At 43.0% G+C, this 70,496-nt stretch overlaps 2 protein-coding genes across 2 annotated transcripts; both read right to left on the reverse strand.

Annotated features, from left to right (window-relative positions):
- Nucleotides 1–5,956: 5,956 nt before the first annotated feature.
- Nucleotides 5,957–31,456, reverse strand: LOC140581442 (uncharacterized). Its single transcript, XM_072704012.1, has 7 exons — nt 31,290–31,456; nt 27,308–27,362; nt 27,129–27,217; nt 19,775–19,968; nt 19,102–19,369; nt 8,621–11,727; nt 5,957–8,083 (listed from the first exon to the last, which is right to left on the reverse strand). Exons 1-6 carry the CDS (start codon nt 31,454–31,456, stop codon nt 8,802–8,804), a joined length of 3,699 nt encoding a protein of 1,232 aa, XP_072560113.1. The 3' UTR covers nt 5,957–8,083; nt 8,621–8,801.
- Nucleotides 31,457–35,828: 4,372 nt separating this feature from the next.
- On the reverse strand, nt 35,829–38,005 carry LOC111854664 (uncharacterized). Its single transcript, XM_023832884.2, has 2 exons — nt 36,997–38,005; nt 35,829–36,464 (listed from the first exon to the last, which is right to left on the reverse strand). Exons 1-2 carry the CDS (start codon nt 37,912–37,914, stop codon nt 36,300–36,302), a joined length of 1,083 nt encoding a protein of 360 aa, XP_023688652.2. The 5' UTR covers nt 37,915–38,005; the 3' UTR covers nt 35,829–36,299.
- Nucleotides 38,006–70,496: the final 32,491 nt, after the last annotated feature.

Consider the following 70,496-nt stretch of genomic DNA (forward strand, 5'->3'; position numbering starts at 1 on the left):
GAAGAGAAAAAACTTGGAACAATCTACCTAAGAGTGGTTGGTCTAGAAGAATTACACAAATAGTACATGGAAAACTCATCAGATAAGTCACAGCAGATTCCTGCAGATTCTAAGGTTAGGCTGGCCTCTCTCAGGTCAGTTAATGTATGTGTTTCATGATTAGAAAGACACTGGACAAAAATGGCAAAGCAAAAACCACTGCTAAATAAAAGGATCACAAAGGCTCATCTGATACCTTGATTGCCACCAACACTTTTGGGAAAATGTTTTACAGTTAATTTATAGTGGAAAACTGACTTAAAACAATTCTATAGAAAAGAGTCGGCCAAATCTTTTTTCCACAGCTCTTCCTACTACTTCTCTCTCACAGTCTAATTGCTTTTGCAGTTTCTGCTTCTAAATCCATCCAACGATTGCCAGCCACATCTCCAGCTCTGTCAGGATTGGGCCCTGGCCTGCCCCCTTTGTTATGTCAGTTCCTCTAGGGGTCACCAGGTGTTGCTGGTCATCCCAGTGTCTTTGGCTTCTAGTGTGTTCTCTTGTTCCCCTGGCCACGACATGGCTTAATGAGCTGAGTGGTCCCCAGTGACCAGGGCAACACTTACAAAACCGAGACACAAGACAGACCAGAGCAGGGTATCAAACCAAAGGGGAACTAGGACGGACAGGTGGAACGTGAGGATTTAGGACAGGGCAACAAGACATGAACTTAGGTGCTTGGGGCACACAATAGGAGGAACAATGGGAACCAGGAAGTAAGGAAGCAAACAGAGGGCCACAAATTTGGAAAGGTGCAAGACCAGACTGGATAATAAATAATTCCACCAATGAAAACTACAACCAGCATCGTTTTAACCATGAGAGTGAAAATGCTTAGATATATTGTCTAAATGTCAGTGTAAGTATGCTGTTGAGCTCCAACTTTCTCATTGTCAATGACTGATCATTTTTCATTAGCAAACCGATACTTATTCATGTCAAAAACACCAGTTTCAACATTGCAAGGCTCTACATCATAGTATGTAAAGTTCACTGGCAAGAGAAAGCATGTATATGTAACTTCTTCGAATCTCAAAACACAGTATGATAGCAAACATCACACAAAAAGTCACACAGCAATGTATAACTTAAAAACACCAAAATCACAATACAAAACAACAAAATGATGACAAAGTCATGTACTGTGGGCAGGGGCACTGCTAGAGATTTTGGATCCCATGAAAGTCTATCACACTGCCCCTTCATGAAATTGGCTTCCATAACCAAGCAGCTACACGCAAGACTCACATCACCAAGCGCAATAGCAAACATCAAATGGAGAGATGTAAAGCATGTCAGCATTGGGCTCTGGAGCAGTGGAAACATGTTCGGTGGAGTGAGGAATCACTCTTCTGTCTAGTAGTCTGATGGATGAGTCTGGGTTTGGCAGATAATAGTATGGGGTTGTTTTTCAGGGGTTGGGCTGGGCCCCTTAGTTCCAGTGAAGGGAACTCTTAATGCTTTAGCATACAAAGACATTTTGGACAATTCTATGCTTCCAACTTTGTGGGAACAGTTTTAGGAAGACCCTCTTCTGTTCCAGCATGACTGTGCCCCAGTGCATAAAGCAAGGTACTTTAAAATATGACTGGGTGAGTTTGGTGTGGAAGAACTTGACTGGCCCACACAGAGTTCTGATCTCAACCCCATCAAACACCTTTGGGAGGAACTTGAACAGAGATGATTTTGACAGCCTTTTGTGCCTTTGTGCTCAGACCTAAAATGTTCATGAAATCTTCCAGTGAGAAATTTTAATTTTCTTATCTTACACACTAACCTTTTTAAGCTACGAACAGTCATCATGAAACTTAATTTCAGTCTCTAAAAGGCCATGACTTCTTTTATTTACTCCCTCTTGTGAGATGCATTTTTTTCTAGCAAAGAATTGTTTCCTCATGACTTTGTCACTATCACAACAAATGTTTTCCTGAGATATTGACGTTTCAGGAAAACTCTTTTATGTCTATCCTCGATAATGTGCACATATTGTGATTATATTGCGATGTGATATTGTGCAGCCCTCTCTCACTACATCTTAAAAGGCAATAATCCCAAAGGCACACCACTTAGGAGGGAACCTACATGATTTTAACATTGCCACAAATTGATTAGATATTGATGTAGATAATATGTTTTGTAATATTTCGAGACATAGGGCCAAGATCAAGACAAAATGGGCTCAAGACCGAGATGGTGCTGAAATCAGGCCAAGTAGTTTCAAGAACAAGACCAGATCTCAAGAACTATAACTCTGATTAACACTATTGCACATAAAAGCAGCAATAGCACTGCTGTTGTCCCTAATGTACATTCGAGAGAGTAGATGATGGTGTATGCACTGCAGTAAACTTAGCTTCATGATCGGTATACAGTTTTCCGGCTTTAAAATATTTGAACCAAAGCAAACTAGGCAGTTTCATTATGCAGTGTTTTGTTTTGCCCCGAATCCTGTTCCTGTGTCCTTAGTCGCACATACCTGTATCGCAACAGAATGTCAGAACTCTGCAAGCCACTGATTCATCTCTCAAGAGATCCTCCGACTCTCTACGTCATGGCATGCTCCCTCTCCCTAGTCACCAATCTCAGACCTCTGTCCCATCATCCGGTCCACATGCCAGCAAACCTTTTTGGATGGGGTTGTTGTCATTGTGAATGTCATTGATGCTGTCATTGACATTGTCCATGTTGAGGCCATTGTGGATGTGGTTCTCGTTATTGTGGGTATCGTTGATGCTGTTGTTGATATTGTCATTGGTGCAGCAGTTGTTGGTTCGACAGTGGTGGTTATTGATGTTGTTACTGCCTGGATGCAGGTGTCAATGTTGACGCTGTTGTGGATGGGGCCATTGTGGATGATGTGGCTGTTGTCATTGTGCATGTCTTTGATGCTGTCATTGACGTTGTCGATGTTGGGGGAATTGTGGATGTCCTTCTTGTTGTGGGTGTGGGCTTATTGATGTCATTGAAATTGTTGTGCTTTGTGCCCGGTGGTCCCTGGTCTTGCCTGTGTCTGCTTCATGTCCTAGGTAGCATTCTGTCTTGTCCCGTCTTGTTCCCTGCATGTCTTGTCATCCCGTCTGTTGTCTGCCCAGTTTTTCTGCCCCTGCGGTCCCCTTCTCTACCAATCCTTCATGCCTCGATGGCATCCTTGAGGGGTACTGTCACGCCCCACCCAACCAATCCTTCCGTTTCCTTCCCCAGTGTGGCCCTAATGAGCCACGCCTGTTTACTATTAGATTTACCTCTCATTCTTGCCCTTCTGTGATTCACTCCAGCTGCATCTCATTGTTCTTCCTTGTCCTTGTTATGTGTACTTTGTACTCCTGTGCTTTCTCGGGACCCAAGCTTTTTTATGATGGACTGAGCCAAAGTGGAAAACTGTCCAGTGGTCTGATAAATTAAATTTATTATTTTTTTTTGTAAATCATGGACGCTGCATCATCTGGGCTGAAAAGGAGACAGACCATCCCAGCTCGTTATCAGCACACAGTTTAAAAGCCAGCATTCATGATAGTATAGGGGTGGATTAATGTAAATGGAATGAGTGGCTTGCACATCAGGAATGATACCATTAGTGCTGAACAATAAATACAGGTTTTGGAGCAACGTATGCTGCCATGCGGATGATGTTCTTCAGAGAAGGCCTTCAGCAAGACAAAGCCAAACTGCATTTTGCACATATTACAACAGCGTGTTTCTATAGTAAAAGAGACTGGGCGATAAACTGGTTTCCCAGCATTCTAGACCTGTCACCCACTGAAAATATTTAGAGCATTAAAAAATGGAAAACCTCAAGAAAGGACACCCCAAATTGTTGAGAAGCTGGAATCCTACATCAAGCAAGAATGGGGTAACTTTTCAGTCTCAAAACTACAGAAATTGGTCTCCTCAGTTTCCAAACACTTATGGAGTGTTGTTAAAATAAGTGGTTCACACAACACAGTGGTAATCATGCCCCTATCTCACTTTTTAAACATGTGTTGCAGACATCAAATTCAAAATGAGCATATTTTTTTCAAAAATCAATAACATTTTTCAGTTTCAACATTTTCTGTTGTCTTTGAACTTTTGTCAATTAAATATAGATTATAAATAATTTGCGTTCTCTTTTCATTTATATTTTACACAGCATGTCAGGGTCGGAGCCCATTCGACCCTGCCTTTCATGTCTCCACCCTGTTTGGCCAGCAGGTGGTGCTGGCCATCCTGTCGTCCTCCATGTCATTTGCTTTGCAGCTCCCCAGACCGCCACATAGCTGAGTGGGCTGCGTGTGCGGTTCAGATTGAGGAGTTGTGGGTTCAAAGCTGGCTAATAACAAGCCTCATTGGTTTTGTTTGGGGTTTTTTTTTTGGTTTTTGGTCTTCCCTAGTATTACTGGTTATCAGTGCTTTCCTGGTTTCGGTGGTTTTGTATTTCAATTGGTTCTTTTTCTTTTGCTTCTTGTTTTAGTTAAAACTTAGTGTTTGTTATTTTTTCTTAGTCTCCAGTTTTGTTTGACTGTAATATGCCACACCGATTACTTGTTTGCCTTGAGTCCTTGTGATTGGTTAATTGATTATGTTTCTCACCTGTCCTGAATTGTGTTTTGTTAGCTGTGTATTTAAGTGCTTGTTTTTGTTCTGTTCTTTGATGATTAATTGTAGTTGTATGTCTGCTCAGAGTGGTTGTTATGCTATGCTGCCTACTCCTGCTCCCTGTGTTCTTTCAATGTTCAAGTAGTGGCATCTTATTCACTGTCCTGTTGAAGTCCCTCAGCTACTGGAGATCGATGTCTTGCTTTTCCAAGGATTCCTCCTTGGTCTTCTTGGCAGACTGAATCTCAGCTGGAAAACTTTGAACTGAATTTAAAAGATAACCTCATATAATGGACAAAAAACACCCTTTCAAAAGCCATTCTGTCGTTTGGGTCCCGGAAACACTGTGCACCGTGTCCTATCCACAGGAAAGTGTATAAATATTTACTAAAGACATCTAAGGACACAGACACTGTATGAACTGAGCAAATGGGAAGATTAAATCTTAGTGCTTGTTGTGGAATGTGGATCACTATTCTGTAACTGTAACCGGAAGGTTGTTGGTTCAAATCCATTGGCTGACAGAGGATTGTATCACTGCAAGACCCTTGCAATTGCTCCCAGCAGATAAATAGCTAACCCTGAGGTCTGAACCCAATCTTCGCTCTCACCAGTGTCTGTGTGTCTCAGATGGGATTTACGGAAAAAATGTTCAGTGTACCAGTAAATATCTCCATTTGAGGTTACCAAAGATATTACATGTTTGCTGTGCTCTACACCTGTGGTGTTGTTCTTTTGTGTCAGTACACTGTGAAGTAGTCTTTCCTCATTTTTTATAGGATCAAATTATAATTTGAATTCACATATTGGCCAAGATGCAAAAGATTATTGTTGACAGAGGTGAGGCAGGGCGTAACCTTTTTATTGCTGAATGACTTATTTGAGGGAGACTCTAACCAAAGATTTTGTCATTAGTTACATAATATTATCACGGCAGTGTCGAATTGTTGAACCTGAATTTCAACTAATAATTTTAAATTTAGTAAAGATTAAAAACAGAAACTACACAGAAAGGTTTAATCATTGGTGGAAGAAAGTAGTTTTACTAATACATGGCTTTGCTATGACGAAGTTTTAGGGCCACTATTAATAAAAATATAAAACCTCGAGAATAACGTTGGAACTTTCAAGATTAAAGTTGTAACTTGTCAGAATAAAGTCATAGTAATTCGAGAATGAAGTCAAAATAAAGTCAAAGTTACGAGAAAAGTCATACTTTTCAAGAATAAAGTCGTAATTTGCTAAAATAAAGTCACAGTAATTTGAGAATAAAGTGATAAAATTACGAGAAAAAAGCCTGCAATGTTTCAAGAATAAAGTCATTCAAAACTATGCGAAAAGGTTCAGAATTGTTCAGGACTTTATGTGGTAAAACGAGGGACATTGAGGATATAGTAAAACTTTACATTAGAATACGGTTCAAAAACAAAGAGATCTTACTCTTCTGGCACATCAGCATCAAATCATTATTAGTATTTGGACATTGAAATGATTGTGTCACAAATTGCATCTGTTAAGAAGAATGAAAAATACGGACTTGAATGAACTTGCCGCTTTTGTTGAACGTGAGATAACTAGCAGCGGGAGTCTACAAGGCTATCGATGGCTACATCTGCCTGCTGTTCAAAGAGGGTATGTTGTGTCACAGCAGACAATGCATATGATCATCAAAATGATTGATGTTGGTGTTTTTTTTCACCAGCACTCCTTCACACCTCTATTTTTAAATACCTCTGCTTTGCTGTAAGCCTTTTTGGGTGGAAGTGTCCCCTCCATACCTTTATATGCACCACAGGTGTCAGACTCCAGTCCTGGAAGGTCAGAGCCCTGCACATTTTTGGGTTTCCCCTCATTTAACACACCTGATTCAACTCCTTGTGCTAATTATCACACAGCTCTTGAGCTGGATCATTTGCGGTGGAACAGGGAACGAACTAAGCTACACAGGGCTCCGACCCCCCAGGACTGCAGTTTGACACCCCTGCCTTAGCTGATTTGTGACAAAAGGCCTGTTGAACAGCATTGTTTGTAGTACAGACTTCTTTGTAGATTCACCCCCCTTGAGGCCAGTGGTAGTAATGGGAAGAATATCCCAGTTTGGCCACTATTATGTTTCCTGTAAATATGTTGTGTTGACACATTATCACTATATATGTAATTATATTTACTGTTAAACAATGTGTATATACTGAAATCTATATGAATCTTTTCATTTCAGAAAAAGACAATAATAATAAGGCAGGCAGCACTAAGTGCTTCACATAACAAATTTAACAATAAGCAGAACCAACAGAAAAATACAATAAATAAAACATTCAAATAAAAGGACAAATTGGGAAGTATAAGGAAAATAAAATGAATGAAATCAATCTATAAACAAATTAAGAAAGAAATAATGAATCAAATACATTTGCAAAGGCTGATCAATGAAAGTATGTTTCTAAATGAGACAAAAATGGCTACTGAGTCAGTTGATCTAATGCTTGGAGGTAAAGCTGTTTCAACGTCTTGAAGCCATCAAAGAAAATGCTTTATGGGTAATAGCAATTCAGATACACAGTCCAGAGCTAAACCATGCAAAGTCTTAAAAGTGATCAACAAACCTTTTAATAAGGCCTCAGTTGACCTGGAAGCTAGTGAATGATGACAAAATTGGAGTAATATGCTCACAGACCTTTGATCTTGTCTGAAGTCTGGCTTCAGCATTCCATACCAACTGGAGACAAGCAATGGAAGAGTCGTTCATGTAGCAAATGAGGTATTACAATGGTCCAGGTCAGATACAGTATAACAAAAGCATGTATGACCTGTTCAGTACCTTCAAAAGATGCTCTAACGTTTGCAATATCTCTCAGTTTATAAAAGTCAAATTGTACCAATTTATTTACATGAGTTTGAACATTTAAACTGGAATCAGAGCACCCCTAAGTTCATAGACACTGGACTACACATGTAGTCACACATAGAGGGCCATATTAAGCCCATGTGGCAACTCTAGACGGAGGGGTTGTCACCTTAAGATGGCACCTTAAGTGGCTGCTTATGTCACTTATTGCACACAGCTGTATAACAGAAGCTGATGAGAGTCATCTCACCACAGATGCCTGAGATCCAGTTGATAGATACTTAACAGGCCTAGTGAGATGAATAATTACACCTGTCCCTCATTTTATATGAACCTGTTGGTTTTGGTTTCATTTCATGCTAAAAATTTCCTTTTGCATTTCCATAATGTGTATAGTCAGTCCAGTTCCTACAGCACAGTTTCCTTCAATTAAGATTCTATTCTTAGCCTCACCCCAGTTTACGTCGTCCTGTATGACAACCCAACCAGAGATGGTTTCACAGGGTACATGGTATTTTGGTAAATAATATTATTGCAGGAGGGTTGTTGGGCAAAAACTGGTTGTATGTCTTTCAAAGTAAATCTGGCAGAACCACCAAAACTTCGTTGAAGACTCAACTGTACCTGTAATGAACATAAAGAATTTTCAGAATATTAAAGTCATTGTTTACAACAATACGATGAAACATCCATAAATCCATTTTCATTAACTGCCTACTGGAGTCACTGAGTATGGAAACTATCCAAGGAAACAGAGGGTATATAGGGTAGGGGATGCCAGTGCATAAATGGGCACAGACTCATACACAGGCGCTATGGGGAGAACATGCAAACTCCAGAGGGTGGGTCCAGAGGGGAAAGTGAAGCTACATCCCTGGATGTGTGAGACTAAATTACTACTCACTTTCTCAACCACAACTAACATTTAACAGTATGATTATTTACAAAATAATGTCCATGCTATTGGTATCTTCCTAAAATTAAGAAGATTAAGAAACAATTAAACTATGCAACAATGTTATAAAATTATTGTAAGTATATAGGCGTATTATTCAAAAGAGTGAAGTGTAAGAGTTAATGAAATTAAGACAAAAAACTTAACAGTATAATGAAAAGTTCCTATCCCAAACCCACTTATGAATTACAGAAAAATCAGTGTACCTGCTGTAAGAAGTCTTGAACTGCATTTTTATTAAGAAACACTGCAGATCGAAAGATAGCTTGGAGTTTTGCAGAGGTGGAGCTATATTTTGTGGGCTTTGAGGACATAATTGAGGGTGTTGTTGAGTTTGGTCCTGTGCTTGGGTTTAAGCTGGTGGTTGTTAGTGCAGGCGTTGTCATTTTAGTTGGTACTGTGGTTGAAGGTAAAGGGCTTGTTGGTTGTGGCACAGATGTTGGACTCGTTGAAGGTAAAGTAGAAGTTGTTAAAGTTGTTGCTGTAATGGGGACTGTGGTTGGAGTTGATGTGGTTGTTGTTTGCACCAGACTTGATGTTGTGATTCGTACCATGGTTGGAGGTAAAGTGGTTGTTCTTTGAATGGGAGTTGGTGTGGTGAGAGGTACGGTGGTTGGAGGTACAGTGGAAGGGGACTGGACTGGAGTTGTTGATTTCATTGCCTCTGTGGATGGAGGTACAGTGGGAGGTGTCTCGCCTGGAGTTGTGACCGGCACTGTGGATGAAGGTGAAATGACAGGTGTCTGACCTGCAGTTATTGATGTGATTCCTTCTGTGGATGTAGGTGCAGTGGCAGATGTCTCGCCTGGAATTGTAACTGGCTCTGAGAATGAAGGTGAAGTGGCAGGTGACTGGCCTGGAGTTGTTGATGTGATTGCCTCTGTGGATGGAGGTACAGTGGCAGGTGTCTGGCCTGGAGTTGTTGGGATTGGCATTGTGGTTGGATTTGAACTGGTTGTGGTTTGTACTGGAGTTGGTGTTGTAATTGGTACAGTGGTTGAAGGTAAATTGGTTGTTTGTACTGGAGTTGTGATTGGCATCGTGGTTGGAGTTGAACTGGTTGTGGTTTGTACTGCAGTTGTGATTGGCATCGTGGTTGTAGTTGAAGTGGTTGTGGTTTGTACTGCAGTTGTGATTGGCATCGTGGTTGGAGTTGAACTGGTTGTGGTTTGTACTGCAGTTGTGATTGGCATCGTGGTTGTAGTTGAAGTGGTTGTTGTTTGTACTGCAGTTGTGATTGGTACTGTGGTTGAAGGCAAAGTGGTGGTTTGTACTGGAGTTGTGATTGGCGTCGTGGTCGAAGTGGTTGTGGTTTGTGCTGGAGTTGGTGTCGTTATTGGCACTGTGATTGAAGGTGAAGTGGTTGTTTGTACTGGAGTTGTGATTGGCGTCGTGGTCGAAGTGGTTGTGGTTTGTGCTGGAGTTGGTGTCGTTATTGGCACTGTGGTTGAAGGTGAAGTGGTTGTTTGTACTGGAGTTGTGATTGGCGTCGTGGTCGAAGTGGTTGTGGTTTGTGCTGGAGTTGGTGTCGTTATTGGCACTGTGGTTGAAGGTGAAGTGGTTGTTTGTACTGGAGTTGTGATTGGCGTCGTGGTCGAAGTGGTTGTGGTTTGTGCTGGAGTTGGTGTCGTTGTTGGCACTGTGGTTGAAGGTGAAGTGGTTGTTTGTACTGGAGTTGTGATTGGCGTCGTGGTCGAAGTGGTTGTGGTTTGTGCTGGAGTTGGTGTCGTTGTTGGCACTGTGGTTGAAGGTGAAGTGGTTGTTTGTACTGGGGTTGTGATTGGCGTCGTGGTCGAAGTGGTTGTGGTTTGTGCTGGAGTTGGTGTCGTTATTGGCACTGTGGTTGAAGGTGAAGTGGTTGTTTGTTCTGTAGTTGTGATTGGCGTCGTGGTCGAAGTGGTTGTGGTTAGTGCTGGAGTTGGTGTCGTTATTGGCACTGTGGTTGAAGGTGAAGTTGTTGTTTGTACTGGAGTTGTGATTGGCGTCGTGGTCGAAGTGGTTGTGGTTTGTGCTGGAGTTGGTGTCGTTATTGGCACTGTGGTTGAAGGTGAAGTGGTTGTTTGTACTGGAGTTGTGATTGACGTCGTGATCGAAGTGGTTGTGGTTTGTGCTGGAGTTGGTGTCGTTATTGGCACTGTGGTTGAAGGTGAAGTGGTTGTTTGTACTGGAGTTGTGATTGGCGTCGTGGTCGAAGTGGTTGTGGTTTGTGCTGGAGTTGGTGTCGTTATTGGCTCTGTGGTTGAAGGTGAAGTGGTTGTTTGTACTGGAGTTGTGATTGGCGTTGTGGTCGAAGTGGTTGTGGTTTGTGCTGGAGTTGTGATTGGCGTCGTGGTCGAAGTGGTTGTGGTTTGTGCTGGAGTTGGTGTCGTTATTGGCACTGTGGTTGAAGGTGAAGTGGTTGTTTGTACTGGAGTTGTGATTGGCGTCGTGGTCGAAGTGGTTGTGGTTTGTGCTGGAGTTGGTGTCGTTATTGGCACTGTGGTTGAAGGTGAAGTGGTTGTTTGTTCTGTAGTTGTGATTGACGTCGTGGTCGAAGTGGTTGTGGTTAGTGCTGGAGTTGGTGTCGTTATTGGCACTGTGGTTGAAGGTGAAGTTGTTGTTTGTACTGGAGTTGTGATTGGCGTCGTGGTCGAAGTGGTTGTGGTTTGTGCTGGAGTTGGTGTCGTTATTGGCACTGTGGTTGAAGGTGAAGTGGTTGTTTGTACTGGAGTTGTGATTGGCGTCGTGGTCGAAGTGGTTGTGGTTTGTGCTGGAGTTGGTGTCGTTATTGGCACTGTGGTTGAAGGTGAAGTGGTTGTTTGTACTGGAGTTGTGATTGGCGTCGTGGTCGAAGTGGTTGTGGTTTGTGCTGGAGTTGGTGTCGTTATTGGCACTGTGGTTGAAGGTGAAGTGATTGTTTGTACTGAAGTTGTGATTGGCGTCGTGGTCGAAGTGGTTGTGGTTTGTGCTGGAGTTGGTGTCGTTATTGGCACTGTGGTTGAAGGTGAAGTGGTTGTTTGTACTGGAGTTGTGATTGGCGTCGTGGTCGAAGTGGTTGTGGTTTGTGCTGGAGTTGGTGTCGTTATTGGCTCTGTGGTTGAAGGTGAAGTGGTTGTTTGTACTGGAGTTGTGATTGGCGTCGTGGTCGAAGTGGTTGTGGTTTGTGCTGGAGTTGTGATTGGCGTCGTGGTCGAAGTGGTTGTGGTTTGTGCTGGAGTTGGTGTCGTTATTGGCACTGTGGTTGAAGGTGAAGTGGTTGTTTGTACTGGAGTTGTGATTGGCGTCGTGGTCGAAGTGGTTGTGGTTTGTGCTGGAGTTGGTGTCGTTATTGGCACTGTGGTTGAAGGTGAAGTGGTTGTTTGTACTGGAGTTGTGATTGGCGTCGTGGTCGAAGTGGTTGTGGTTTGTGCTGGAGTTGGTGTCGTTATTGGCACTGTGGTTGAAGGTGAAGTGGTTGTTTGTACTGGAGTTGTGATTGGCGTCGTGGTCGAAGTGGTTGTGGTTTGTGCTGGAGTTGGTGTCGTTATTGGCACTGTGGTTGAAGGTGAAGTGGTTGTTTGTACTGGAGTTGTGATTGGCGTCGTGGTCGAAGTGGTTGTGGTTTGTGCTGGAGTTGGTGTCGTTATTGGCACTGTGGTTGAAGGTGAAGTGGTTGTTTGTACTGGAGTTGTGATTGGCGTCGTGGTCGAAGTGGTTGTGGTTTGTGCTGGAGTTGGTGTCGTTATTGGCACTGTGGTTGAAGGTGAAGTGGTTGTTTGTTCTGTAGTTGTGATTGACGTCGTGGTCGAAGTGGTTGTGGTTAGTGCTGGAGTTGGTGTCGTTATTGGCACTGTGGTTGAAGGTGAAGTGGTTGTTTGTACTGGAGTTGTGATTGGCGTCGTGGTCGAAGTGGTTGTGGTTTGTGCTGGAGTTGGTGTCGTTATTGGCACTGTGGTTGAAGGTGAAGTGGTTGTTTGTACTGGAGTTGTGATTGACGTCGTGGTCGAAGTGGTTGTGGTTTGTGCTGGAGTTGGTGTCGTTATTGGCACTGTGGTTGAAGGTGAAGTGGTTGTTTGTACTGGAGTTGTGATTGGCGTCGTGGTCGAAGTGGTTGTGGTTTGTGCTGGAGTTGGTGTCGTTATTGGCTCTGTGGCTGAAGGTGAAGTGGTTGTTTGTACTGGAGTTGTGATTGGCGTCGTGGTCGAAGTGGTTGTGGTTTGTGCTGGAGTTGGTGTCGTTATTGGCACTGTGGTTGAAGGTGAAGTGGTTGTTTGTACTAGAGTTGTGATTGGCGTCGTGGTCGAAGTGGTTGTGGTTTGTGCTGGAGTTGGTGTCGTTATTGGCACTGTGGTTGAAGGTGAAGTGGTTGTTTGTACTGGAGTTGTGATTGGCGTCGTGGTCGAAGTGGTTGTGGTTTGTGCTGGAGTTGGTGTCGTTATTGGCACTGTGGTTGAAGGTGAAGTGGTTGTTTGTACTGGAGTTGTGATTGGCGTCGTGGTCGAAGTGGTTGTGGTTTGTGCTGGAGTTGGTGTCGTTATTGGCACTGTGGTTGAAGGTGAAGTGGTTGTTTGTACTGGAGTTGTGATTGGCGTCGTGGTCGAAGTGGTTGTGGTTTGTGCTGGAGTTGGTGTCGTTATTGGCACTGTGGTTGAAGGTGAAGTGGTTGTTTGTACTGGAGTTGTGATTGGCGTCGTGGTCGAAGTGGTTGTGGTTTGTGCTGGAGTTGGTGTCGTTATTGGCACTGTGGTTGAAGGTGAAGTGGTTGTTTGTACTGGAGTTGTGATTGGCGTCGTGGTCGAAGTGGTTGTGGTTTGTGCTGGAGTTGGTGTCGTTATTGGCACTGTGGTTGAAGGTGAAGTGGTTGTTTGTACTGGAGTTGTGATTGGCGTCGTGGTCGAAGTGGTTGTGGTTTGTGCTGGAGTTGGTGTCGTTATTGGCACTGTGGTTGAAGGTGAAGTGGTTGTTTGTACTGGAGTTGTGATTGGCGTCGTGGTCGAAGTGGTTGTGGTTTGTGCTGGAGTTGGTGTCGTTATTGGCACTGTGGTTGAAGGTGAAGTGGTTGTTTGTACTGGAGTTGTGATTGGCGTCGTGGTCGAAGTGGTTGTGGTTTGTGCTGGAGTTGGTGTCGTTATTGGCACTGTGGTTGAAGGTGAAGTGGTTGTTTGTTCTGTAGTTGTGATTGACGTCGTGGTCGAAGTGGTTGTGGTTAGTGCTGGAGTTGGTGTCGTTATTGGCACTGTGGTTGAAGGTGAAGTGGTTGTTTGTACTGGAGTTGTGATTGGCGTCGTGGTCGAAGTGGTTGTGGTTTGTGCTGGAGTTGGTGTCGTTATTGGCACTGTGGTTGAAGGTGAAGTGGTTGTTTGTACTGGAGTTGTGATTGACGTCGTGGTCGAAGTGGTTGTGGTTTGTGCTGGAGTTGGTGTCGTTATTGGCACTGTGGTTGAAGGTGAAGTGGTTGTTTGTACTGGAGTTGTGATTGGCGTCGTGGTCGAAGTGGTTGTGGTTTGTGCTGGAGTTGGTGTCGTTATTGGCTCTGTGGCTGAAGGTGAAGTGGTTGTTTGTACTGGAGTTGTGATTGGCGTCGTGGTCGAAGTGGTTGTGGTTTGTGCTGGAGTTGGTGTCGTTATTGGCACTGTGGTTGAAGGTGAAGTGGTTGTTTGTACTGGAGTTGTGATTGGCGTCGTGGTCGAAGTGGTTGTGGTTTGTGCTGGAGTTGGTGTCGTTATTGGCACTGTGGTTGAAGGTGAAGTGGTTGTTTGTACTGGAGTTGTGATTGGCGTCGTGGTCGAAGTGGTTGTGGTTTGTGCTGGAGTTGGTGTCGTTATTGGCACTGTGGTTGAAGGTGAAGTGGTTGTTTGTACTGGAGTTGTGATTGGCGTCGTGGTCGAAGTGGTTGTGGTTTGTGCTGGAGTTGGTGTCGTTATTGGCACTGTGGTTGAAGGTGAAGTGGTTGTTTGTACTGGAGTTGTGATTGGCGTCGTGGTCGAAGTGGTTGTGGTTTGTGCTGGAGTTGGTGTCGTTATTGGCACTGTGGTTGAAGGTGAAGTGGTTGTTTGTACTGGAGTTGTGATTGGCGTCGTGGTCGAAGTGGTTGTGGTTTGTGCTGGAGTTGGTGTCGTTATTGGCACTGTGGTTGAAGGTGAAGTGGTTGTTTGTACTGGAGTTGTGATTGGCGTCGTGGTCGAAGTGGTTGTGGTTTGTGCTGGAGTTGGTGTCGTTATTGGCTCTGTGGTTGAAGGTGAAGTGGTTGTTTGTACTGGAGTTGTGATTGGCGTCGTGGTCGAAGTGGTTGTGGTTTGTGCTGGAGTTGTGATTGGCGTCGTGGTCGAAGTGGTTGTGGTTTGTGCTGGAGTTGGTGTCGTTATTGGCACTGTGGTTGAAGGTGAAGTGGTTGTTTGTACTGGAGTTGTGATTGGCGTCGTGGTCGAAGTGGTTGTGGTTTGTGCTGGAGTTGGTGTCGTTATTGGCACTGTGGTTGAAGGTGAAGTGGTTGCTTGTACTGGAGTTGTGATTGGCGTCGTGGTCGAAGTGGTTGTGGTTTGTGCTGGAGTTGGTGTCGTTATTGGCACTGTGGTTGAAGGTGAAGTGGTTGCTTGTACTGGAGTTGTGATTGGCGTCGTGGTCGAAGTGGTTGTGGTTTGTGCTGGAGTTGGTGTCGTTATTGGCACTGTGGTTGAAGGTGAAGTGGTTGCTTGTACTGGAGTTGTGATTGGCGTCGTGGTCGAAGTGGTTGTGGTTTGTGCTGGAGTTGGTGTCGTTATTGGCACTGTGGTTGAAGGTGAAGTGGTTGCTTGTACTGGAGTTGTGATTGGCGTCGTGGTCGAAGTGGTTGTGGTTTGTGCTGGAGTTGGTGTCGTTATTGGCACTGTGGTTGAAGGTGAAGTGGTTGTTTGTACTGGAGTTGTGATTGGCGTCGTGGTCGAAGTGGTTGTGGTTTGTGCTGGAGTTGGTGTCGTTATTGGCACTGTGGTTGAAGGTGAAGTGGTTGTTTGTTCTGTAGTTGTGATTGACGTCGTGGTCGAAGTGGTTGTGGTTAGTGCTGGAGTTGGTGTCGTTATTGGCACTGTGGTTGAAGGTGAAGTTGTTGTTTGTACTGGAGTTGTGATTGGCGTCGTGGTCGAAGTGGTTGTGGTTTGTGCTGGAGTTGGTGTCGTTATTGGCACTGTGGTTGAAGGTGAAGTGGTTGTTTGTACTGGAGTTGTGATTGGCGTCGTGGTCGAAGTGGTTGTGGTTTGTGCTGGAGTTGGTGTCGTTATTGGCATTGTGGTTGAAGGTGAAGGGGTTGTTTGTTCTGTAGTTGTGACTGACGTCGTGGTCGAAGTGGTTGTGGTTAGTGCTGGAGTTGGTGTCGTTATTGGCACTGTGGTTGAAGGTGAAGTTGTTGTTTGTACTGGAGTTGTGATTGGCGTCGTGGTCGAAGTGGTTGTGGTTTGTGCTGGAGTTGGTGTCGTTATTGGCACTGTGGTTGAAGGTGAAGTGGTTGTTTGTACTGGAGTTGTGATTGACGTCGTGGTCGAAGTGGTTGTGGTTTGTGCTGGAGTTGGTGTCGTTATTGGCACTGTGGTTGAAGGTGAAGTGGTTGTTTGTACTGGAGTTGTGATTGGCGTCGTGGTCGAAGTGGTTGTGGTTTGTGCTGGAGTTGGTGTCGTTATTGGCATTGTGGTTGAAGGTGAAGGGGTTGTTTGTTCTGTAGTTGTGACTGACGTCGTGGTCGAAGTGGTTGTGGTTAGTGCTGGAGTTGGTGTCGTTATTGGCACTGTGGTTGAAGGTGAAGTTGTTGTTTGTACTGGAGTTGTGATTGGCGTCGTGGTCGAAGTGGTTGTGGTTTGTGCTGGAGTTGGTGTCGTTATTGGCACTGTGGTTGAAGGTGAAGTGGTTGTTTGTACTGGAGTTGTGATTGACGTCGTGGTCGAAGTGGTTGTGGTTTGTGCTGGAGTTGGTGTCGTTATTGGCACTGTGGTTGAAGGTGAAGTGGTTGTTTGTACTGGAGTTGTGATTGGCGTCGTGGTCGAAGTGGTTGTGGTTTGTGCTGGAGTTGGTGTCGTTATTGGCACTGTGGTTGAAGGTGAAGTGGTTGTTTGTACTGGAGTTGTGATTGGCGTCGTGGTCGAAGTGGTTGTGGTTTGTGCTGGAGTTGGTGTCGTTGTTGGCACTGTGGTTGAAGGTGAAGTGGTTGTTTGTACTGGAGTTGTGATTGGCGTCGTGGTCGAAGTGGTTGTGGTTTGTGCTGGAGTTGGTGTCGTTGTTGGCACTGTGGTTGAAGGTGAAGTGGTTGTTTGTACTGGAGTTGTGATTGGCGTCGTGGTCGAAGTGGTTGTGGTTTGTGCTGGAGTTGGTGTCGTTATTGGCACTGTGGTTGAAGGTGAAGTGGTTGTTTGTACTGGAGTTGTGATTGGCGTCGTGGTCGAAGTGGTTGTGGTTTGTGCTGGAGTTGGTGTCGTTATTGGCTCTGTGGTTGAAGGTGAAGTGGTTGTTTGTACTGGAGTTGTGATTGGCGTCGTGGTCGAAGTGGTTGTGGTTTGTGCTGGAGTTGTGATTGGCGTCGTGGTCGAAGTGGTTGTGGTTTGTGCTGGAGTTGGTGTCGTTATTGGCACTGTGGTTGAAGGTGAAGTGGTTGTTTGTTCTGTAGTTGTGATTGACGTCGTGGTCGAAGTGGTTGTGGTTAGTGCTGGAGTTGGTGTCGTTATTGGCACTGTGGTTGAAGGTGAAGTTGTTGTTTGTACTGGAGTTGTGATTGGCGTCGTGGTCGAAGTGGTTGTGGTTAGTGCTGGAGTTGGTGTCGTTATTGGCACTGTGGTTGAAGGTGAAGTGGTTGTTTGTACTGGAGTTGTGATTGGCGTCGTGGTCGAAGTGGTTGTGGTTTGTGCTGGAGTTGGTGTCGTTGTTGGCACTGTGGTTGAAGGTGAAGTGGTTGTTTGTACTGGAGTTGTGATTGGCGTCGTGGTCGAAGTGGTTGTGGTTTGTGCTGGAGTTGGTGTCGTTGTTGGCACTGTGGTTGAAGGTGAAGTGGTTGTTTGTACTGGAGTTGTGATTGGCGTCGTGGTCGAAGTGGTTGTGGTTTGTGCTGGAGTTGGTGTCGTTATTGGCACTGTGGTTGAAGGTGAAGTGGTTGTTTGTTCTGTAGTTGTGATTGACGTCGTGGTCGAAGTGGTTGTGGTTAGTGCTGGAGTTGGTGTCGTTATTGGCACTGTGGTTGAAGGTGAAGTTGTTGTTTGTACTGGAGTTGTGATTGGCGTCGTGGTCGAAGTGGTTGTGGTTTGTGCTGGAGTTGGTGTCGTCATTGGCACTGTGGTTGAAGGTGAAGTGCTTGTTTGTACTGGACTTGTGATTGGCGTCGTGGTTGAAGTGGTTGTGGTTTGTCCTGGAGTTGGTGTCGTTATTGGCACTGTGGTTGAAGGTGAAGTGGTTGTTTGTACTGGAGTTGTGATTGCCGTCGTGGTTGCAGTTGAACTGGTTGTTGTTTGCACTGGAGTTGTGATTGGCATCGTGGTTGCAGTTGAAGTCATTGTTTGTACTGGTGTTGTTATTGGCATCGTGGTTGCAGTTGAAGTGGTTGTTTGTACCGGAGTTGTGATTGGCATCGTGGTTGCAGTTGAACTGGTTGTTGTTTGTAGTGTAGTTGTGATTGGCATCGTGGTTGCAGTTGAAGTTGTTGTTTGTACTGGTGTTGTGATTGGCACTGTGGTTGAAGGTAAAGTGGTTGTTTGTACCGGAGTTGTGATTGGCATCGTGGTTGCAGTTGAAGTGATTGTTTGTACTGGTGTTGTTATTGGCACTGTGGTTGAAGGTAAAGTGGTTGTTTGTACCGGAGTTGTGATTGGCGTCGTGGTCGAAGTGGTTGTGGTTTGTGCTGGAGTTGGTGTTGTTATTGCTACTGTGGTTGAAGGTAAAGTGGTTGTTTGTACCGGAGTTGTGATTGGCATCGTGGTTGCAGTTGAACTGGTTGTTGTTTGTAGTGTAGTTGTGATTGGCATCGTGGTTGCAGTTGAAGTTGTTGTTTGTACTGGTGGTGTGATTGGCACTGTGGTTGAAGGTAAAGTGGTTGTTTGTACCGGAGTTGTGATTGGCATCGTGGTTGCAGTTGAACTGGTTGTTGTTTGTACTGTAGTTGTGATTGGCATTGTGGTTGCAGTTGAAGTGGTTGTTTGTACCGGAGTTGTGATTGGCATCGTGGTTGCAGTTGAACTGGTTGTTGTTTGTACTGAAGTTGTGATTGGCATCGTGGTTGCAATTGAAGTGGTTGTTTGTACTGGTGTTGTTATTGGTACTGTGGTTGAAGGTAAAGTGGTTGTTTGTACCGGAGTTGTGATTGGCATCGTGGTTGCAGTTGAACTGGTTGTTTGTACTGGTGTTGTTATTGGCACTGTGGTTGAAGGTAAAGTGGTTGTTTGTACCGCAGTTGTGATTGGCATCGTGGTTGCTGTTGAACTGGTTGTTGTTTGTAGTGTAGTTGTGATTGGCATCGTGGTTGCAGTTGAAGTGGTTGTTTGTACTGTTGTTGTTATTGGCACTGTGGTTGAAGGTAAAGTGGTTGTTTGTACCGGAGTTGTGATTGGCATCGTGGTTGCAGTTGAACTGGTTGTTTGTACTGTAGTTGTGATTGGTACTGTGGTTGAAGGTAAAGTGGTTGTTGTTTGAACAGGAGTTGATGTTGTGATTGGTACTGTGGTTGAAGGCAAAGTGGTGGTTTGTACTGTAGTTGTGATTGGTGTCGTGGTTGTAGTTGAACTGGTTGTTGTTTGTACTGTAGTTGTGATTGGCATCGTTGTTGGAGTTGAACTGGATGTTTGTACTGTAGTTGGGATTGGTACTGTGGTTGAAGGTAAAGTGGTTGTTTGTACTGGAGTTGTGATTGGGATTGTGGTTGAAGTGGTTGTGGTTTGTACTGTAGTTGATGTTGTTATTGGTACTGTGGTCGTAGGTAAAATTGTTGTTAGTACTGCAGTTGTGATTGGCATTGTGGTTGAAGTGGTTGTGGGTGTCATTATTGATGCTGTCTTTGATGTTGTTGTTGGGACCGCTGTGGATGTGGTAGTCATCGTTGTGGGTGTCGTTGTTGCTGTCGTTGAAGATGTTGATGTTGGGGCAGCTGTGGATGTGGTTGTCGTCGTTGTGGGTGTCGTTGAAGATGTTGATGTTGGGGCAGCTGTGGATGTGGTTGTCGTCGTTGTGGGTGTCGTTGTCGATGCTGTCGTTGAAGATGTTGATGTTGGGGCCGTTGTGGATGTGGTAGTCGTCGTTGTGGGTGTCGCTGTTGATGCTGTCGTTGATGCTGTAGTTGTTGGGGCCGCTGTGGATGTGGTTCTCGTCGTTGTGGGTGTCGTTGTTGATGCTGTCGTTGATGTTGTTGTTGGGGTCGCTGTGGATGTGGTTGTCGTTGTTGTGGGTGTCGTTGTCGATGCTGTCGTTGAAGATGTTGATGTTGGGGACGCTGTGGATGTGGTTGTTGTTGGGGTCGCTGTGGATGTGGTTGTCGTCGTGGGTGTCGTTGATGCTGTCGTTGATGTTGTTGTTGTTGGGGCCGTTGTGGATGTGGTAGTCGTCGTTGTGGGTGTCGCTGTTGATGCTGTCGTTGATGCTGTAGTTGTTGGGGCCGCTGTGGATGTGGTAGTCGTCGTTGTGGGTGTCGTTGTTGCTGTCGTTGAAGATGTTGATGTTGGGGCAGCTGTGGATGTGGTTGTCGTCGTTGTGGGTGTCGTTGTCGATGCTGTCGTTGAAGATGTTGATGTCGGGGCCGCTGTGGATGTGGTAGTCGTCGTTGTGGGTGTCGTTGTTGTTGCTGTCGTTGAAGATGTTGATGTCGGGGCCGCTGTGGATGTGGTAGTCGTCGTTGTGGGTGTCGTTGTGGTTGCTGTCGTTGAAGATGTTGATGTCGGGGCCGCTGTGGATGTGGTTGTCGTCGTTGTGGGTGTCGTTGTCGATGCTGTCGTTGAAGATGTTGATGTCGGGGCCGCTGTGGATGTGGTAGTCGTCGTTGTGGGTGTGGTTCTTGATGCTGTTGTTGATGTTGTTGGGGCCGCTGTGGATGTGGTTGTCGTCGTTGTGGGTGTCGTTGTGGATGCTGTCGTTGATGATGTTGTTGTTGCGGCCGTTGTGGATGTTGTCGTCGTTGTGGGTGTCGTTGTCGATGCTGTCGTTGAAGATGTTGTTGTTGGGGCCATTGTGGATGTGGTAGTCGTCGTTGTGGGTGTCGTTGTTGTCGTTGAAGATGTTGATGTTGGGGCTGCTGTGGATGTGGTTGTCGTCGTTGTTGCTGTCGTTGAAAATGTTGATGTCGGGGCCGCTGTGGATGTGGTTGTCGTCGTTGTGGGTGTCGCTGTTGATGCTGTCGTTGATGTTGTTGTTGTTGGGGCCACTGTGGATGTGGTAGTCGTCGTTGTGGGTGTCGTTGTTGTTGTCGTTGAAGATGTTGATTTTGGGGCCGCTGTGGATGTGGTTGTCGTCATTGTTGCTGTCGTTGAAGATGTTGATGTCGGGGCCGCTGTGGATGTGGTTGTCGTCGTTGTGGGTGTCGTTGTTGATGCTGTCGTTGATGATGTTGTTGTTGAGGTCGTTGTGGATGTGGTTGTTGTCGTTGTGGGTGTCGTTGTTGATGCTGTTGTTGAGGCCACTGTGGATGTGGTAGTCATCGTTGTGGGTGTCGTGGTTGCTGTCGTTGAAGATGTTGATGTCGGGGCCGCTGTGGATGTGGTTGTCGTCGTTGTGGGTGTCGTTGTTGGTGCTGTCATTGATGTTGTTGTTGGGGCCGCTGTGGATGTGGTTGTCGTCGTTGTGGGTGTCGTTGTTGATGCTGTCGTTGATGATGTTGTTGTTGAGGTCGTTGTGGATGTGGTTGTCGTCGTTGTGGGTGTCGTTGTTGATGCTGTTGTTGAGGCCACTGTGGATGTGGTAGTCGTCGTTGTGGGTGCCGCTGTTGATGCTGTCGTTGATGGTGTTGTTGTCGGGGCCACTGTGGATGTGGTAGTCGTCGTTGTGGGTGTCGTTGTTGTTGCTGTCGTTGAAGATGTTGATGTCGGGGCCGCTGTGGATGTGGTAGTCGTCGTTGTGGGTGTCGTTGTTGTTGCTGTCGTTGAAGATGTTGATGTCGGGGCCGCTGTGGATGTGGTAGTCGTCGTTGTGGGTGTCGTTGTGGTTGCTGTCGTTGAAGATGTTGATGTCGGGGCCGCTGTGGATGTGGTAGTCGTCGTTGTGGGTGTCGTTGTGGTTGCTGTCGTTGAAGATGTTGTTGTTGGGGCCATTGTGGATGTGGTAGTTGTCGTTGTGGGTGTCGTTGTTGATGCTGTCGTTGAAGATGTTGATGTCGGGGCCGCTGTGGATGTGGTTGTCGTCGTTGTTGATGCTGTCGTTGATGATGTTGTTGTTGGGGTCGTTGTGGATGTGGTTGTTGTCATTGTGGGTGTCGTTGTTGATGCTGTTGTTGAGGCCACTGTGGGTGTGGTAGTCGTCGTTGTGCGTGTCGCTGTTGATGCTGTCATTGATGTTGTTGTTGTCGAGGCCACTGTGGATGTGGTAGTCGTCGTTGTGGGTGTCGTTGTTGTTGCTGTCGTTGAAGATGTTGATGTCGGGGCCGCTGTGGATGTGGTTGTCGTCGTTGTGGGTGTCGTTGTGGTTGCTGTCGTTGAAGATGTTGTTGTCGGGGCCATTGTGGATGTGGTAGTCGTCGTTGTGGGTGTCGTTGTTGATGCTGTCGTTGATGTTTTTGTCGGGGCCGCTGTGGATGTGGTTGTCGTCGTTGTGGGTGTCGTTGTTGATGCTGTCGTTGATGATGTTGTTGTTGGGGTCGTTGTGGATGTGGTTGTCGTCGTTGTGGGTGTCGTTGTTGATGCTGTTGTCGAGGCCACTGTGGATGTGGTAGTCGTCGTTGTGGGTGCCGCTGTTGATGCTGTCGTTGATGTTGTTGTTGTCGGGGCCACTGTGGATGTGGTAGTCGTCGTTGTGGGTGTCGATGTTGATGCTGTCGTTGATGTTGTCGGGGCCGCTGTGGATGTGGTAGTCGTGGGTGTGGTTGTTGATGCTGTCGTTGATGTTGTTGTTGGGGCCGCTGTGGATGTGGTTGTCGTCGTTGTGGGTGTCGTTGTTGATGCTGTCGTTGATGTTGTTGTCGGGGCCGCTGTGGATGTGGTAGTCGTCGTTGTGGGTGTCGTTGTTGATGCTGTCGTTGAAGATGTTGTTGGGGCCGCTGTGGATGTGGTTGTCGTCGTTGTGGGTGTCGTTGTTGATGCTGTCGTTGAAGATGTTGTTGGGGCCGCTGTGGATGTGGTTGTCGTCGTTGTGGGTGTCGTTGTTGATGCTGTCGTTGAAGATGTTGTTGGGGCCGCTGTGGATGTGGTTGTCGTCGTTGTGGGTGTCGTTGTTGATGCTGTCATTGATGATGTTGTTGTTGTGGTCGTTGTGGATGTGGTAGTCGTCGTTGTGGGTGTCGTTGTTGATGCTGTCGTTGAAGATGTTGTTGCCGGGGCCGCTGTGGATGTGGTTGTCGTCGTTGTGGGTGTCGTTGATGCTGTAGTTGAAGATGTTGATGTCGCGGCCGCTGTGGATGTGGTTATCGTCGTTGTGGGTGTCGTTGTTGATGCTGTCGTTGAAGATGTTGATGTCGCGGCCGCTGTGGATGTGGTTGTCGTCGTTGTGGGTGTCGTTGTTGATGCTGTCGTTGAAGATGTTGCTGTCGGGGCCGCTGTGGATGTGGTTGTCGTCGTTGTGGGTGTCGATGTTGATGCTGTCGTTGAAGATGTTGCTGTCGGGGCCGCTGTGGATGTGGTTGTCGTCGTTGTGGGTGTCGATGTTGATGCTGTTGTAGAAGATGTTGCTGTCGGGGCCGCTGTGGATGTGGTTGTCGTCGTTGTGGGTGTCGTTGTTGATGCTGTCATTGAAGATGTTGTTGGGGCCGCTGTAGATGTGGTTGTCGTCGTTGTGGGTGTCGTTGTTGGTGCTGTCGTTGATGTTGTTGTTGGGGCCGCTGTGGTTGTTGTCGTTGTGGGTGTCGTTGTTGTTGCTGTCATTGCTGATGTTGTTGTTGGGACCGCTGTGGTTGTCTTCGTTGTGGGTGTCATTGTTGATGCTGTCGTTGGGGCCGCTGTGATTGTTGTCATTGGGGGTGTCATGGTTGATGCTGTCGTTGATTGTGTTAGAAACCAGAAATACAAATATCAATAATTTTCCCGTATGTCACATATTATGTGTGTATTTTACAGCAACAATAAATGTCATTTTACTATTTAGTTTTTCACATCATTGTTGTCATATTATCTTGAAAAATATTAAAATGATAATCTGAATACCTTTACTGACACAACTTGAATATAGACAAGGTCAATAATGTATGGAAACTGAATATACCTTTATACTTTTTTACAATACAATATTTAATTTAAAATTCAGTTTCTCACATCATTTACCAAGTATAGTATCATAAATAAATGCTGAGACATTTTTGAGTATAATTTTCAAGAATACTATAGAAAGAATTTCACTGATATTACAGTTGTCAAAAATTACTTACTTGTTGTGGGCACTTGTTCCAATGATAAGGAGAAACCTCCCAATATCAGGAATAGATACAGCATTTTATTTCTGTGTTGAACCTACTAATGTGAATTTCTTTTCCCAGCAAAAGAATGAGCTTCTATCTGGCTTGAATGAGGAAGTGTATTGAACTTATTCTTCTCGGGGATGGGAGGAGCTCTCAAGAATGATTCCTTGACATGTCATTCATCCAGGACATCTAATATGGTACAGATGTGTGTGTGTGTGTATATAGTATATATAGACAACCACTTTAATAGCTATATGCATCCTTATCAAAGTGGCCACGAGAGCACTTTATTGGCCACACCTACAGTAAAGGTGGTCAGAATTTTTAAACCTACCAGAACGGACACGAGGGCAAAAATAAATTCTCAGTATAGCATGATTGTGATGTGCTGAAAAGCTTGTCTGAATGTGCAGTGATTATGGAGGCAAAATACCAGGTACAATGTAGGGGTCTCTAATGAGGTAACCACTGAATGTAATAGAAATAATATAGATAATCCTTAATTTACTGTAATTTAAGTTATATCAATTAAAAGAAATTGTGAGCCGGTGGCACCTAGCTGTGACATTTGACAGGTATGTTTGTTTGGCTTGAGTGATGTAATGAGTGTTTTTGTTTGGAGTATGTGTTGTGATAGGTTCTCTGTATATACACTGAACAAAAATATAAACGCAACACTCTTGTTTTTGCTCCCATTTTTCATGAGCTGAACTCAAACATAGGAAAATTTTTCTACATACACAAAAGACCCATTTCTCTCAAATATTGTTCACAAATCTGTCTAAATCTGTGTTAGTGAGCACTTCTCCTTTGCCAAGATAATCCATCCCACCTCACAGGGGTGGCATATCAAGGTGCTGATTAGACAGCATCAATATTGCACAGGTGTGCCTTAGACTGCCCACAATAAAAGGCCACCCTGAAATGTGCAGTTTGATCAAACAGCACAATGCCACAGATGTCGCAACCTTTGAGGGAGCGTGCGATTGGCATGCTGACTGCAGGAATGTCTACCAGAGCTGTTGCCCGTGAAATGAATGTTCATTTCTCTACCATAAGCCGTCTCCAAAGGCGTTTCAGAGAATTTGGCAGTACATCCAACCGGCCTCACAACCGCAGACCACGTGTAACCACACCAGCCCAGGACCTTCACATCCAGCATGTTCACCTCCAGGATCGCCTGATACCAGCCACCCGGACAGCTGCAGCAACAATCGGTTTGCATAACCAAAGAATTTCTGCACAAACTATCAGAAACCGTCTCAGGGAAGCTCATCTGCATGTTCGTCGTCCTCATCGGGGTCTGGACCTGACTGCAGTTCGTCGTTGTAACCAACTTGAGTGGGCAAACACTCACATTCGATGGCATTTGGCACGTTGGAGAGGCGTTCTATTCACAGATGAGTCCCGGTTTTCACTGTTTAGGGCAGATGGCAGACAGCGTGTGTGGCGTCGTGTGGGTGAGCGGTTTGCTGATGTCAACGTTGTGGATCGAGTGGCCCATGGTGGCGGTGGGGTTCTGGTATGGGCAGGCGTATGTTATGGACAACGAACACAGGTGCATTTTATTGATGGCATTTTGAATGCACAGAGGTACCGTGACGAGATCCTGAGGCCCATTGTTGTGCCATTCATCCACGACCATCACCTCATGTTGCAGCATGATAACGCACGGCCCTATATTGCAAGGATCTGTACACGATTACTGGAAGCTGAAAACATCCCAGTTCTTGCATGGCCAGCATACTCACCAGACATGTCACCCATTGAGCATGTTTGGGATGCTCTGGATCGGCGTATATGACAGCGTGTTCCAGTTCCTGCCAATATTCAGCAACTTCGCACAGCTATTGAAGAGGAGTGGACCAACATTCCACAGGCCACAATCAACAACCTGATCAACTCTATGCGACGGAGATGTGTTGCCCTGCGTGAGGCAAATGGTGGCCACACCAGATACTGACTGGTTTTCTGCCCCCCCCCCATAAAGCAAAACTGTGCACATTTAAGGGTGGCCTTTTATTGTGGGCAGTCTAAGGCACACCTGTGCAATATTGATGCTGTCTAATCAGCACCTTGATATGCCACCCCTGTGAGGTGGGATGGATTGTCTTGGCAAAGGAGAAGTGCTCACTAACACAGATTTAGACAGAATTGTGAACAATATTTGAGAGAAATGGGTCTTTTGTGTATGTAGAAAAATTTTCCGATGTTTGAGTTCAGCTCATGAAAAATGGGAGCAAAAACAAGAGTGTTGTGTTTATATTTTTGTTCTGTGTATTTATTAAGCAGCAGGGAACTGAAATTGACAATGAACTGAACATTACACAACATCTGTGTCTCGCAATTGTATGGAATGACAGTTTTATGATTTATTATATGTGTCATTAAGTAACAAAAACCAGATATACTGGCATTACCACCCACTGCCTTTATGACACTTACCTTGGCACTGAAAATTCTAACACAAATATTTTCTACTTAATAATAAACATTCATTTTACATAAAACTATTTTACAGATACTTTGGTGTTTTAAGGAAAGCTTAACATTTTTTATAAATATAATTATGTACAATTGTGCACAAACATATATATTGTATATATAAATCCAATAATGAACTGTTTGATTGAGTCATTTATGCATTCTAATGATTTTGAAATGTGTAGATTCTTTTAATCCAGTTATATCTCTAAGATAACATTCTCAAACCTTACTGTACATTTTGATGTTTACCACTTTAATTGTAGCCTTTTTGGGAGAATTATTCCATTAATCTTTAAAACAATGAAGTCACAGCTGTTCATTAGACCAGAAGTCGTCTTACCCCCATTGACCCCACAAGCCTGTTGTATGTCCCCAAAACCTCTGCTTTTCCTGTCATCTACCTGTCGATTTGGTTTTTGTTACAGTTTTTATTTCCTTTTTGCATTTCCACAATGTGTCCTGTCACTCCAGTTCCAGCTGCACCCAGTTGCCTGAATTTTTTTCCCCCTAAATAAAGATCCTGTGCTCTGCCTCACCCTACAAGTCATGGTTCTGTTACACCTACCATCCAAAGACAGATTCTCAGGGTGAAAGATGTCCAGTTGTATTTTTTATGTTCTGTTGTATTTCCTGGCAGTTATTACCTTAGGCGTTACCTTCTTCTGTAGCAATACCTGGACTTTTCATTAAAGCACAAAGAGAATTAAGTCTTGACAGCGTGGACGTCACTGAGAGACCCATGCCCAGGTCCACGGTCCTCGTGGTGGGAGGCGGGGCCGCTTGCACTGAGGAGGAGCCGCTGCTGCTTGAAGACCCCCCCGACCAGCTGTGCACAAAGCGCACAAGTACTCAATGATGCAGATGCGGCTCACATGACGGAGCGTGCAGTCACATGTTCTGGAGGGGGGGGCCTTACCGGAGTGAGGAAGCTGAGCTGCGGCCAGAGGAAGGCTTTGAGCTGGTCCCACTCACTAGGGTGGGGGCAGGAGAGGGCGGGGGCAGACTGGCCTACAAATAAAGGCACCGGCATTTTCCATTCACCCAGTTCTGAATTTTTGTCGTTTAAAAAAGTCTGCTGCAGTACGAATGTCCTCCGATGTAAAGATACCACTATAATCACCAGGATCAACTAACTTGAATCCCAATTAAATTATCATTTAGTCGTTAAATTATCTTTGTGCTGTTCTATCTTTCCCATTTGTGTGATTAGTAAAATGCCTTAAATTCATTAATATCTTTTAACCACAGCAGTGTCCTGACAGCATTTGAAATTTCTATTTTAATATTTTAATCATAAATTCTTGGCTGGCCAAGTGTATAGGGCTAACTATAGATGTGTGTGAGCCAGAGGGGAACTGTATTATATATTTTTGTGTGTTTAATGCTTTTAAGATAAACACTTATTTATTGTACAGACAATTTTGTGGTTCAGTGGGCGCCATACCTGCTGAAAATACATACTGTATCAGTGGCATCTTATTCACTGTCCTGTTGAAGTCCCTCAGCTACTGGAGATCAATGTCTTGCTTTTCCAAGGATTCCTCCTTGGTCTTCTTGGCAGACTGAATCTCAGCTGGAAAACTTTGAACTGAATTTAAAAGATAACCTCATATAATGGACAAAAAACACCCTTTCAAAAGCCATTCTGTCGTTTGGGTCCCGGAAACACTGTGCACCGTGTCCTATCCACAGGAAAGTGTATAAATATTTACTTAAGACATCTAAGGACACAGACACTGTATGAACTGAGCAAATGGGAAGATTAAATCTTAGTGCTTGTTGTGGAATGTGGATCACTATTCTATAACTGTAACCGGAAGGTTGTTGGTTCAAATCCATTGGCTGACAGAGGATTGTATCACTGCAAGACCCTTGCAATTGCTCCCAGCAGATAAATAGCTAACCCTGAGGTCTGAGCCCAATCTTCGCTCTCACCAGTGTCTGTGTGTCTCAGATGGGATTTACGGAAAAAATGTTCAGTGTACCAGTAAATATCTCCATTTGAGGTTACCAAAGATATTACATGTTTGCTGTGCTCTACACCTGTGGTGTTGTTCTTTTGTGTCAGTACACTGTGAAGTAGTCTTTCCTCATTTTTTATAGGATCAAATTATAATTTGAATTCACATATTGGCCAAGATGCAAAAGATTATTGTTGAAAGGGGTGAGGCAGGGCGTAACCTTTTTATTGCTGAATGACTTATTTGAGGGAGACTCTCACCAAAGATTTTGTCATTAGTTACATAATATTATCACGGCAGTGTGGAATTGTTGAACCTGAATTCCAACTAACAATTTTAAATTTAGTAAAGACTAAAAACAGAAACTACACAGAAAGGTTTAATCATTGGTGGAAGAAAGTAGTTTTACTAATACATGGCTTTGCTATGACGAAGTTTTAGGGCCACTATTAATAAAAATATAAAACCTCGAGAATAATGTTGGAACTTTCAAGATTAAAGTTGTAATTTGTCAGAATAAAGTCATAATAATTCGAGAATGAAGTCAAAATAAAGTCAAAGTTACGAGAAAAAAAAGTCATACTTTTCAAGAATAAAGTCGTAATTTGCTAAAATAAAGTCACAATAATTTGAGAATAAAGTCATAAAGTTACGAGAAAAAAACCTGCAATGTTTCAAGAATAAAGTCATTCAAAACTATGTGAAAAGGTTCAGAATCGTTCAGGACTTTATGTGCTAAAACGAGGGACATTGAGGGTATAGTAAAACTTTACATTAGAATACGGGTCACAAACAAAGAGATCTTGCTCTTCTGGCACATCAGCATCAAATTATTAGTATTTGGACATTGAAATGATTGTGTCACAAATTGCATCTGTTAAGAAGAAGGAACAATATGGACTTGAATGAACTTGCCGCTTTTGTTGAACGTGAGATCACTAGCAGTGGGAGTCTACAAGGCTATCGATGGCTACATCTGCGTGCTGTTCAAAGAGGGTATTGTAGTGTCACAGCAGACAATGCATATGATCATCAAAATGATTGATCCCAAAGGTGTAGATGGTCGGCGCGCTCGGTGTCTTTGACGTCGAAAGTACAGTAATAGTGGCCCCAAAGCTTTATGGCATATGGACTCGTACGACAAACTGAAGCCATATGGCATCGCAATAAATGGTTGCATTGATGGATTTAGTTGTCATGTGACGTGGATGGAGGCGTTTAATACAAACAACGACCCCAAAAATCTGATCCAGTTCTGCTTTCTAAATATTGTGCAGGTATCACAAAATTCTATTTTACACATATAATTTCTCATCACCAAGGACATAAATGAATCATAATTAATAATTATTAATATTGAAATCATTAAAGTGAATAAATTCATTTAAAAGTGTAGGTGCAACCGGAAGATTTTCTGTGCATCAAACCTCTTGATCAATGCTGAAGTTGAGTATTCTTCACTGTACTATACTATATATGCTGAGATGGTGGTTGATCAGGTTGTAGCCCATTATTCATATTTGTTTTCATGCAGGATGAACTAGATGAGGACATGGAACTCTCATAAAATAATTCCGAAGCCAGCCCAAGGAGTGCCTGGAGGATGCCCAATTCTAATGTTTTGTGTTCCGCAAATTTGCAGAGGGGGGAGAACAAACTAAAACCTGTTCTCCCAGAAGAGGTAGATCTTTGCAAAGAGGAATGCAGCCCAAAAGTACGGTACCCCTGCGATGAAACTGTCTTTGACCTCTGTGGACGAAAATGGTTGGACTGCACATGAAGATACATACCATGCAGCTGAACCTGTACTCTCACCTAAAAAATGATTTACTAGACAATATATAGAAAGACAAACTACTCTTAAATGAGCATGTCCACTGATGGTGATCTGCAAAGATTCTACGATGATGGAAATTCCTTCCCTGGGATAATGGAGATCCGTTCCTCAATTTACAGGTTTTGGCTTTATTCCAAAAATGTACGACTTTTTTCCCGTAACATTATGACTTTATTCACAAAATATTATGACTTTATTCTCTAAAGTTACAGCTTTTATCTTGTAACTTTATGAATTTATTCTCTAAATATTATGACTTCATTCTTGCAAATTACAACTTTTTTCTCAAAAGTTACAACATTTTTTCGTAACTGACCTTAATCTGGAATTATTATGACTTTATTCTGGCAAATTACAACTTTAATCTTGAAAATTCCAACTTTATTCTCGAGGTTTTATATTTAAATTTTTATTAATAGTGGCCCTAAAACTCCATCATACTTTTCAGCTCCTAAATCTCAGGCAGATAGTAACGTAGGGTTACTCAGGCACTCAGGGACATAGGATTGATATTGACATTGATGGGGGTGGGTCAATGTTAATACGTTTCCTGGTCCCCATAAGGGAAAGCTCTATTTTATAAAAATCCGTGACTACAATGAAAAAACTAAAAATGCAAAAACTCTTGTTTTGTTAGGTTACTTATGGTTATGATTAGGGCTGGGTAGGGTATAAGGTTGTCAGAGTTAGCATTAGCATTCTTACCCTAGAAATGAATGAGCGGTCCCCAAAAAGGTATGATTACACGACTCTGTGTGTGTGTGTGTGTGTATGTGTGTGGAGTTTGCAAAATCTCTTTCCATGTTTGTGGGTATCCCATGGAAACTCCAGATTCCTCCAGCAGTTACGGAAACCTGGTTCTCTAAATGCCTGTGGTGATTGTTTGTGTCTGTGCCCTATTATCAACTAGAATAAGCTCCATTGTGCCTATTCAAAATACAATTGGCTTCTCAGAAATTACTCCCTTGTGCACGTCTTACTCACAGTGTGTATGTACCTTGTTCTGGATAAATGGCATGGGATTCTTCCTCAAGAAGTCTGCATGGTGATTGACAGGTTTCACTGGTCTCTTGTCTGGTTGTAATTAATTTTTCTGTTGCTTGAGGTAGGTCTGGTCCATCTTGTTCAACCGGCTGTTGAGTTTGGACAGTGATGCTCTGTACCCTGTAATCTCTGCTTCTGTTTCCATCTCTCTGGCTTTCAGTGTCTGCAGCTCCTGGGTCTTCTTGAACAGCGCCTCCCGATGGTAGAGCAGCAGGGAATCCATCTTATACATGAAAGACCATCTGGGTCATGCTCCATTTGGAGTAGGAATCCATGTCACAGAGGTTTTTATCATGTTTCACAGTAGCGCTACATCTGTAAAACAGCTTTCACAGAACATTTGAGAAGCCATATTTAATATACAATAATTTTTTAAAGGTATAACCTGAAATACAAATGAGTTCAAATTTTACTATATACATCATTAACATTGTACATTTATTGAAATGTATTTGTCACTGAGATTTTGGTTGCTGGTGATATTAGGACTCATATTACATTGTAGTTAGGTCTTGTTCCAATTTGTTTTCAGAACTAAATAAAAACCAAAAATTACCATATGAGGTCAAACATTTTAAAGAGGAATGTAGATAGTAAAAAAATGTTTCCATCCACAAGCAGAGTGAATTTTGAATGAAAATTCTACAACTAGTCAGCGTTATAACTACAATTTTGAATGGCGAGTAATGTTCAAAACCTTTAATACAATATTTGTCAGTGATAAAATTGTGTTTTCATGAAAACACCGTATTTTTAATTTATTAGAATTTTCTATCTTTAATGTATCTAAAATTTTGCCACTGTGCAAAACTCAAAAGGTGCACAAATGTTTTCATAGTATGCAAAGTCAATAATGGATGTGTTTGTGATAGAACAATACTTATAATCAGCCGGCTCCCTGAAGAGGGCCATCAAGAGTAGGACAACTGAAGCCGCCATCAAATCTTGATATTGTAGGGTCCTTGAGTCATTCTCCATCTCATTCTACGTTCATTCTGCAGTGCCTCAGTCAGCCTCGAGAGAATGTCAATCCAAGTAAGCTTTTCAAAGTTTGAACAGAGCCATCTTTTCTGGAAAAGAAAGGGCCAGTCTTGCATGACATCACTGACTCTGGGTCATTGTGAGCCGGTGTGTATGTGGGTTTCGCTAACTCCCTAATTAGATTACTAATTAGAGGCCTGATTGGCTGAAGAGTCCTCACACCTGGGTTTGAACAGCTGACCTACAGGTTATCCCACAAACCTGCATACACACCGGCCCTTTGCGGATAAGATTGGCCGCCCCTGGTATAGGGTGTTTTATCAGATGTTAAACAGCAGACTTTACTCTTTTCTATCTACCCAATACATTTATATACAGTATACCTTTCACTCAATTAAAATTGGCAGTTGAAATATATATGTCAGTCGTGTTTGCACAGACCACCGTGGACAGCTAGCCACTCAAACGTATAAGTTGTTGCCACTTATAGCTCCTTCCACTCCTTCACCAGAAGTTACACCCATAATCGTTTCCTCAGTAGTGCCCCTAGGAATGAGGTGGGAACTTGTCCAGGCAGGGTCCAAAAACACATAAAAGAAGTATAAATACCAATAAGCTTTAATATAGTCTTCATTTAGACAAAGTGTACATGAATCTACCATAGACTTCCAGGGAAACACGTCATCAGCTTGGTGTCTATAGTTTGGTGTCTATATGTTTATCCTGCGCAGATGGTCTGGTGGTGCCAGGAAACGAGAACACACTTGCTGCCACCTCATCCCACACCTGCTTCATTTGAAAGGCTTCAGGCCCCCGTAGATGACATGCTCATGCCTTTTCACCCTCGCACACGAGCACATCTGTTTCCTTGGCCGAAATCTGTAATAGCAATCCACATTAGATCATGCACCGCTGCATTTTAAGTGAGGTGACGTGCCATTCCAATTGGATCATTGCACGTTACGCCCAAAACACGTTAGGACAACCCTTTTTCCACTTTGCAATTGCGCGAAGTCTGGTTTTTGGACACACCCATTAATGTTAGTTTCACTTTGCACTTTAGATCATCAAAATAGAGCCCATTGTCTTTAGATGTGAGTGTATGACTTTAGTCTTTAAAACATCTTTTTAAAGTCTTTTAGTGTATGGTTAGCATACCAGAGGAAAGGAAACACAACAATTCACCTGCAACAACAACAAATTTATTTTTGTATAGCGCATTATCACAATATTACATAGTCCCAAAGCGCTTTACAGCATCCCCACCCAAAGCCCCCAGTGAGTAAGCCATAGGCGACAGTGGCAAGGAAAAACTCCGTAGAAGGAAGAAACCTTGGGAGGGACCAGACTCAAAGGGGGAGCCCATCCTCCAGGGGCCGGCAGGGAGAGTCAAATACAGTTAAATCTGAAACACAAACGGGGAGCAGGGGGGAGATGACAAGCCGGTGCAATATGAAGTGCAATGCTCCGGCAGATATGGCTATCTGCCTCTCTAGACAAACAAAATTAAAAAAACAAAACAAAAAATCCCTACAACTGGTGCACATACATATATAATCAAATGAGCAACCAACACATAAGGGCAAGAGTGACAATCAGTCTAGTTAAGCAATCGAGATTCAAAATCCAGAGAATCAAATAACTGAAATGCGCAATAACTGAAAAAACTGAAGGAGCAAGAACAACAAATAAAATGCTGAACAAAAAATTAAATGCGCTGTCAGGTTGGAACCGGCATTCTATTCTATTCTATTCTATTCTATTCTATTCTATTCTATTCTATTACCAACATTCTATTTTATACAGTAATCCTACGAGTGATTTGTGGGGGCTGCCATCTTGGAGTTCCAGCATTACTCCCCTGGCACTACGTGGCCTGCTGACAGCAGCTGACAATGAAAGCAGCATGAATAGATAGAATGACGACGTTAGACAGTGGCCCCCAGTTACTGATTGATGTACGTTATATGGCTGGTGATATTCACGTTATTCAAATTTTACATATTAATTAGACATTGGTTATGACAAGAGCCAGAAAAAGGAAAAAAAAAAATGAGGTAACAATTTGAGGGTACAAATCATATACTTCAATAATGCTTAACTTATGATGATTTAATGCATGAATAATACGATATATTATGAATTCATGTTATTCACCATGAACTAATGATGAAGTTCACCATGGCTTTATCTGATCACACTTACTAGGTCATCAGTTAAGAAATGTTAATTAACAATCACTTCATACATTATTTGATATGCAACCAAAATTATCTAACCAAATAAAAGACATTCTGTCATCCTATATCTCATTTTGAAAATATATCAATATTCTATAAAAATTTAATATACTGCCCAAGGCCTATTAGAGAATGTTTAAATTGCTCTTCATGTGGTAAAGGCTTGTGGCAGAGCTATCGAAGTGGATCTGCTCCCACACAGCTCTCTGTTTTTTTTCACCAGCATTCCTTCACACCTCTATTTTTAAATACCTCTGCTTTGCTGTAAGCCTTTTTGGGTGAAAGTGTCCCCTCCATACCTTTATGTGCACCACAGGTGTCAGACTCCAGTCCTGGAAGGTCAGAGCCCTGCACATTTTTGGGTTTCCCCTCATTTAACACACCTGATTCAACTCATTGTGCTAATTATCACACAGCTCTTGAGCTGGATCATTTGTGGTGGAACAGGGAACGAACTAAGCTACACAGGGCTCCGGCCCCCCAGGACTGCAGTTTGACACCCCTGCCTTAGCTGATTTGTGACAAAAGGCCTGTTGAACAGCATTGTTTGTAGTACAGACTTCTTTGTAGATTCACCCCCCTTGAGGCTAATGGTAGTAATGGGAAGAATATCCCAGTTTGGCCACTATTATGTTTCCTGTAAATATGTTGTGTTGACACATTATCACTATATATGTAATTATATTTACTGTTAAACAATGTGTATATACTGAAATCTATATGAATCTTTTCATTTCAGAAAAAGACAATAATAATAATAATAATAAGGCAGGCAGCACTAAGTGCTTCATATAACAAATTTAACAATAAGCAGAACCAACAGAAAAATACAATAAATAAAACATTCAAATAAAAGGACAAATTGGGAAGTATAAGGAAAATAAAATGAATGAAACCAATCTATAAACAAATTAAGAAAGAAATAAGGAATCAAATACATTTGCAAAGGCTGATCAATGAAAGTATGTTTCTAAATGAGACAAAAATGGCTACTGAGTCAGTTGATCTAATGCTTGGAGGTAAAGCTGTTTCAACGTCTTGAAGCCATCAAAGAAAATGCTTTATGGGTAATAGCAATTCAGATACACAGTCCAGAGCTAAACCATGCAAAGTCTTAAACGTGATCAACAAACCTTTTAATAAGGCCTCAGTTGAACTGGAAGCTAGTGAATGATGCCAAAATTGGAGTAATATGCTCACAGACCTTTGATCTTGTCTGAAGTCTGGCTTCAGCATTCCATACCAACTGGAGACAAGCAATGGAAGAGTCATTTGTGTAGCAAATGAGGTATTACAATGGTCCAGGTCAGATATAACAAAAGCATGTATGACCTGTTCAGTACCTTCAAAAGATGCTCTAACGTTTGCAATATCTCAGTTTATAAAAGTCAGATTGTACCAATTTATTTACATGAGTTTGAACATTTAAACTGGAATCAAAGAGCACCCCTAAGTTCCTAGACACTGGACTACACATGTAGTCACACATAGAGGGCCATATTAAGCCCATGTGGTAACTCTAGACGGAGGGGTTGTTGCCAAGTCAGCACCATCTTAGAAGATGGCACCTTAAGTGGCTGCTTATGTCACTTATTGCACACAGCTGTATAACAGAAGCTGATGAGAGTCATCTCACCACAGATGCCTGAGATCCAGTTGATAGATACTTAACAGGCCTAGTGAGATGAATAATTACACCTGTCCCTCATTTTATATGAACCTGTTGGTTTTGGTTTCATTTCATGCTAAAAATTTCCTTTTACATTTCCATAATGTGTATAGTCAGTCCAGTTCCTACAGCACAGTTTCCTTCAATTAAGATTCTATTCTTAGCCTCACCTCAGTTTATGTCGTCCTGTCTGACAACCCAACCAGAGACGGTTTCACAGGGTACATGGTATTTTGGTAAATAATATTATTGCAGGAGGGTTGTTGGGCAAAAACTGGTTGTATGCCTTTCAAAGTAAATCTGGCAGAACCACCAAAACTTCGTTGAAGACTCAACTGTACCTGTAATGAACATAAAGAATTTTCAGAATATTAAAGTCATTGTTTACAACAATACGATGAAACATCCATAAATCCATTTTCATTAACTGCCTACTGGAGTCACTGAGTATGGAAGCATTCAAAGGAATCAGGGTATATAGGGTAGGGAATGCCAGTGCATAAATGGGCACAGACTCATACACAGCCGCTATGGGGAGAACATGCAAACTCCAAAGGGTGGGTCCAGAGGGAAAAGTGAAGCTACATCCCTGAATGTGTGAGACTAAATTACTACTCACTTTCTCAACCACAACTAACATTTAACAGTATGATTATTTACAAAATAACGCCCATACTATTGGTATCTTCCTAAAATTAAGAAGATTAAGAAACAAACTATGCAACAATGTTATCAAATTATAGTAAGTACATAGGTGTATTATTCAAAAGAGTTAAGTGTAAATAGTTAATGAAATTAACACAAAAAACTTAACAGTATAATGAAAAGTTCCTGTCCCAAACTCACTTATGAATTACAGAAAAATCAGTGTACCTGCTGTAAGAAGTCTTGAACTGCATTTTTATTAAGAAACACTGCAGATCGAAAGATAGCTTGGAGTTTTGCAGAGGTGGAGCTATTTTTTATGGGCTTAGAGGACATAATTGAGGGTGTTGTTGAGTTTGGTCCTGTGCTTGGGTTTAAGTTGGTGGTTGTTAGTGCAGGCGTTGTCATTTTAGTTGGTACTGTGGTTGAAGGTAAAGGGCTTGTTGGTTGTGGCACAGATGTTGGACTCGTTGAAGGTAAAGTGGAAGTTGTTAAAGTTGTTGCTGTAATGGGGACTGTGGTTGGAGTTGATGTGGTTGTTGTTTGCACCAGACTTGGTGTTGTGATTCGTACCATGGTTGGAGGTAAAGTGGTTGTACTTTGAATGAGAGTTGGTGTGGTGAGAGGTACGGTGGTTGGAGGTACAGTGGAAGGTGTCTGGACTGGAGTTGTGACTGGAACTGTGGATAAAGGTGAAGTGGCAGGTGACTGGCCTGGAGTTGTTGATGTCATTGCCTCTATGGATGGAGGTACAGTGGAAGGTGTCAGACCTGAAGTTGTTGGGATTAGCATCGTGGTTGGATTTGAACTGGTTGTGGTTTGTACTGGAGTTGGTGTTGTAATTGTTACAGTGGTTGAAGGTAAGTTGGTTGTTTGTACTTGAGTTGTGATTGGCATCGTGGTTGGAGTTGAACTGGTTGTTGTTTGTACTGCAGTTGTGATTGGCATCGTGGTTGAAGTGGTTGTGGTTTGTACTGGAGTTGATGTTATTATTGGTACTGTGGTTGAAGGTAAAGTGGTTGTTTGTACTGTAGTTCTGATTGGCGTCGTGGTTGAAGTGGTTGTGGTTTGTACTGCAGTTGATGTTGTTATTGGTACTGTGGTTGAAGGTAAAGTGGTTGTTTGTACTGGAGTTGTGAATGGCATCGTGGTTGGAGTTGAAGTGGTTGTTTGTACTGGTGTTGTTATTGGCACTGTGGTTGAAGGTAAAGTGGTTGTTTGTTCTGTAGTTGTGATTGGCATCGTGGTTGCAGTTGAACTGGTTGTTTGTACTGTAGTTGTGATTGGTACTGTGGTTGAAGGCAAAGTGGTGGTTTGTACTGGAGTTGTGTTTGGCATCGTGGTTGCAGTTGAACTGGTTGTTGTTTGTAGTGTAGTTGTGATTGGCATTGTGGTTGCAGTTGAAGTGGTTGTTTGTACCGGTGTTGTTATTGGCACTGTGGTTGAAGGTAAAGTTGTTGTTTGTACTGGAGTTGTGATTGGCATCGTGGTTGAAGTGGTTGTGGTTTGTACTTGAGTTGATGTTGTGATTGGTACTGTGGTTGAAGGTAAAGTGGTGGTTTGTACTGGAGTTGTGATTGGCATCGTGGTTGCAGTTGAAGTGGTTGTTTGTACTGGTGTTGTTATTGGCACTGTGGTTGAAGGTAAAGTGGTTGTTGTTTGTAGAGGAGTTCGTGTTGTGATTGGTACTGTGGTTGAAGGCAAAGTGGTGGTTTGTACTGTAGTTGTGATTGACGTCGTGGTTGAAGTGGTTGTGATTTGTACTGGAGTTGATGTTGTTATTGGTACTGTGGTTGAAGGTAAAGTGCTTGTTTGTACAGCAGTTGATGTTGTGATTGGTACTGTGGTTGAAGGTAAAGTGGTTGTTTGTACCGGAGTTGTGATTCGCATCGTGGTTGCAGTTGAAGTAGTTGTTTGTACTGGTGTTGTTGTTGGCGCTGTCGTTGAAGGTAAAGTGGCTGTTTGTACCAGAGTTATGATTGGCATCGTGGTTTCAGTTGAAGTGGTTGTTTGTACTGATGTTGTTATTGGCACTGTGGTTGAAGGTAAAGTGGTTGTTTGTACCGGAGTTGTGATTGGCATCATGGTTGCAGTTGAACTGGTTGTTGTTTGTACTGGAGTTGTGATTGGCATCGTGGTTGCAGTTGAAATGATTGTTTGTACTGGTGTTGTTATTGGCGCTGTGGTTGAAGGTAAAGTGGTTGCTTGTACCGGAGTTGCGATTGGCATCGTGGTTGCAGTTGAAGTAGTTGTTTGTACTGGTGTTGTTATTGGTACTGTGGTTGAAGGTAAAGTGGTTGTTTGTACCGGAGTTGTGATTGGCATCGTGGTTGCAGTTGAAGTGGTTGTTTGTACTGGTGTTGTTGTTGGCACTGTCGTTGAAGGTAAAGTGGCTGTTTGTACCGGAGTTGTGATTAGCATCGTGGCTTCAGTTGAAATGATTGTTTGTACTGGTGTTGTTATTGGCACTGTGGTTGAAGGTAAAGTGGTGGTTTGTACCGGAGTTGTGATTGGCATCGTGGTTGCAGTTAAACTGGTTGTTTGTACTGGTGTTGTTATTGGTACTGTGGTTGAAGGCAAAGTGGTGGTTTGTACTGGAGTTGTGTTTGGTATCGTGGTTGCAGTTGAACTGGTTGTTTGTACTGGTGTTGTTATTGGTACTGTGGTTGAAGGCAAAGTGGTGGTTTGTACTGTAGTTGTGTTTGGTATCGTGGTTGCAGGTGAACTGGTTGTTGTTTGTACTGTAGTTGTGATTGGCATCGTGGTTGCAGTTGAAGTGGTTGTTTGTACTGGTGTTGTTATTGGTACTGTGGTTGAAGGCAAAGTGGTGGTTTGTACTGTAGTTGTGTTTGGCATCGTGGTTGCAGTTGAACTGGTTGTTGTTTGTACTGTAGTTGTGATTGGCATCGTGGTTGCAGTTGAAGTGGTTGTTTGTACTGGTGTTGTTATTGGCACTGTGGTTGAAGGTAAAGTGGTTGTTTGTACCGGAGTTGTGATTGGCATCGTGGTTGCAGTTGAAGTGGTTGTTTGTACTGGTGTTGTTGTTGGCACTGTCGTTGAAGGTAAAGTGGCTGTTTGTACCGGAGTTGTGATTAGCATCATGGCTTCAGTTGAAGTGATTGTTTGTACTGGTGTTGTTATTGGCATCGTGGTTGCAGTTGAAGTGGTTGTTTGTACTGATGTTGTTATTGGCACTGTGGTTGAAGGTAAAGTGGTTGTTTGTACCGGAGTTGTGATTGGCATCATGGTTGCAGTTGAACTGGTTGTTGTTTGTACTGGAGTTGTGATTGGCATCGTGGTTGCAGTTGAAATGATTGTTTGTACTGGTGTTGTTATTGGCGCTGTGGTTGAAGGTAAAGTGGTTGCTTGTACCGGAGTTGTGATTGGCATCGTGGTTGCAGTTGAAGTAGTTGTTTGTACTGGTGTTGTTATTGGTACTGTGGTTGAAGGTAAAGTGGTTGTTTGTACCGGAGTTGTGATTGGCATCGTGGTTGCAGTTGAAGTGGTTGTTTGTACTGGTGTTGTTATTGGTACTGTGGTTGAAGGCAAAGTGGTGGTTTGTACTGGAGTTGTGTTTGGCATCGTGGTTGCAGTTGAAGTGGTTGTTTGTACTGGTGTTGTTATTGGCGCTGTGGTTGAAGGTAAAGTGGTTGTTTTTACCGGAGTTGTGATTGGCATCGTGGTTGCAGTTGAAGTAGTTGTTTGTACTGGTGTTGTTATTGGTACTGTGGTTGAAGGTAAAGTGGTTGCTTGTACCTGAGTTGTGATTGGCAGCGTGGTTGCAGTTGAAGTAGTTGTTTGTACTGGTGTTCTTATTGGCACTGTGGTTGAAGGTAAAGTGGTTGTTTGTACCGGAGTTGTGATTGGCATCGTGGTTGCAGTTGAACTGGTTGTTGTTTGTACTGAAGTTGTGATTGGCATCGTGGTTGCAGTTGAAGTGATTGTTTGTACTGGTGTTGTTATTGGCACTGTGGTTGAAGGTAAAGTGGTTGTTTGTACCGGAGTTGTGATTGGCATCGTGGTTGCAGTTGAACTGGTTGTTGTTTGTACTGCGGTTGTGATTGGCATTGTGGTTGCAGTTGAAGTAGTTGTTTCTACTGGTGTTGTTATTGGCACTGTGGTTGAAGGTAAAGTGGTTGTTTGTACCGGAGTTGTGATTGGCATCGTGGTTGCAGTTGAACTGGTTGTTTGTACTGGTGTTGTTATTGGTACTGTGGTTGAAGGTAAAGTGGTTGTTTGTACCGGAGTTGTGATTGGCATCGTGGTTGCAGTTGAAGTGGTTGTTTGTACTGGTGTTGTTGTTGGCACTGTCGTTGAAGGTAAAGTGGCTGTTTGTACCGGAGTTGTGATTAGCATCGTGGCTTCAGTTGAAATGATTGTTTGTACTGGTGTTGTTATTGGCACTGTGGTTGAAGGTAAAGTGGTGGTTTGTACCGGAGTTGTGATTGGCATCGTGGTTGCAGTTAAACTGGTTGTTTGTACTGGTGTTGTTATTGGTACTGTGGTTGAAGGCAAAGTGGTGGTTTGTACTGGAGTTGTGTTTGGTATCGTGGTTGCAGTTGAACTGGTTGTTTGTACTGGTGTTGTTATTGGTACTGTGGTTGAAGGCAAAGTGGTGGTTTGTACTGTAGTTGTGTTTGGTATCGTGGTTGCAGGTGAACTGGTTGTTGTTTGTACTGTAGTTGTGATTGGCATCGTGGTTGCAGTTGAAGTGGTTGTTTGTACTGGTGTTGTTATTGGTACTGTGGTTGAAGGCAAAGTGGTGGTTTGTACTGTAGTTGTGTTTGGCATCGTGGTTGCAGTTGAACTGGTTGTTGTTTGTACTGTAGTTGTGATTGGCATCGTGGTTGCAGTTGAAGTGGTTGTTTGTACTGGTGTTGTTATTGGCACTGTGGTTGAAGGTAAAGTGGTTGTTTGTACCGGAGTTGTGATTGGCATCGTGGTTGCAGTTGAAGTGGTTGTTTGTACTGGTGTTGTTGTTGGCACTGTCGTTGAAGGTAAAGTGGCTGTTTGTACCGGAGTTGTGATTAGCATCGTGGCTTCAGTTGAAGTGATTGTTTGTACTGGTGTTGTTATTGGCATCGTGGTTGCAGTTGAAGTGGTTGTTTGTACTGGTGTTGTTATTGGCGCTGTGGTTGAAGGTAAAGTGGTTGTTTTTACCGGAGTTGTGATTGGCATCGTGGTTGCAGTTGAAGTGGTTGTTTGTACTGGTGTTGTTGTTGGCACTGTCGTTGAAGGTAAAGTGGCTGTTTGTACCGGAGTTGTGATTAGCATCGTGGTTGCAGTTGAACTGGTTGTTGTTTGTACTGGAGTTATGATTGGCATCGTGGTTGCAGTTGAAGTGGTTGTTTGTACTGGTGTTGTTATTGGCGCTGTGGTTGAAGGTAAAGTGGTTGTTTGTTCTGTAGTTGTGATTGGCATCGTGGTTGCAGTTGAACTGGTTGTTTGTACTGTAGTTGTGATTGGTACTGTGGTTGAAGGCAAAGTGGTGGTTTGTACTGGAGTTGTGTTTGGCATCGTGGTTGCAGTTGAACTGGTTGTTGTTTGTAGTGTAGTTGTGATTGGCATTGTGGTTGCAGTTGAAGTGGTTGTTTGTACCGGTGTTGTTATTGGCACTGTGGTTGAAGGTAAAGTTGTTGTTTGTACTGGAGTTGTGATTGGCATCGTGGTTGAAGTGGTTGTGGTTTGTACTTGAGTTGATGTTGTGATTGGTACTGTGGTTGAAGGTAAAGTGGTGGTTTGTACTGGAGTTGTGATTGGCATCGTGGTTGCAGTTGAAGTGGTTGTTTGTACTGGTGTTGTTATTGGCACTGTGGTTGAAGGTAAAGTGGTTGTTGTTTGTAGAGGAGTTCGTGTTGTGATTGGTACTGTGGTTGAAGGCAAAGTGGTGGTTTGTACTGTAGTTGTGATTGACGTCGTGGTTGAAGTGGTTGTGATTTGTACTGGAGTTGATGTTGTTATTGGTACTGTGGTTGAAGGTAAAGTGCTTGTTTGTACAGCAGTTGATGTTGTGATTGGTACTGTGGTTGAAGGTAAAGTGGTTGTTTGTACCGGAGTTGTGATTCGCATCGTGGTTGCAGTTGAAGTAGTTGTTTGTACTGGTGTTGTTGTTGGCGCTGTCGTTGAAGGTAAAGTGGCTGTTTGTACCAGAGTTATGATTGGCATCGTGGTTTCAGTTGAAGTGGTTGTTTGTACTGATGTTGTTATTGGCACTGTGGTTGAAGGTAAAGTGGTTGTTTGTACCGGAGTTGTGATTGGCATCATGGTTGCAGTTGAACTGGTTGTTGTTTGTACTGGAGTTGTGATTGGCATCGTGGTTGCAGTTGAAATGATTGTTTGTACTGGTGTTGTTATTGGCGCTGTGGTTGAAGGTAAAGTGGTTGCTTGTACCGGAGTTGCGATTGGCATCGTGGTTGCAGTTGAAGTAGTTGTTTGTACTGGTGTTGTTATTGGTACTGTGGTTGAAGGTAAAGTGGTTGTTTGTACCGGAGTTGTGATTGGCATCGTGGTTGCAGTTGAAGTGGTTGTTTGTACTGGTGTTGTTGTTGGCACTGTCGTTGAAGGTAAAGTGGCTGTTTGTACCGGAGTTGTGATTAGCATCGTGGCTTCAGTTGAAATGATTGTTTGTACTGGTGTTGTTATTGGCACTGTGGTTGAAGGTAAAGTGGTGGTTTGTACCGGAGTTGTGATTGGCATCGTGGTTGCAGTTAAACTGGTTGTTTGTACTGGTGTTGTTATTGGTACTGTGGTTGAAGGCAAAGTGGTGGTTTGTACTGGAGTTGTGTTTGGTATCGTGGTTGCAGTTGAACTGGTTGTTTGTACTGGTGTTGTTATTGGTACTGTGGTTGAAGGCAAAGTGGTGGTTTGTACTGTAGTTGTGTTTGGTATCGTGGTTGCAGGTGAACTGGTTGTTGTTTGTACTGTAGTTGTGATTGGCATCGTGGTTGCAGTTGAAGTGGTTGTTTGTACTGGTGTTGTTATTGGTACTGTGGTTGAAGGCAAAGTGGTGGTTTGTACTGTAGTTGTGTTTGGCATCGTGGTTGCAGTTGAACTGGTTGTTGTTTGTACTGTAGTTGTGATTGGCATCGTGGTTGCAGTTGAAGTGGTTGTTTGTACTGGTGTTGTTATTGGCACTGTGGTTGAAGGTAAAGTGGTTGTTTGTACCGGAGTTGTGATTGGCATCGTGGTTGCAGTTGAAGTGGTTGTTTGTACTGGTGTTGTTGTTGGCACTGTCGTTGAAGGTAAAGTGGCTGTTTGTACCGGAGTTGTGATTAGCATCGTGGTTGCAGTTGAACTGGTTGTTGTTTGTACTGGAGTTGTGATTGGCATCGTGGTTGCAGTTGAAGTGGTTGTTTGTACTGGTGTTGTTATTGGCGCTGTGGTTGAAGGTAAAGTGGTTGTTTTTACCGGAGTTGTGATTGGCATCGTGGTTGCAGTTGAAGTAGTTGTTTGTACTGGTGTTGTTATTGGTACTGTGGTTGAAGGTAAAGTGGTTGTTTGTACCGGAGTTGTGATTGGCATCGTGGTTGCAGTTGAAGTGGTTGTTTGTACTGGTGTTGTTATTGGCACTGTGGTTGAAGGTAAAGTGGTTGTTTGTACCGGAGTTGTGATTGGCATCGTGGTTGCAGTTGAAGTGGTTGTTTGTACTGGTGTTGTTGTTGGCACTGTCGTTGAAGGTAAAGTGGCTGTTTGTACCGGAGTTGTGATTAGCATCGTGGCTTCAGTTGAAGTGATTGTTTGTACTGGTGTTGTTATTGGCACTGTGGTTGAAGGTAAAGTGGTGGTTTGTACCGGAGTTGTGATTGGCATCGTGGTTGCAGTTGAACTGGTTGTTTGTACTGTAGTTGTGATTGGCATCGTGGTTGCAGTTGAACTGGTTGTTGTTTGTACTGCAGTTGTGATTGGCATCGTGGTTGTAGTTGAAGTAGTTGTTTCTACTGGTGTTGTTATTGGCACTGTGGTTGAAGGTAAAGTGGTTGTTTGTACCGGAGTTGTGATTGGCATCGTGGTTGCAGTTGAACTGGTTGTTTGTACTGGTGTTTTTATTGGTACTGTGGTTGAAGGCAAAGTGGTGCTTTGTACTGGAGTTGTGTTTGGCATCGTGGTTGCAGTTGAACTGGTTGTTTGTACTGTAGTTGTGATTGGCATCGTGGTTGCAGTTGAAGTGGTTGTTTGTACTGGTGTTGTTATTGGTGCTGTGGTTGAAGGTAAAGTGGTTGTTTGTACTGGAGTTGTGATTGGCATCGTGGTTGCAGTTGAACTGGTTGTTTGTACTGGTGTTGTTATTGGTATTGTGGTTGAAGGCAAAGTGGTGGTTTGTACTGCAGTTGTGTTTGGTATCGTGGTTGCAGTTGAACTGGTTGTTGTTTGTACTGTAGTTGTGATTGGCATCGTGGTTGCAGTTGAAGTGGTTGTTTGTACTGGTGTTGTTATTGGCGCTGTGGTTGAAGGTAAAGTGGTTGTTTGTACCGGAGTTGTGATTGGCATCGTGGTTGCAGTTGAAGTAGTTGTTTGTACCGCAGTTGTGATTGGCATCGTGGTTGCAGTTGAAGTGGTTGTTGTTTGTACTGCAGTTGTGATTGGCATCGTGGTTGCAGCTGAAGTACTTGTTTCTACTGGTGTTGTTATTGGCACTGTGGTTGAAGGTAAAGTGGTTATTTGTACCGGAGTTGTGATTGGCATCGTGGTTGCAGTTGAACTGGTTGTTTGTACTGGTGTTGTTATTGGTACTGTGGTTGAAGGCAAAGTGGTGGTTTGTACTGCAGTTGTGTTTGGTATCGTGGTTGCAGTTGAACTGGGTGTTGTTTGTACTGTAGTTGTGATTGGCATCGTGGTTGCAGTTGAAGTGGTTGTTTGTACTGGTGTTGTTATTGGCGCTGTGGTTGAAGGTAAAGTGGTTGTTAGTACCGGAGTTGTGATTGGCATCGTGGTTGCAGTTGAAGTAGTTGTTTGTACTGGTGTTGTTATTGGTACTGTAGTTGAAGGTAAAGTGGTTGTTTGTACCGCAGTTGTGATTGGCATCGTGGTTGCAGTTGAACTGGTTGTTGTTTGTACTGCAGTTGTGATTGGCATCGTGGTTGCAGTTGAAGTACTGGTTTCTACTGGTGTTGTTATTGGCACTGTGGTTGAAGGTAAAGTGGTTGTTTGTACCGTAGTTGTGATTGGCATCGTGGTTGCAGTTGAACTGGTTGTTTGTACTGGTGTTGTTATTGGTACTGTGGTTGAAGGCAGAGTGGTGGTTTGTACTGTAGTTGTGTTTGGTATCGTGGTTGCAGTTGAACTGGTTGTTGTTTGTACTGTAGTTGTGATTGGCATCGTGGTTGCAGTTGAAGTGGTTGTTTGTACTGGTGTTGTTATTGGCGCTGTGGTTGAAGGTAAAGTGGTTGTTTGTACCGGAGTTGTGATTGGCATCGTGGTTGCAGTTGAAGTGGTTGTTTGTACTGGTGTTGTTATTGGCGCTGTGGTTGAAGGTAAAGTGGATGTTTGTACCGGAGTTGTGATTGGCATCGTGGTTGCAGTTGAAGTAGTTGTTTGTACTGTGGTTGTTATTGGTACTGTGGTTGAAGGTAAAGTGGTTGTTTGTACCGGAGTTGTGATTGGCATCGTGGTTGCAGTTGAAGTAGTTGTTTGTACTGCTGTTGTTATTGGCGCTGTGGTTGAAGGTAAAGTGGTTGTTTGTACCGGAGTTGTGATTGGCATCGTGGTTGCAGTTGAATTGGTTGTTGTTTGTACTGCAGTTGTGATTGGCATCGTGGTTGCAGTTGAAGTGATTGTTTGTACTGATGTTGTTATTGGCACTGTGGTTGAAGGTAAAGTGGTTGCTTGTACCGGAGTTGTGATTGGCATCGTGGTTGCAGTTGAACTGGTTGTTGTTTGTACTGCAGTTGTGATTGGCATCGTGGTTGCAGTTGAAGTGGTTGTTTGTACTGGTGTTGTTATTGGCGCTGTGGTTGAAGGTAAAGTGGATGTTTGTACCGGAGTTGTGATTGGCATCGTGGTTGCAGTTGAAGTGGTTGTTTGTACTGGTGTTGTTATTGGCACTGTGGTTAAAGGTAAAGTGGTTGTTTGTACCACAGTTGTGATTGGCATCGTGGTTGCAGTTGAAGTAGTTGTTTGTACTGATGTTGTTATTGGCACTGTGGTTGAAGGTAAAGTGGTTGTTTGTACCGGAGTTGTGATTGGCATCGTGGTTGCAGTTGAAGTGGTTGTTGTTTGTACTGCAGTTGTGATTGGCATCGTGGTTGCAGCTGAAGTACTTGTTTCTACTGGTGTTGTTATTGGCACTGTGGTTGAAGGTAAAGTGGTGGTTTGTACTGGAGTTGTGTTTGGTATTGTGGTTGCAGTTGAACTGGTTGTTGTTTGTACTGTGGTTGTGATTGGCATCGTGGTTGCAGTTGAAGTGGTTGTTTGTACTGGTGTTGTTATTGGCGCTGTGGTTGAAGGTAAAGTGGTTGTTTGTACCGGATTTGTGATTGGTATCGTGGTTGCAGTTGAAGTAGTTGTTTGTACTGATGTTGTTATTGGTACTGTGGTTGAAGGTAAAGTGGTTGTTTGTACCGCAGTTGTGATTGGCATCGTGGTTGCAGTTGAACTGGTTGTTGTTTGTACTGCAGTTGTGATTGGCATCGTGGTTGCAGGTGAAGAGGTTGTTTGTACTGATGTTGTTATTGGTACTGTGGTTGAAGGTAAAGTGGTTGTTTGTACCGGAGTTGTGATTGGCATCGTGGTTGCAGTTGAAGTGGTTGTTTGTACTGGTGTTGTTGTTGGCACTGTTGTTGAAGGTAAAGTGGTTGTTTGTACCGGAGTTGTGATTGGCATCGTGGTTGCAGTTGAACTGGTTGTTTGTACTGGTGTTGTTATTGGTACTGTGGTTGAAGGTAAAGTGGTTGTTTGTACTGTAGTTGTGATTGGCATCGTGGTTGCACTTGAAGTGGTTGTTTGTACTGCTGTTGTTGTTGGCACTGTGGTTGAAGGTAAAGTGGTTATTTGTACCGGAGTTGTGATTGGCATCGTGGTTGCAGTTGAAGTAGTTGTTTGTACTGATGTTGTTATTGGTACTGTGGTTGAAGGTAAAGTGGTTGTTTGTACCGGAGTTGTGATTGGCATCGTGGTTGCAGTTGAAGTAGTTGTTTGTACTGGTGTTGTTATTGGCACTGTGGTTGTAGGTAAAGTGGTTGTTTGTACCGGAGTTGTGATTGGCATCGTGGTTGCAGTTGAAGTAGTTGTTTGTACTGTTGTTGTTATTGGCACTGTGGTTGAAGGTAAAGTGGTTGTTTGTACCGGAGTTGTGATTGGCATCGTGGTTGCAGTTGAAGTAGTTGTTTGTACTGGTGTTGTTATTGGCACTGTGGTTGAAGGTAAAGTGGTTGTTTGTACCGGAGTTGTGATTGGCATCGTGGTTGCAGTTGAAGTGGTTGTTTGTACTGGTGTTGTTGTTGGCACTGTCGTTGAAGGTAAAGTGGCTGTTTGTACCGCAGTTGTGATTGGCATCGTGGTTTCAGTTGAAGTGGTTGTTTGTACTGATGTTGTTATTGGCGCTGTGGTTGAAGGTAAAGTGGTTGTTTGTACCGGAGTTGTGATTGGCATCGTGGTTGCAGTTGAACTGGTTGTTTGTACTGGTGTTGTTATTGGCGCTGTGGTTGTAGGTAAAGTGGTTGTTTGTACCGGAGTTGTGATTGGCATCGTGGTTGCAGTTGAAGTGGTTGTTTGTACTGTTGTTGTTATTGGCACTGTGGTTGAAGGTAAAGTGGTTGTTTGTACCGGAGTTGTGATTGGCATCGTGGTTGCAGTTGAAGTAGTTGTTTGTACTGGTGTTGTTATTGGCACTGTGGTTGAAGGTAAAGTGGTTGTTTGTACCGGAGTTGTGATTGGCATCGTGGTTGCAGTTGAAGTGGTTGTTTGTACTGATGTTGTTATTGGTACTGTGGTTGAAGGTAAAGTGCTTGTTTGTACCGGAGTTGTGATTGGCATCGTGGTTGCGGTTGAAGTGGTTGTTTGTACTGGTGTTGTTATTGGTACTGTGGTTGAAGGTAAAGTGGTTGTTTGTACTGTAGTTGTGATTGGCATCGTGGTTGCACTTGAAGTGGTTGTTTGTACTGCTGTTGTTGTTGGCACTGTGGTTGAAGGTAAAGTGGTTATTTCTACCGGAGTTGTGATTGGCATCGTGGTTGCAGTTGAAGTAGTTGTTTGTACTGATGTTGTTATTGGCACTGTGGTTGAAGGTAAAGTGGTTGTTTGTACCGGAGTTGTGATTGGCATCGTGCTTGCAGTTGAAGTAGTTGTTTGTACTGGTGTTGTTATTGGCACTGTGGTTGTAGGTAAAGTGGTTGTTTGTACCGGAGTTGTGATTGGCATCGTGGTTGCAGTTGAAGTAGTTGTTTGTACTGGTGTTGTTATTGGCACTGTGGTTGTAGGTAAAGTGGTTGTTTGTACCGGAGTTGTGATTGGCATCGTGGTTGCAGTTGAAGTAGTTGTTTGTACTGTTGTTGTTATTGGCACTGTGGTTGAAGGTAAAGTGGTTGTTTGTACCGGAGTTGTGATTGGCATCGTGGTTGCAGTTGAAGTAGTTGTTTGTACTGGTGTTGTTATTGGCACTGTGGTTGAAGGTAAAGTGGTTGTTTGTACCGGAGTTGTGATTGGCATCGTGGTTGCAGTTGAAGTGGTTGTTTGTACTGGTGTTGTTGTTGGCACTGTCGTTGAAGGTAAAGTGGCTGTTTGTACCGGAGTTGTGATTGGCATCGTGGTTTCAGTTGAAGTGGTTGTTTGTACTGATGTTGTTATTGGCGCTGTGGTTGAAGGTAAAGTGGTTGTTTGTACCGGAGTTGTGATTGGCATCGTGGTTGCAGTTGAACTGGTTGTTGTTTGTACTGCAGTACTGTAGCGCATTGAGACAATGTAATCTTGTGGTAATGAGCTATATGAATAAAATTCACTTAAATCGAAAGTTGTGATTGGCATCGTGGTTGCAGTTGAAGTGATTGTTTGTACTGGTGTTGTTATTGGCACTGTGGTTGAAGGTAAAGTGGTTGTTTGTACTGGAGTTGTGATTGGCATCGTGGTTGCAGTTGAACTGGTTGTTTGTACTGGTGTTGTTATTGGTACTGTGGTTGAAGGTAAAGTGCTTGTTTGTACCGCAGTTGTGATTGGCATCGTGGTTGCGGTTGAAGTGGTTGTTTGTACTGGTGTTGTTATTGACACTGTGGTTGATGGTAAAGTGGTTGTTTGTACCGGAGTTGTGATTGGCATCGTGGTTGCAGTTGAACTGGTTGTTTGTACTGGTGTTGTTATTGGTACTGTGGTTGAAGGCAAAGTGGTGGTTTGTACTGTAGTTGTGTTTGGTATCGTGGTTGCAGTTGAACTGGTTGTTGTTTGTACTGTAGTTGTGATTGGCATCGTGGTTGCAGTTGAAGTGGTTGTTTGTACTGGTGTTGTGATTGGCATCGTGGTTGCAGTTGAAGTGGTTGTTTGTACTGGTGTTGTTGTTGGCGCTGTGGTTGAAGGTAAAGTGGTTGTTTGTACCGGAGTTGTGATTGGCATCGTGGTTGCAGTTGAACTGGTTGTTGTTTGTACTGCAGTTGTGATTGGCATCGTGGTTGTAGGTAAAGTGGTTGTTTGTACCGGAGTTGTGATTGGCATCGTGGTTGCAGTTGAAGTAGTTGTTTGTACTGTTGTTGTTATTGGCACTGTGGTTGAAGGTAAAGTGGTTGTTTGTACCGGAGTTGTGATTGGCATCGTGGTTGCAGTTGAAGTAGTTGTTTGTACTGGTGTTGTTATTGGCACTGTGGTTGAAGGTAAAGTGGTTGTTTGTACCGGAGTTGTGATTGGCATCGTGGTTGCAGTTGAAGTGGTTGTTTGTACTGGTGTTGTTATTGGTACTGTGGTTGAAGGTAAAGTGCTTGTTTGTACCGGAGTTGTGATTGGCATCGTGGTTGCGGTTGAAGTGGTTGTTTGTACTGGTGTTGTTATTGGTACTGTGGTTGAAGGTAAAGTGGTTGTTTGTACTGTAGTTGTGATTGGCATCGTGGTTGCACTTGAAGTGGTTGTTTGTACTGCTGTTGTTGTTGGCACTGTGGTTGAAGGTAAAGTGGTTATTTCTACCGGAGTTGTGATTGGCATCGTGGTTGCAGTTGAAGTAGTTGTTTGTACTGATGTTGTTATTGGCACTGTGGTTGAAGGTAAAGTGGTTGTTTGTACCGGAGTTGTGATTGGCATCGTGCTTGCAGTTGAAGTAGTTGTTTGTACTGGTGTTGTTATTGGCACTGTGGTTGTAGGTAAAGTGGTTGTTTGTACCGGAGTTGTGATTGGCATCGTGGTTGCAGTTGAAGTAGTTGTTTGTACTGGTGTTGTTATTGGCACTGTGGTTGTAGGTAAAGTGGTTGTTTGTACCGGAGTTGTGATTGGCATCGTGGTTGCAGTTGAACTGGTTGTTGTTTGTACTGTTGTTGTTATTGGCACTGTGGTTGAAGGTAAAGTGGTTGTTTGTACCGGAGTTGTGATTGGCATCGTGGTTGCAGTTGAACTGGTTGTTTGTACTGGTGTTGTTATTGGTACTGTGGTTGAAGGCAAAGTGGTGGTTTGTACTGTAGTTGTGTTTGGTATCGTGGTTGCAGTTGAACTGGTTGTTGTTTGTACTGTAGTTGTGATTGGCATCGTGGTTGCAGTTGAAGTGGTTGTTTGTACTGGTGTTGTGATTGGCATCGTGGTTGCAGTTGAAGTGGTTGTTTGTACTGGTGTTGTTGTTGGCGCTGTGGTTGAAGGTAAAGTGGTTGTTTGTACCGGAGTTGTGATTGGCATCGTGGTTGCAGTTGAACTGGTTGTTGTTTGTACTGCAGTTGTGATTGGCATCGTGGTTGTAGGTAAAGTGGTTGTTTGTACCGGAGTTGTGATTGGCATCGTGGTTGCAGTTGAAGTAGTTGTTTGTACTGTTGTTGTTATTGGCACTGTGGTTGAAGGTAAAGTGGTTGTTTGTACCGGAGTTGTGATTGGCATCGTGGTTGCAGTTGAAGTAGTTGTTTGTACTGGTGTTGTTATTGGCACTGTGGTTGAAGGTAAAGTGGTTGTTTGTACCGGAGTTGTGATTGGCATCGTGGTTGCAGTTGAAGTGGTTGTTTGTACTGGTGTTGTTATTGGTACTGTGGTTGAAGGTAAAGTGCTTGTTTGTACCGGAGTTGTGATTGGCATCGTGGTTGCGGTTGAAGTGGTTGTTTGTACTGGTGTTGTTATTGGTACTGTGGTTGAAGGTAAAGTGGTTGTTTGTACTGTAGTTGTGATTGGCATCGTGGTTGCACTTGAAGTGGTTGTTTGTACTGCTGTTGTTGTTGGCACTGTGGTTGAAGGTAAAGTGGTTATTTCTACCGGAGTTGTGATTGGCATCGTGGTTGCAGTTGAAGTAGTTGTTTGTACTGATGTTGTTATTGGCACTGTGGTTGAAGGTAAAGTGGTTGTTTGTACCGGAGTTGTGATTGGCATCGTGCTTGCAGTTGAAGTAGTTGTTTGTACTGGTGTTGTTATTGGCACTGTGGTTGTAGGTAAAGTGGTTGTTTGTACCGGAGTTGTGATTGGCATCGTGGTTGCAGTTGAAGTAGTTGTTTGTACTGGTGTTGTTATTGGCACTGTGGTTGTAGGTAAAGTGGTTGTTTGTACCGGAGTTGTGATTGGCATCGTGGTTGCAGTTGAACTGGTTGTTGTTTGTACTGTTGTTGTTATTGGCACTGTGGTTGAAGGTAAAGTGGTTGTTTGTACCGGAGTTGTGATTGGCATCGTGGTTGCAGTTGAACTGGTTGTTTGTACTGGTGTTGTTATTGGTACTGTGGTTGAAGGCAAAGTGGTGGTTTGTACTGTAGTTGTGTTTGGTATCGTGGTTGCAGTTGAACTGGTTGTTGTTTGTACTGTAGTTGTGATTGGCATCGTGGTTGCAGTTGAAGTGGTTGTTTGTACTGGTGTTGTTATTGGCACTGTGGTTGAAGGTAAAGTGGTTGTTTGTACCGCAGTTGTGATTGGCATCGTGGTTGCAGTTGAACTGGTTGTTTGTACTGGTTTTGTTATTGGTACTGTGGTTGAAGGCAAAGTGGTGGTTTGTACTGTAGTTGTGTTTGGTATCGTGGTTGCAGTTGAACTGGTTGTTGTTTGTACTGTAGTTGTGATTGGCATCGTGGTTGCAGTTGAAGTGGTTGTTTGTACTGGTGTTGTTATTGGCACTGTGGTTGAAGGTAAAGTGGTTGTTTGTACCGCAGTTGTGATTGGCATCGTGGTTGCAGTTGAACTGGTTCTTTGTACTGATGTTGTTATTGGTACTGTGGTTGAAGGTAAAGTGGTTGTTTGTACTGTAGTTGTGATTGGCATCGTGGTTGCAGTTGAAGTAGTTTGTACTGGTGTTGTTATTGGCGCTGTGGTTGAAGGTAAAGTGGTTGTTTGTACCGGAGTTGTGATTGGCATCGTGGTTGCAGTTGAACTGGTTGTTGTTTGTACTGCAGTTGTGATTGGCATCGTGGTTGCAGGTGAAGTGGTTGTTTGTACTGGTGTTGTTATTGGCGCTGTGGTTGAAGGTAAAGTGGTTGTTTGTACCGGAGTTGTGATTGGCATCGTGGTTGCAGTTGAACTGGTTGTTGTTTGTACTGCAGTTGTGATTGGCATCGTGGTTGTAGGTAAAGTGGTTGTTTGTACCGGAGTTGTGATTGGCATCGTGGTTGCAGTTGAAGTAGTTGTTTGTACTGTTGTTGTTATTGGCACTGTGGTTGAAGGTAAAGTGGTTGTTTGTACCGGAGTTGTGATTGGCATCGTGGTTGCAGTTGAAGTAGTTGTTTGTACTGGTGTTGTTATTGGCACTGTGGTTGAAGGTAAAGTGGTTGTTTGTACCGGAGTTGTGATTGGCATCGTGGTTGCAGTTGAAGTGGTTGTTTGTACTGGTGTTGTTGTTGGCACTGTCGTTGAAGGTAAAGTGGCTGTTTGTACCGGAGTTGTGATTGGCATCGTGGTTTCAGTTGAAGTGGTTGTTTGTACTGATGTTGTTATTGGCGCTGTGGTTGAAGGTAAAGTGGTTGTTTGTACCGGAGTTGTGATTGGCATCGTGGTTGCAGTTGAACTGGTTGTTGTTTGTACTGCAGTACTGTAGCGCATTGAGACAATGTAATCTTGTGGTAATGAGCTATATGAATAAAATTCACTTAAATCGAAAGTTGTGATTGGCATCGTGGTTGCAGTTGAAGTGATTGTTTGTACTGGTGTTGTTATTGGCACTGTGGTTGAAGGTAAAGTGGTTGTTTGTACTGGAGTTGTGATTGGCATCGTGGTTGCAGTTGAACTGGTTGTTTGTACTGGTGTTGTTATTGGTACTGTGGTTGAAGGTAAAGTGCTTGTTTGTACCGCAGTTGTGATTGGCATCGTGGTTGCGGTTGAAGTGGTTGTTTGTACTGGTGTTGTTATTGACACTGTGGTTGATGGTAAAGTGGTTGTTTGTACCGGAGTTGTGATTGGCATCGTGGTTGCAGTTGAACTGGTTGTTGTTTGTACTGTTGTTGTTATTGGCACTGTGGTTGAAGGTAAAGTGGTTGTTTGTACCGGAGTTGTGATTGGCATCGTGGTTGCAGTTGAACTGGTTGTTTGTACTGGTGTTGTTTTTGGTACCGTGGTTGAAGGCAAAGTGGTGGTTTGTACTGTAGTTGTGTTTGGTATCGTGGTTGCAGTTGAACTGGTTGTTGTTTGTACTGTAGTTGTGATTGGCATCGTGGTTGCAGTTGAAGTGGTTGTTTGTACTGGTGTTGTTATTGGCACTGTGGTTGAAGGTAATGTGGTTGTTTGTACCGGAGTTGTGATTGGCATCGTGGTTGCAGTTGAAGTGGTTGTTGTTTGTACTGCATTTATGATTGGTACTGTGGTTGAAGGCAAAGTGGTGGTTTGTACTGTAGTTGTGTTTGGCATCGTGGCTGCAGTTGAACTGGTTGTTGTTTGTACTGTAGTTGTGATTGGCATCGTGGTTGCAGTTGAAGTGGTTGTTTGTACTGGTGTTGTTATTGGTACTGTGGTTGAAGGTAAAGTGGTTGTTGTTTGTACAGGAGTTGATATTGTGATTGGTACTGTGGTTGAAGGTAAAGTGGTGGTTTGTACTGTAGTTGTGATTGGTACTGTGGTTGTAGTTGAACTGGTTGTTGTTTGTACTGTAGTTGTGATTGGCATTGTGGTTGAAGTGGTTGTGGTTTGTACTGGAGTTGATGTTGTTATTGGCACTGTGGTCGAAGGTAAAGTGGTTGTTTGTACTGCAGTTGTGATTGGCATCGTGATTGAAGTGGTTGTGGTTTGTATTGTAGTTGATGTTGTTATTGGCACTGTGGTTGAAGGTAAAGTGGTTATTTGTACTGTTGTTGTGATTGGTACTGTGGTTGAAGGTAATGTGGTTCTTGTTTGTGCTGCAGTTGGTGTTGTGATTGGCACTGTGGTTGTCGGCACAGTGGTTATTTGTATTGGGGATGATGTTTCGATTGTCGTTGGTGCTAAAGTGGTGCTTTTTTTTTGTGCCACATTTGTTGCTAAATTTATTGCTGCATTTGTTGTTGACATGGTATTTGTTGAGGGTATCACACTTGTGATCGAGGGTGTTGTTGAATTTTTTGCTGAGTGTTGTGTTGAAGTGGTGTCTCTTGATGTTGCCTCAGTTGTCCTTGAAGGTGGTGTTGTATTTTTCATCATTGAGGGTCGCCTTGTTGAAAATTGATCTGTTAGATGCCAGAAATACAATATCAATATAATTTTTTCCATACATTCACATCCAGTTGACTCTGCTAACTGCACAGACTCAAGGCTGTTGTAACCACCAAAATTTACTCAATTGTAAAGTATAACCATAGCAAATGTACACAAATTACAGTTGTGTACTGTATGACACAGTGTCAGAAGTCATTATTTAATGGGAAATGTGAAATAAAGCAGTGTGCCATTATCCTATGTGCAGTTACGTGGGACATACATACTGCACAGCAAAAACTAGAAAGACGCTGTTGGAATGACAGTAATATCTTCCCTGGACAGCCCTGTCACTCCTTCCCCACCTTTGATCCTTTCTCTTACTACACCCTCCATCCTCTACTATTTCTAGAATTACTCAATAGATCACATGGAGATATGAATGTCAAAATATGAGTATTTATCCAAATGCTCTGAGCCCCAGTCATGACATGTATCTGTAAAACTACACCTGTTCACTTATTGCTCATTACACTTACATGCCACTTTGCATAATCTTTCCCCACCAATTATTTATTTTTATATTTCTTAATGTCCATGTCTTAAAACGTCACATATTACTTATATTCTTTGTATGTCTATATATTTATATTCTATTTATTTAAAGTGGCCACCATATTGCATTTTATTGAAAGGTTTAAAATTTTACACAGGCTTTGTTTTGTCCAGTCTTTACCTATTTAAGCACAGATGATCTGTTCAGTGAGCCTGAAAAAAGGTACCAGAGGGATTTTTGAAACCATCCATCCATCATTGCTAAACAAATGTGATGGCAAAGCTGCCAATTAAGATGCATGACCTTATCTCAGCAATGGTTTAATGTTTTGACACCAAACTTGGCATTTGGACTCACAGTCACATCCTGAGGATGTACACCAAAATTCATGTCATTTGACCACTGGGGGCGCTGCAATAAGCAAAAACGTGTTTTTCCTAATACATTTTGAGATATTGGCTTATAAAAGTGGTTGTTATGTATGGGCATTATCAGGATCTGTCCCTGGTCATCCCACATGCTCCTAATGATTCCCAGCCTAGCATCTCATGTGTAGCTTATTACCTGTGTGTATATGTGCCAGTCCATGCCCCGTGCATTCATTGACACTCATGCCTCTTCTGCTTCTTTAGCTTCTCTCTCAGATGTTACTAATCTATCCTGTCCTTCTGAGATTCTCTCTACCTATACCCTGGCTATTTCTAATGGTCTTAATCTCCATGCTACCATTAAGCACAGGTCGGTCCCCTTCTCATTCCTCTTCTTGGTTTGTCAGGCATCATTCCACAAACTGCAGTTGCCCCAGTTTTCAAGATACCTGGTCTGGAACAAACTGATCTAAACAGCTATTGGGCAATCTCTAACCAATCTCTAAACTGCTACCTTCCTCCTTCACTAGAAAGAGCTGTTGTTGTGTTATTTAGTGTCAAACAACTTTTACAAACCTTTCCAATCTGGTTTTCATTCACTCCACAGTACTGAGACTGCATTCCTTAGGATTCTTAATGACCTTCTCCTGGCAGCTGATTCTGGGGCTGTCAGTATTCTTGTTTTGGATATTAGCTCTACTTTTGACAACATTTCTCACAATAAACTTATTGGATATCTTTCATATAATGGCATTATTGGTACTGTACTCTCATGATTTACAGTTTGTGCCCAACAGGTTAGCTCATCTTGTGTCTTGTGTGTATCCCAATGCTGTGACAGAGACACTGTGCTGTAAAAATGGGGCCGTCCATCAGATGAGACGTAAAACCGAAGTCCTGACTCTGAGGTCATAACAGATCACTGGGCATCATTCGAAAAAGTAGGGATGGTACCCTGATATCCTGGCTAAAATCACCCACTGTGCCATTATCAGATCTGGCCTCCTAATCATCTCCAATATCTAACTGATGAATTCTCTCCTGCCCCTTCACCACCTTAGCTACTGTGTGGTGAGCGTACTGGCGCAGAATGGTTGTCGATGCATCATCCAGGTGGGTGTTACACAGTGGTAGTGGCTGAAGTGACTTTACATTGCTTAGGCAAAGCGCGTTAGGTGTCTTAAAAGAGCTATATAAATGCAACATTCATTCATTCATTCAACAGTTTATAGGCCACAGCTGTAATTCTCTATTTCAGTGATTCTTAACCTGTAGGTTGCGACCCAAATTTGGGTCGTGGCAAGTTCTGAAAGGGTCATGGGGCACAGCTGGAAATTAACCTATAGGCCTATAAACGGGTCTTGGGTCTGCAATTTCTAAGCGCAAAACTAGTGAACACTCAACCAATCTGAGAAGCCAAACCACAGATGGTTAATTTAAAAGTTCACTGGCACATCCAGTCAGATTTGTGCCATGGACATTGATTGGCATAAATTGCACAGTGCACTGTATGCTTGATCATAGCATTAATTTAAATCTGTACTTGATATAGAGTCGTGACTGCATGGTAAAAACTCTGTTGCAGTGCAAAAAGGTTAAGTACCACCAATATTTGCTGATCTTCTGGCTAAGATGCAGGAATTGCTATAAAAACACATTATTATAATATTATTTTAAAGGTTTTCATGGGCCACAAGTCATGATGAATCTTCTCCAAATTCTACAGAGATGATCTTCAGACAAAGCCTCACAGATGTTGCTGTGGTGTATGGGACACCAAAGTCGATAAAAGAACCTGTGTCAGATGGGGAAGTATTTCCCATAAATTTATGTGGAGTTCATTATTGGTGTTTGTAGAAAGGCACAAGCTTTGTGCAGGTTGCGTAAATGGTGCCGCCTAGTGGGAGGGCAGAGCCCTGGGTGCAGTAGCAAGATGAGGTGTGCACAGCTGAAGATGACAACTGAATAAATCTCCCATTCTAAGTCCAGTTCCAAAAACCCTCTGTCGCGGTGTATTCTTTCTGAACTTGATTAAAACTCCTAGTAAACTGTTCCTGTATTTTATAAAAACAACAGACATTTTTTTTTTCAAAACCATTCATCTGTTACACCCTATCACATTTTTCAGTGAAGATGCTAAACATAAAGGGGGTTCAGATCTTTGCCAATATTTGGTCAATTGACATGAAATTTGCTTTGAATGCAAATAGCCATACCCTAGACAAAATGGCGTGAAGTTGTTTCCATGGCATCTGTGCCCTGTTAGTGTGTTTGGCCCCATTATTGATGCTTGTAACTATATTTTCTGTCTGTATCGGTGCCCATCTGGACCTGTCTCAAGTGTTTTGTCCCCATTAAACCAGCATGTGCTGCTGGTCATCTTGTTCCCTCTGTCATGCCTAAGTCCCTAATGTGTGCCATTGCTCATTGGGCTGCCATGTAGCTCGATTGATAGAGTGAGTGATTTAGGAACTGACACTCAGTTGTGGGTTCAAGGTTGGCCTTTAACCTGCTTTAGCTTTTGTATATTTTTGGGCTTTTATTTTAACCTCAGCTTTTGGTTTTTCCTGGCATCTGTAATGGTTTGTCTTTGTGTGCCTCTTTTGATTTACTCTGCTTGTGCTCTGTTTTATTACATTCTGCTTGTACTTGTGTCAGTCTTTTTCCTAGTGTTTGTTATTTGCCTAATTTTGTGTCTTTTTTTTTAACCTGTCGTATCTGGCAACATAGCAAGCAGAACATGGAGCTGGGTGCCCTGATGCATCCTTAGCCTATCTTAACCAAACTTAAAATCCTACCTCCCTGCTCCATTCTGGGGACACCATACAAAGCGCCCAGCATTTAGTCAATAGGGGGCGCTACGAATACCTTTTTCCAATATCTCCTGAACTGCTTGGCCTATCCAAGTGAAATTTGGCATATGTCTACTATGGCCAAGCCTGAGGTCAGATCCATAGTATGGCAGTCATTAGTCATACAATGGTGGCCATAATTAGCCAATGAAAATCAAACATGCATTTGACAGGCCTAGCAATCACCAATCTCAAATAAATCTGGAAGGTCCATGTGTCTACAGACCATTACCTCACCCTGGTAAGGGCACTCCAGTCTGCCAGATGGGGGCGCTACAGTGACAACTTTTGCATGTCTGCCTGTTTCTCCAGAACTGTCAAGCCTACAGTTGACATTTATTACCAGGCCAATTCAGTATGACATGCCAAATCAAACGACATGTAGAACTTGGTTCTCCATCTTTGCGTTTTTGCATAATTTATATAGGTCTGAAAACAGGACTTTTCGTTAACCTCCTAGGATTTTCTCCCAACCTACATAAGTCTGGTATCATTTAAATCAATTATTTAAAAAATCCTAAATTTTCCGTAAGGTACGGCCCATAGCCACACCCAGACCATACAGGTGCAATCATGACAGCTATATCTCAGGCCTGCCTCAGCCAATCATCACCAAACTTGAATATATCCTGTAGGACAGTACTGGGGAAGGGCCCTCCAAATGTGGTGCCAATCGGTCAAACAGGGGCTCTACAGCAATGTAACGTGTCTGTTTAAACCTGGAAAACCAGTGCAACTTACATTTTTCTCATTTCTGTTCCAGTGACATATTACTGCTCAAAATCCTTTGTACTCCAAGTTCTCTGAATCATGCCAAATCAAGATATATGTACCGTCCAATGACAGTGATTTGCAGTCCCTCATGATGTTTAAAAACTCCATAAATTACATATTCCTATAACTCCTACAATGTCCACCCCACCTAGGTCATTCTGGTGGCAGGTCAATCAAGACACTGCCCTTATGGATGATTTATAAAAATAACTTGACCTGCCTGTACAGTATGGCCACCAGCCACACCCAATCTGCACCATTTCCATGCTCATTTCAATCAAGCAGCTACATCTCAGGCATGCTTCAGCCAATCTTCACCAAATTTGACCCACTAATGTAACACTGGACCCCAGACAGATCAACCGGTCAAACGGGGGTGCTACAGCCACTGTCCATATATGTCTAAGACCCACCTTAGCAAATTCGGCTGAGATGTCCTTATTTCTCATATAACCTTCAATGATTAATCACCTTTCCCTTCATCTAAGTCCATATTTTTCATCCACTTTCATTTTCCTGCCATTTGACTTTTAGAAATGTATCAAACTTCAATGATTCTTCAGGCTGTGCACACTGCAGCAATTACATTTTTTAAATAAATTAGCCAGCAGGTGGAGTCAGTGCTCCATTCCAATAATGCCATTCAATACTTTCAGCCTTTCTCCTGTGTAAATGAACAACCTAGAATAGGATACAGCATGATATTACTGCTATTACATGCCGCACTCCCGCAACTCAGCACTTTGTTAAGACTATGCAACACAGCCTATGTTAACACTGGCAGTATAAACAAAGTAAACCTGTAAGACCTAGACTTACCAGATCAGGTATGAAGGTGCTTAAATCTATCAACTACTCAGACCATAGGACCCAGTCCATGCATTCAGTCAGGCTCAGGCACTCCACCACAGGGTTCTACATTCTGTCCTACATTTGCTGACCTGTTAGACCGACACTCAACAATCTCCATCCTGATTTCTACCTGCTACTCAGACCATCTGACCCAAACCAGTCCTGTTCTGTCTGACATCTGCTGACCTGTAGTTCTGTCTGACTTGTTAGTTCCCTCCTCTACTGTTTGTCCTACCAGGACGATCATCCTACGCTTTGGACCCGTTTGTTACTGCCTGCAGTTACTAGTTTCTATTTATTGTATTTATTTGTTGTCTTGTGTTGAAAAGTTTGTTTGGAATTGTGTGGAATTGTTTCTTATGAGCTGCTGTTTAGCGGTAATATTGTGGATCTTTAGGATGTTTGTAAGATTAAATGCAATGCAGGAATTTAATAATATGTTTATTTTATAGTTTTTCACAGTGTTTAGAAGAATAAAGACGGAATAAACTTCAACATCAGTCGGGCATATGTTTTCTGTACCAAATGAAGAACTTTGGGAGCTGTTATACACCCCAATTAACCCCCACCTCTGTTCCACCTCAGACACTTCACACATCCTCTACACTTCACACTGCTTCCACACTCTCTGCTCACTGCTCCTCTCCCCCCAACCACAGCACCCAGCACCGTTAGCCACTGCCAATGGTACCTTGGCGTTTACCTGAACAATAAACTGGACTGGACTCATAACACAAATGCACTCTAAAAAAAAGGGCAGAGCAGGCTGTACCTGCTGCAGAGGCTCAGGTCTTTTGGAGTGCAGGGGACACTCCTGAGGACCTTTTTTGACTCTGTAGTGGCATCAGCCATCTTTTACGGTGTGGTCTGCTGGGGCAGCAGCATCTCTGCTGGGGACAGAAAGAGACTGAACAGGCTGATCCGGAGAGTCAGCTCTGTTCTAGGATGCCCTCTGGACCCGGTGGAGGTTGTGAGTGACAGGAGAACGGTGGCTAAGCTGTCATCCCTTGTCATTGCCTGTCACTCCATTGCGTGCCTGTCTATATATAGAGAACGTGGTCATGAGTCTGATGGAGCCATTTATGGACGATGGGAGAAATGTCACAACGGACAATTTCTTCACTGTCACACAGACTGCTTTACTCTTGAACTTCCTTGATCGGCAAAGGACACTGCGAAGCGAGAGGAATTCTCCATGTCACTGTTTAGAATGGCGCGCATGTATTCAGTATGAGCAGCAACACGCAGGTGGCCAGTAGCTGTATTTTACAACTTGCTGGACCTGGTGGTGGTGAATGCCTACATTCTGTACAAGGCGTGTACTGTACAGGGTGGAAAGGAAAAAGAAGATTGTTTCTGATTTTTCTAGCCAAGGAACTCCGTTGCCGAATGCAGGGACGATGGTCACTTGGTCTGCAAACACAGACTTTGAAACATACAGACAGACAGACAGACTGTGTGGGAGAGTAACCACTGAGACAAAAGGCAGAAAGATGATGAAGAGATGAACCTGGAACTGAGGGACTGATAACATTTTTTTTTTTTTTTACATTTTTTACAATTTATGCCATTTTTACATGAACAGCCAGAGGAGAGAACATGCAAAGCTGGAGAGATCACACAAAAACAAAATTCACTTTTGGTGTCATAATTCAGTGATGGCCAATGAAAATGAAATGACAGAATTTTATTCTGTACGTGTACGAGCATGTCATCAACCATGGACCATGACTTCACTCAGCTTATGACATTTGTGTACAAACATACATTGGAGACTGATGTCGTAGCATGTTTTCATTCTATTCATTTCATTCTATTAGCAACTTTTCATTCTATTTTCACTCTATTTTTTTATAAATAAAACAGACTTGTGTTTCCATATATTTTGTGAATGTGTGTCTTTCATATTTGCAGGTCAGTCAGTGTGTGGGATATTCTGTATACAGTAGATATGGCAGGCGTTTGTGAAGGTTTCCATGTCACAGACATTAACTGTGAGCAAAACTACAGAGCGTAAAAGTAAAATGGTGACTGTTAAGACAATAGCTGATCTGATGAGAGAGGAGTAGTTTTAAGTTTCAACTGCTATGTTTATGGAAACTAATTTAATTGTGTGTTTTGATGGGTAATACAATGGCATCTCTTCTCAGTGAAGTCTGTTTATCGTTATAACTCAGCTTGATACTTGTTTGCAAATTTTAGTTTTTTCACAGGTTCATTCATTAAAATGTAAAATATGATGCTCCTGGGTTTATGTTACAGAAAATGTATATACTGTATTATTCAATTGCTGTTGTGTTAGTTTACATTTGTAAATGTTATGAATTTGGTCCAAACCTGCCCTTTGTTAGTCCTTGTTATCAGTGTATTTAAGTGATGCCTTTGTGTTTTCCCCAGTCAGTGGTTGTTCATGTTACTCTGTGTTTTAAGCTCTCCATGATTTCCTAACCCTCCTCCCCATTTAGTGCAGTTTCCTAGTCGTGTTACTTTGTGGCTTCTTTTGTTAATACATACTTTTCCCTGTTTATTATTGACCCATTGTGATCTGTTTTTTTTTTTTAATAAAATGTTCTCGTGGATCGTCACCTTTTTTCTACCTGCACCATGTCACGCTGTGACAGTCTTCTATTTCTTCCTGTATTTTCTATTTAATTTGTGTTCTGTGTATTTCTCTTTAAGGTTGTTAGACAAAAGCAATCTATTAGTGTTGAAAGAAAGAAAATTGCTGTGTAGTTCGCCTTGCAACAACTTACATTCACATTTGGGACTGGGACCACCGGACAGGAATCAGTTTGGGGAATATACATGCAACACTCTACAGCAAATAATAATAATGTGCATTTAAAATCACAACACTATTTAATAAAAATCGATGCAGCCGTTATATATATATATATAGCCAGTTCTTGCGGATACTGACTGTACCAACTGTATAGTAAATGTCATTCTACCATTTTCGTTTTTCCACCTTATAGCACTGATATTTATAATTTGAACCCTTTTACCAATGCGATTTGCACTTGAAGAAGGTTTGAAGTTTCAGGTTTTAATTTATTTTAGAAAAACATATTTAAGTTTCTAACATCATACATCAACTGTATCTAATACATAAAAACTGAACATTTCGTAGTATACACACACACACATATATATATAAATTTGTTTTACATTGTTTTCATAAATGACTTACTTGTTGTGGTCATTTGTCCCACTGTTAAGCTGAAACATCCCAATAACAGGAAGGAATACAGCATTTTCTTTCCCTTTTGACCCTATTAATGGGACCTTCTTTACACGCCTAAAGAACGAGCTTCTATCTGGCCTGAATGAGGAGTGTTTTGAACATTTTCTTCTTAGCAATGGGAGGAGCTCTCAAGAATGTCTCTTTGACATGTCATCCAGGATGTCAAATGTATGTTTGTAATGTAGGCAACTAAGATAATAGCTATATACAGTGCTGTGAAAAAATATTTCCTGATACCATCATTTTATTCTTATTCTATCACTTCATTGTTTCTGATCTCCAGACAAATTTAGTACAATACAAAGGGCAACTTGAGTAAACACAATATACAGTTTGTCATGCCCTGTTCGTGCCGATCCTCCTGTGTGCCACGTCGCCCTCACTACCTTGTGTGGAATCCCCATGTTACCAGCTGTTTTGAGTCATGTTCATTGTTACTGTGTATTTAAGCCCGCGTTAAAGTATGTTTCCCCAGTCCGGTCATTAACGTCTTGATGTCGTTATGTTCTTGGTGTTCTTTATGTTCCTGATTGTATTTATCCCTAATAAATCCTTCGTTCCCTGATTCCTCGACTCCCTTTGCCTGCTTGCCTGCCCCGCATCGTGACACAGTTTTTAAATGACCATTTTATTCATTGAAGGAAAAAAAAAAACACCAACACCCAAAGCACTTTCTAAAACCCACGAACTCCAGAGAACCACTGTGAAAGCCTTCATCTCCAAATGAAGAGAAAAAACTTGGAACAATCTACCTAAGAGTGGTTGGTCTAGAAGAATTACACAAATAGCACATGGAAAACTCATCAGATAAGTCACAGCAGATTCCTGCAGATTCTAAGGTTAGGCTGGCCTCTCTCAGGTCAGTTAATGTATGTGTTTCATGATTAGAAAGACACTGGACAAAAATGGCAAGGCAAAAACCACTGCTAAATAAAAGGATCACAAAGGCTCATCTGATACCTTGATTGCCACCAACACTTTTGGGAAAATGTTTTACAGTCAGTTTTTAGTGGAAAACTGACTTAAAACAATTCTATAGAAATTGTACACAAATTAATTAGATATTGATTTAGATAATATGTTTTGTAATATTTCGAGACATAGGGCCAAGACCAAGTCAAGATCAAGACAAAATGGGCTCAAGACCGAGATGGTGCTGAAATCAGGCCAAGCAGTTTCAAGAACAAGACCAGATATCAAGAACTATAACTCTGATTAACACTATTGCACATACAGTAAAAGCAGCAACAGTACTGCTGCTGTCCCTAATGTACATTCGAGAGAGTAGATGATGGTGTATGCACTGCAGTAAACTTAGCTTCATGATCGGTATACAGTTTTCCGGCTTTAAAATATTTGAACCAAAGCAAACTAGGCAGTTTCATAATGCAGTGTTTTGTTTTGCCCCGAATCCTGCTCCTGTGTCCTTAGTCGCACATTTCGCAACAGAATGTCAGAACTCTGCAAGCCACTGGTTCATCTCTCAGGAGAGCCTCTGACTCTCTACGTCAGGGTTATTCAACTCACGGTCCTCGAGGTCCGAGCACTGCTGGTTTTCCAGCCTTTCTTTACCTGTCAGTCAGGTGTGAAGCCTCTGACCAATCAGAATCAGTCATTATTAAACAACTACCTGGGAGAACTGAAAACACGGCCTGGATTTGGAATCGAGGTCCACAGTTGAAGAACCCTGCTCTACGTCATGGCATGCTCCCTCTCCCTAGTCACCAATCTCAGACCTCTGCCCCATCATCCGGTCCACATGCCACATGGTTAACCAGCAAACCTTTTTGGATGGGGTTGTTGTCATTGTGAATGTCATTGATGCTGTCATTGACATTGTCCATGTTGAGGCCATTGTGGATGTGGTTGTCGTTATTGTGGGTATCGTTGATGCTGTTGTTGATATTGACATTGGTGGAGCTGTTGTTGGTTTGACAGTGGTGGTTATTGATGTTGTTACTGCCTGGATGCAGGTGTCAATGTTGACGCTGTCGTGGATGGGGCCATTGTGGATGATGTGGCTGTTGTCATTGTGCATGTCTTTGATGCTGTCATTGACGTTGCGATGTTGGGGGAATTGTGGATGTCCTTCTTGTTGTGGGTGTGGGCTTATTGATGTCATTGAAATTGTTGTGCTTTGTGCCTGACAACTAAAAAAATTGTTGTGCTTTGTCCCTGGTCTTGCCTGTGTCTGCTTCATGTCCTAGGTAGCATTCTGTCTTGTCCCGTCTTGTTCCCTGCATGTCTTGTCATCCCGTCTGTTGTCTGCCCAGTTTTTCTGCCCCTGCGGTCCCCTTCTCTACCAATCCTTCATGCCTCGATGGCATCCTTGAGGGGTACTGTCACGCCCCACCCAACCAATCCTTCCGTTTCCTTCCCCAGTGTGGCACTAATGAGCCACGCCTGTTTACTATTAGTTTTACAGTACCTCTCATTCTTGCCCTTCTGTGATTCACTCCAGCTGCATCTCATTGTTCTTCCTTGTCCTTGTTATGTGTACTTTGCACTCCTGTGCTTTCTCGGGACCCAAGCTTTTTTATGACGGACTGAGCCAAAGTGGAAAACTGTCCAGTGGTCTGATAAATTAAATTTTTAATTTTTTTTTTTTTGGAAATCATGGACGCTGCATCATCTGGGCTGAAAAGGAGACAGACCGTCCCAGCTTGTTATCAGCACACAGTTTAAAAGCCAGCATTCATGATAGTATAGGGCTGGATTAATGTAAATGGAATGAGTGGCTTGCACATCAGGAATGATACCATTAGTGCCGAACAATAAATACAGGTTTTGGAGCAACATATGCTGCCATGCAGATGATGTTCTTCAGAGAAGGCCTTCAGCAAGACAAAGCCAAACTGTATTTTGCACATATTACAACAGCATGTTTCTATAGTAAAAGAGACTGGGTGATAAACTGGTTTCCCAGCATTCTAGACCTGTCACCCACTGAAAATATTTAGAGCATTAAAAAATGGAAAACCTCAAGAAAGGACGCCCCAAATTGTTGAGAAGCTGGAATCCTACATCAAGCAAGAATGGGGTAACTTTTCAGTCTCAAAACTACAGAAATTGGTCTCCTCAGTTTCCAAACACTTATGGAGTGTTGTTAAAATAAGTGGTCCATGCAACACAGTGGTAATCATGCCCCTATCTCACTTTTTAAACATGTGTTGCAGACATCAAATTCAAAATGAGCATATTTTTTTCAAAAATCAATAACATTTTTCAGTTTCAACATTTTCTGTTGTCTTTGAACTTTTCTCAATTAAATATAAATTATAAATAATTTGCATTCTCTTTTCATTTATATTTTACACAGCATGTCAGGGTCGGAGCCCATTCGACCCTGCCTTTCATGTCTCCACCCTGTTTGGCCAGCAGGTGGTGCTGGCCATCCTGTCGTCCTCCATGTCATTTGCTTTGCAGCTCCCCAGACCGCCACATAGCTGAGTGGGCTGAGTGTTCGGTTCAGATTGAGGAGTTGTGGGTTCAAAGCTGGCTAGGAACAAGCCTCATTGGTTTTGTTTGGGGTTTTTTTTTTTTGGTTTTTGGTCTTCCCTAGTATTACTGGTTATCAGTGCTTTCCTGGTTTCGGTGGTTTTGTATTTCAATTGGTTCTTTTTCTTTTGCTCCTTGTTTTAGTTAAAACTTAGTGTTTGTTATTTTTTCTTAGTCTCCAGTTTTGTTTGACTGTAATATGCCACACCGATTACTTGTTTGCCTTGAGTCCTTGTGATTGGTTAATTGATTATGTTTCTCACCTGTCCTGAATTGTGTTTTGTTAGCTGTGTATTTAAGTGCTTGTTTTTGTTCTGTTCTTTGATGATTAATTGTAGTTGTATGTCTGCTCAGAGTGGTTGTTATGCTATGCTGCCTACTCCTGCTCCCTGTGTTCTTTCAATGTTCAAGTAGTGTTTATTCCATGCTTTAGGTTATTCCTAGTTTTTGTTTTTCCCCATTTGCTTTTGGGCCCTCGTGGGCCTTTTCTTTTTGTGCTTTCACTGTTGCGTTCTATTGTTAATAAACCCCTTTGTCTTGGGGCTGCAAGTGGATTCACCTTCTTTGTCCTGCCTGCACCATGCCACGCCGCAACACAGCATCCCATTTTTTTGGAAACAGGCTTATAGAAGTATAATTAAAAAAATTTCTTAAAGTAAACTTTAATATACCCATACATTCTTAACAAGGAATAATATAGTATTAATGCAGTCTAAAAAAATGACATCACACAAAAACTATGGGTGACTGCAAAATTCTGTACATTCCTGAAATCACCATTTAAAAGTTCACGAGACACCCCTTAGTTGTTTTGTAACAAAAGTGTTGTTGAACAGCATTATTTATAATACAGACGACTCTAGATTCAGCACCCTTGAGGCCAACAGTAGTAATGAGAAGAATATCCCAGTGTGGCCACTATTGTTTTTCTTGTAAGTATGTCATTGTGTTCACACATCTTTACCATATATATGAGGGTATTTACTATTAAATGATGTGTATATATTTTTACATATATGCAAGTTTCAAAAAAAGGTAAGATGGGCGGCACTAAGTGCTTCACTTCATAACAGGCAGAAGCAACAGAGGAATAAAATAAATGAAACATTCAAATAAAAGGACAAAATGTGAGGTATAAGAAAAATAAAAGAAATTAAATCAAACACATTACGAAACAAATCAAGGAACGAGTATGTTTGCAAAGGCTGAACGATGAAAGTGTGTTTTGAAATAAAAATGGCTACTAAGTCAGTTGATCTAATGCTTGGAGAAAAGCTGATTGTAAAGAAGATGATTGTAAAGGTCTACTGTTTGATAGGGTACTAGCATATCAGATGTACACTCCAGAGTTAAACCATGCAAGGCTTTAAAATTAATCAATAAAGCTTTGAAATAAATTCTCAGTTGAACTGGTAGCCAGTGACGTGATGCCACAGATTCCCCCCCCCCCCCCCCATCAGCTGTCCTTCCAAACGAATGTCAGCTCTTCAATGTCAAAGATATATTTCCTAAATGGAAGAGAACAATGGCCATGAGCAGTGAACTGGTACACCACTAGATAAAAAGTGAGGTTAAGGAATGCTGCTACCATTATGTACTTAAGTAAAGTGTAATAACCTTCAAACTATAATTAAAACACTCTATACCTCAGAAACATAATGGTAATTTTCTTTCTCCTTGAAGAACATCACAACATAGAGAGGGTGGCTTTGATCAATAAAATTAATATCAACTGCTTCTACAGTAGAAGTGGGACACATACAGAGTGTGAAAAAATGCCTGTCAAATCCTGTTGTGTTCCACTTTTTATACCTTTTATATACCTTGACTGCAGAGTCAATTACCACAATGGCCTGGATGGTTCCAAACTGAGGCTTACCATCAGACGAGTGAGAGACCAAAGGCATCACTCTTAGACTGTAGGTAGTGTCCTTAAACTGAACCCATGAAGGCAAGTAGACTTCTGACAAAAGTGGGAAATCACATTTCATCTTTTCAAAACGGTCTATGGAACCAAGGCGTGCGGTAAATCCTGGGCCAACTTCAAAGTCATGCAAGAACATCTGTCCAAAAAAGAGGTTGTAGCATGACTTCATCTGGTGTCTGCAAGCTAATGTTTTACAAAATTGCATGCAACTTGGCTTAGCCTTATGAAAAACTCATGTTTTCCCTAAAAAACACACGGACCAAAATTGCACCAATGGTCCAAGTTTCAGGATGGAACTAGGATAGTGGAGCATGAAGTGGTGTTTAGGCTTTAGATGCCTATCCAGATAAAGGTCCAAAAGAAGGCAATGGTGTTCCTGGATTAGATACCTTGAAAAGATGACTGCCTCTGGTGTCAAGGCAGGAGAAAAGATCATCTTCATACAGCTTAGCAATAAAAGTAGTAGTTCCTAGTGTTTGTTACCATTGGGAACCTAGTCAAGAGGGTCCCCAGCTGTCCCTAGAATGAAGGGCCCTGGCCACATGTCCAAGTGACAACCACGTGCCCAACCCACTGAGGAGCATGCGAGGGAGCACCGGGACAACAGCTCCTGGCGCGAGAGGCCCCAACAGATGACAACAGGCAGGAAGCCACCAACCCAGCTCACAACCATCAGCCCCGGCGCGAGCCGGGTCCAGAACCAACGAGGCCCGGAAGCCAGACACGTGTGTACATCTCAGTGGGAGGCCCACCATGCACCAGAGAGGTCTGAGCCCCCCAGACCCCGTCCCCCCGGGGCAGACCACAGCCCACTGTGATGACCTGGCATGCCGCCACCAGTAGTGCTGGAGTACCCGGAACACCTGCCAGGACCCCAACCCACAGTGTCATGGCCCAGACCCCCACCTGGCCCACCACCGCCAGAGGCAGCCGCCCCACCACTGGGACTGCAACACCCCCAGGACCTCTCCATCCCACCCCA

The sequence above is a fragment of the Paramormyrops kingsleyae genome, chromosome 21 (assembly GCF_048594095.1).
Source record: "Paramormyrops kingsleyae isolate MSU_618 chromosome 21, PKINGS_0.4, whole genome shotgun sequence".
Taxonomy (NCBI): domain Eukaryota; kingdom Metazoa; phylum Chordata; class Actinopteri; order Osteoglossiformes; family Mormyridae; genus Paramormyrops; species Paramormyrops kingsleyae.

Coding starts and splice junctions, on each gene's coding strand:
- LOC111854664 (XM_023832884.2), bottom strand. CDS start 37,914: ATGCCATTCACAACTCCAGTACAAACAACCACTTTACCTTCAACCACA. Junction 36,465..36,996: donor TTCAAGACTTCTTACAGCAG/GTACACTGATTT, acceptor TGTTCATTACAG/GTACAGTTGAGTCTTCAACG.
- LOC140581442 (XM_072704012.1), bottom strand. CDS start 31,456: ATGGATTCCCTGCTGCTCTACCATCGGGAGGCGCTGTTCAAGAAGACC. Junction 27,363..31,289: donor ATGGACCAGACCTACCTCAA/GCAACAGAAAAA, acceptor CCCCCACCCTAG/TGAGTGGGACCAGCTCAAAG. Junction 27,218..27,307: donor AGCTCAGCTTCCTCACTCCG/GTAAGGCCCCCC, acceptor CTTTGTGCACAG/CTGGTCGGGGGGGTCTTCAA.